General features: G+C 38.1%; 3 protein-coding genes across 3 annotated transcripts; all 3 read left to right on the top strand.

Annotated features, from left to right (window-relative positions):
• Positions 1–7,854: 7,854 nt before the first annotated feature.
• Positions 7,855–30,320, top strand: LOC145777498 (zinc transporter ZIP10-like). Its single transcript, XM_082588880.1, has 17 exons — positions 7,855–7,888; positions 8,469–8,541; positions 9,322–9,383; positions 10,805–10,983; positions 14,933–15,187; positions 20,361–20,520; positions 20,872–20,931; positions 21,121–21,293; positions 22,463–22,621; positions 23,644–23,743; positions 24,304–24,398; positions 24,860–24,929; positions 25,098–25,178; positions 25,373–25,492; positions 25,756–25,935; positions 26,536–26,627; positions 27,285–30,320. The coding sequence occupies exons 1-17, from the start codon at positions 7,885–7,887 to the stop codon at positions 27,438–27,440; spliced, it is 2,019 nt and encodes a 672-aa protein (XP_082445006.1). The 5' UTR covers positions 7,855–7,884; the 3' UTR covers positions 27,441–30,320.
• Positions 30,321–40,402: 10,082 nt separating this feature from the next.
• LOC145776748 (protein O-mannosyl-transferase 1-like) lies at positions 40,403–50,034 on the top strand. The gene is made up of 3 exons (XM_082587974.1): positions 40,403–40,406; positions 43,244–43,301; positions 47,654–50,034. The coding sequence occupies exons 1-3, from the start codon at positions 40,403–40,405 to the stop codon at positions 49,626–49,628; spliced, it is 2,037 nt and encodes a 678-aa protein (XP_082444100.1). The 3' UTR covers positions 49,629–50,034.
• A 4-nt stretch (positions 50,035–50,038) lies between these two features.
• On the top strand, positions 50,039–66,845 carry LOC145776961 (electrogenic aspartate/glutamate antiporter SLC25A12, mitochondrial-like). Its single transcript, XM_082588213.1, has 16 exons — positions 50,039–50,165; positions 50,652–50,794; positions 51,298–51,413; positions 51,505–51,644; positions 51,831–51,977; positions 52,215–52,353; positions 52,808–52,983; positions 53,412–53,490; positions 53,708–53,829; positions 53,921–54,010; positions 54,147–54,224; positions 59,110–59,250; positions 59,902–60,040; positions 61,692–61,804; positions 63,552–63,699; positions 65,494–66,845. Exons 1-16 carry the CDS (start codon positions 50,118–50,120, stop codon positions 65,664–65,666), a joined length of 1,992 nt encoding a protein of 663 aa, XP_082444339.1. The 5' UTR covers positions 50,039–50,117; the 3' UTR covers positions 65,667–66,845.
• The last annotated feature ends 5,244 nt before the right edge of the window (positions 66,846–72,089 follow it).

The following is a 72,089-nucleotide window of genomic DNA, read 5'->3' as shown; positions in this document are numbered from 1 at the left end:
ACTTTTATTGTCAGTCATCTTTTGCTCATATTTTCTTTTTCCTCTACACAGCTTCACTTGATTCATGGGTGCCAATATTTGGAGCTATTTTATTTTAAAGTCATTGATTTTCTGTCCAGCATCAGTGTCTGTCCCTACTAATAGTTGCAAAAAAATGATTGAGAAACAAATTTGTGTAAGACGACGTGTTACTTTCGTGCGAAATTTACTCATCAAGACTATTTCGGCTAATCGTGTGAGACTGTCATGGCACCGGAAAAACATGCTGAGTTATGAATTCTGTCATTGAGTCTTACTCAGGTTAGGTTAACACATCTGCAAATATAGCGTAAGGTAAGGTTAGGCCTTAATTACAAGAGCACACAGGTTTCAAAGTGTTCACTAATTTCGTAAAAAATGTGCCGTGACGTCACAAATTGCACTTGAAACTGCTTTTGTACAAAACGGTAAAACAAGTCGTTTATACAAGCCATTAAAACAAAGTTTTACTGAAAAGTGACACTGAAAGAAACGAAACCATAGTCAAGTTTATTTTTTTTTTTAAGAATAATGTTTGGTAACTTAGCTATGTCGCGGTAACAAATTCAATGCATTGCTTAGTTTTATAGGCGTAATGTCATCAAGACAAAGCTGTTGTGCTTTGATGCAGGATGGTCTTAGATTTATTTTAGTTTTCGAAGAAACAAGAAATCTTAGACGCACGCAAAAAATTAGGATGTTATTGTTTCTGGATCATAATATATTGACGATGATTTATCTAAAATGAAAGAGGATATTACGATTTGGTTACCAGTAGGTCATCCTCCTTTTTGCATTCTTAGCAAAAACGACAACCAATGTAAAATTAGGTTGAGATCATTTACCGATCACCACTCTAGGCGAGTATGGTGAAGGTAGTCCTACACTTGACTCCAAGTGTTGAAGATGAGAAAATAATGTTCTCATTATAATAAGCCTTCGGCACTAACAAGAGTAGGGTGGCCAGTTCCCTTCTCTCACCATTTTTTCCTTCAGTTACTGCGCCCCCATTTATTACTACTGCTACTGGGTAGAGGTGAGCAGTGTTTTTTATAACAAGTCCAGTAGCTTAAGCCAGGTGTCGAACATGGATTGCATGATTGGAAAGCGAGCAGCTTAAAATAGTCTCGCATTGACCACAAAGAATGTATAATTGCAAGTAACTGCAAACAGATGGCAGTTTTCAGAACTGATACAAGTTAAAGAATTTACACTGGATTTACGTTTTTTAGCTTGTCAAAATGCTCATTTCTTGTTCTCAGACAATCATTCTTCGTTGCTGGTGCAAACATGCGGTTAATGAAAGTAGTAGCTTAAATGCGAGTGTGTCACCTAATCTACCAACTGCTAAATTTTTTAGTATTTTGTAGGTGATAAGTTAAGCAGTCTACCACTCATGTGATAAAAGTTGACATTTTCTAATGCTGCAATTTCACCTCTTTGTTTCAGGTTTTAGTAATTCCTCAGCTAGAAAAATCAGTTCTTTTTGAAGTGATTCAACGTCAAAAGACTTTAAATCGATGTAAAAATGTTGGATTTTGTTAACTGGGTTCTTTTCATGTTGAAAGCAAAGGTAATGGCTGATGATCTCATGCGTTGAAGCTGCAAGGGATAGCCTAAGGATGTTGAAGTGCTTTGCTGAGAAAACGTTCAACAGTCGGAAACTCATGTTTAGGAAACAGTGCAGCAGTAATAAGAATATCGAAACTTTTCGTTGACGCTATTGTACAACCAGTTGGTGTAAAATCAATTAGTAAGATTTAAGGTTTGTCGAAATATAAATTCTTTCTCTCTGCAGTAAGGTCAAAGACATAGTCAACACGAAACTTACTGTCTGTTTGTGGGGTAGTAGCCTACGTTTTTTAATTACCAGCTGGCTCAAGGTGAAGAATGCAAATAGTCTAGTTTTGACAAAGAGCAAGATATTTGAGCAGCTTACTCAGGGTGAAGAGTGTAAATGATTATCACAATGAGCGCGATGCTTGGGCAGATTCAACTCATAAGTTAGTCTAACAAAGGATGCAAGCTTCTTTTAATTGTACTAACTTACAGTTATTATAAATCTTACTTTTTTGTAATGAAAAACCAGGATAGGGTACATATTGCAAAATGTAAAAAAAGGATGTGGCCTAAGCCATGCAGCCTAGAAGCAGTTTACTTGATTTAGGCTATGACAGTGACACTAGTGCAGATTATACATGGTTTGATTGATTGAGCCTTTATCAATAATAGAAGGTCTAGTTATTTACGCAGTAAATGATTTAGTAAATCTACAGTAATGTAGCTACAGCTCGCGGTCAATTTCAATAAACTACGCCCTACGGTATGCCGAAAGCATAAGAAAAATACAGATAGGCTAGCCTAATTAGCCTAACCTTTTTCGTCAGTGTAATGAACTTAAATTTCTTGAAAGTTCACCAATATTCGCACCTTAAATCTCTTGAACTCAAGTATATAAAAATGAAAACAATTGATCTGACGGTCAGGCTGTTGTACGATGCAGATTCTACACCAAGCAAGTAGCAACACCAGGGGTAAATAGCTTATAAAGTCTACGATAGAAGTCACTTTAGAAAAGGAAATGGGATTTTTTTATAACTTTTTCCCATCTATAAACCAAGCGCAATCTTTGAAAAATGTTTATAGGTCCTAGGCCCAGGGGCGCCAGAACGATTTTTAACTGGGGGGCAGGATTATGAAAAAAGGGTAGCCTACTTTTGTTGCTGAAAGGCCAACTTTTTTAAAGTTTTAAGATAAGATAAAGCAATAATGCTGGGCAGTTTGTTTATCGTTGTCCCTGTATTAGCTATATAAATTGAAATGTGAGACAGATGAAGATAAATGAATGAAATATATTGAATAGCTTGAACAAGAAGAAACGAAAGACAAATTTCACGTTCATAGCGTCTCAATCTTCTGCAAAGTATAACATGTGTCGACGGGATAATTTGTATAGTGTATAATATTATACAGTAAACAAAATATCAAACCAATTCGAAGTACGTTTTACGAGAGTCGGTTGTTCGAATGAACTCGTTTACAACAGCTTCTAAGTCAATGGTGTCCACTGTCCATCACCTGCTCGTTAATAGTCGCGAACATTCGGTGGTTTAAACTGTTGTCTGTCATTGTGGTAGCCTACGAAGCCACGTTTTACTCGCCTCATGGCGCTAAAACTGCGTTCAGCATTCACCTTTCCTGATTTGACAAAGGCTTACTTACACTTTGCTATGCTAAGAGTCTAAGACGTTTATAGGTTATCATTCCTTAACTTTCCTACAATTCTGTATCACTCAGATCTTTTTTCTAACACCAACACCACGAGGAACAATACGATTAAACTACTCATGCTGATTATGTTGCAAAAACGTCCCAATACGTAATTGCAATTTGTAACAACGTATAAAAATGACATTAGATTTCCTCAAACAAGTAATTCGATCACAAACATGTTTTGTATAAAATACGTAATAAATTTAGCAGAGATGTGTTCAAGACCAGATCCAGCTTCACTGTCCAAAAGTTGTATGGCATTGTATGGCATACAAGATGTACAAGTTGTACAAGATGTACAAGTTGTATGGCATTGTATGGCATACAAGATGTATGGCATTCCATCCTATCTCTCTGCCTAAACTGCCATAAAATCTGGATTGCTACCATGCATTATATTATTTAAATTTGAGTTAAAAAAAGTTTCTTTTTATGTATACACTAGTTTCTCGAAAAGAAAATGGGATTAGCCGATCTATCAACGTTAAATAATAAAACACAGTTTTGTTCATAACAACAGTTTTCTGTCATCTTTTGCGAACTCGTGTAAGAACTCGTGTAAGAACTCGAACTTATTTTACGTTAGTAAAATGGAAATTTACAAGTTAAAGTAGGCTATAGCATAAAAAAGAAATTTGGATGCAAACATAAAAAAATAAATTGGAATTTTAGGGAGTGCCGCGGCGCCATAGGTAAATCCGCCCCTGGTGGTAACATCAAACGTAGTTGTGACAAAACCGTCTTTGAAGAAGCATAGGAATGATAGAATTTCAATAAGTTATGTTAGTGACCTACACAATAGCTCATTATCGAGTAATGATACAAGAACTAGGCTGCATATCGGTATATAAAGAACAATGGCACGGAAGGGCATCACGCTATGTTATAATGATGTATCATGTAACCTACTGTGATACAGAACCGTGTGAAGAGCCTATTATTCTGAGGCAATTCAATTCAATTTATTTTTCTTTGTCGGAAAACAATAGCAATGATAAAGTTGCCAATAGTTTACATTTACGGGAACAAAACCAACAAAAGGAAACGGCGCAATAACCAAAGAAGTTTAAAACGTGCATGCGATGTAAATTTAAAGGATTCGTCGATGAAAGTAAATTTTAAGCACGGCCACCGAACCTAACAGTTGAAAATAGATGAATTAGTTGAAAGAATCAGTTGACTCCACATAATTAAAGCAACTGGAGGTGTGACAGTTGATGAAGCCATGCGGGGACGACTGAACCTTACAACTAATGCAAAAAAAGAAAAATCAAAACACGAGCATTTAAGAATAAACTTACGGTGAGCTTATACAAAAAACTATGTAGGCTACAAAGTTTCGTTTTTAAATAAAATGAAGTGAAGTGTTTGCAGCAACGACAGTGGTGTAGTTTTAAAATAGGAATCGATAACTGATGGGTTCAGGAATATACATTAAATATTAATTAAACATTATATTAAAGTGATGATCATGAATGATGAAAAATGTAGTGAAGAAGATATGGAAATGGGCTTGATGACATGCGGGTGACTTTGGTATCGGAGAGGGATGGAGTTTCTTGGCGTTTTTTAAACGAATTTTCAACCAAACTGCTGGAGAGTGATGTAGCTAATTCATTGTTGAAGTACCGTGCTCTTGACAAGCAAATCTACACAACAAAGTAACAGAAAGTCGAAAGGTTCTTTTAACAAGTACAATATACGACATACGTAGTTCGGCTAATTAAAGGCGTATTGCGTTGGTAACATATTAATTAGCATTAGCATCTAATAGCAGCTTATTGAAATCGAATAATTTTAGGTGGTGGTGGCAGACGCACGACAGTGACTGCTGTAATAAGCTAAGCAGATACTTGGTGTCAAACAGTAGCAGCCTACTTGAAAGATTAAATATACAAAAGTTGACGCATATTAATCAGCTTGAATTTCAGTTCAAGCTGATTATTAGGCTAAAAGCAAATAGCAGAATTTGTTATATTGCAAAATGTGCAGTAGCTTACATGACCTTAAAAAAGCACCATTACCCCCCATGCTCCTCCATCCAGAGAAAATGTAAGGGGGAGTATTTCTCCCCTGCCCTCCCCCTGCTTCCGGCGCCCCTACCTAGGCCTACGCGAACTTTTCTTTTCTTGTGTCACACAAACGTAATAGCTTACAGAGCATCGCGCAAATATTTGTTCTATCGTTGAACTCGGTCAAGTCTTGCTCAAAGCATTTTGCTTTCATGCCAAACCATTCGAGCAGATGCTGCACTCTTTGCTGCTGTCCGCAGCCGCAACTAGTGTTTTTAAAGGATATCCCCAATGCTGCATCAATGTTTTACATCCACCAATTTAGATATCTAAAATGGATGAGGCATTGTCAGTATTTCCATGGCTCATCTTTACCAGGAAAAATGTTTGTTTTTTGCCGGAGAAAGCTCTATGTTAGCTGGTGTGGTTTCGGTTGCCAGCTTTGGCTGTTACAGCTGGTGGCTGCATTCACATAGGCTATTCAGTATGCAGGGCGATCTCCTTTTGACCTATAGGCTAGTGGATTAACTGTGGTAAGGCAATTTTTGTTTTCAATTGCTTACGTGCTGGAGCTTGGCCATGTAGTGGATATCTCAAATTTATGTCCTGGCAAACTCTTTCCTTTTGCTGATCGCACTCTTTCTGCTGTTGCGGAAAGAGCAATTCCAAACAGAATATGCAGCAAAGTGATGTTGGTTGGTTTGAGAAATCATGTAGGCCTACGCCTAAGCAAACAAATGTTTTGATTTAGCATGGTGTCGATTTTCTTGGCATGTGCCTAGCATTCGAATAGTGGGAAGGCATATTCTTCCAGCAAATAGCATAGAGATAAAGCAGTCGATTACGTTTTAGCAGTAAGAACAGCAATCAATCCAAGGTCCCACAAGATATTCGGGTAATCACTTTAGTTTAAGTTATATTTTGTCGACATGGTAGCAATTGGGCTATAGCTTACCGTAGCCTATCAGAGTTTTTAAAATATCGCAGCTTATCCAAAAATTAGAACTAAAACTGAGTTTGAACTAAAGACTTTCCCTACCTAAAGGTGTTGGGCTATATGACATTGAGATTTAAACGACTCTTTAGCTAATGCTTGAGTGAACTGTTATAAAATATAAAATAGCCTAGCTGTAAATTAAGACTCTCTGAGTAAAACAAACCACATCCATACGTTGGTTTCTTCAAGTTCCCAGACCCTTGAAAAGGTTAACTCATGGGCTCTGGCTAGTCTACATCACTTGTCTTCAAGTGTTGTCGCTGCCATCTTTAGGCCTTTGCTATGTTATGACAATTTTCACTTTGATATTCAGAAACAAAACTAAATTAACTGAACAGTTCAGTTTGTTTTGTTTGTTTTTATTTCAAACCATCACAACGCAAAAACAATAGGCCTATGACAAATATAGCAGAGGTCTAGAAAAAGGTAGAAGCGACAAAACGCGGACGTTATAAAGTGCATGATACCAAAGCAGGACAATCAGTTTAAAATATAGCACGGTCGCAACACCTCAATAATTTTTTTATAAATTTAAAAAAAAGAGAGAAAAAAAACATACGGTAGGTTAGCGAATTTTTTTTTAACAATTTATAAGTTATGAGTAAAAAAATAAAAAAAACAAAAACAGAAAGACAGTTGCTATGTTGATCGACCTTGGTGGGTTATCAAAAGTGTTGATGATCTTGAAGGGAACAGTCTTGGAGCATTAGCTCATCACGTAAAGCAAGGTAGCCTACGGTAGGCAAAAAAAAACCCTGAAAGAAATCCTGCCACGGGCAAAGCCACTTCAGAACGCAACGCACCAGGTCTTGCAAGACTAACAAAAACGATACAGTAGATATTATTAAATCAGCATAGAAATATAAACAATTTGTTGAAGACTTTTTTCTTTTTGAGCCACATTCATTCATAGCTTGTCACGCCAGTGTCAGAGCCAGGTAAGAGCATTGTTTGTGATGTTTTTAAGGTCGTTGTCATCACATGAAGGGCTAAGGGGGCAGTTGGTGAGGATGTGCTTCATCGTCTGATTGTCTAGGCCGCAATCACACCGTCACACGTAGGATCAGGAGTCATTTCCATCGGAAAAGGTTGCTTTTATTTCTCCCGACTCCGCAGCGGGCTCTATTTAGGCAGCACCACTCTCTTCTCTCAAGGGTGGGAGTTTGTCGAAGACTTTCGGAAGGACTTGGGATGGCAGGATGCTGTGTCCTATCGGGCTCAGAGGTCCACATTTCTAATCGTGCAAGCCACATGATAATACTGGTAGTCAGTTAATTGCGTCCCGATTAGTCGTAATCGTAGACGAGTAAAATAGTGAAATTATAAAAATGAACCTAGTAAAATTAGAAAAAAAAAAAATTATATAGTCCATTTTTAATTTGTAATTTAAAACAAGACATTTTGTCTTTCCATTATTTTTTTTTAATTCCACCTTTTTTTCAGGATTACCTTTTTTTAAAAAACGTGTCAAAGCTTCCGCTAGGAGTCATATAAAAAGCTCCTTTCGTTTCGAAAACTTCTTTTGCACACGACACTAAGCGGATTTCTGAATGATACAAGAATTTGGAGCGTATCGGGTGTAAAATGGGTGAGTGTGTTGCTGTTATTTCGTGCTCGATGTTATGGTAATGCAGGCGTGTAGTAATGTGGTTTGTAAGTTTAGTTTAAACTGTAGCAAAGATTGTTAAAATTTTCTTGCATTCGGTTATGGTCGTAATTAAGCTTAGTTACTAGCACGAGGTAATCATAATTTAGTTATCCGCATTGATCCAGGCAGCCGCTCAGATTTCATCATGTGTGTTGCTGGCTACAGATGTTTTAAATGCTGCACAATCGTGTAATTATTGTAGTATTATTTCACTAGTTCTAGCAAAATGTAGGACCACATTTTTGAAGCTATCAAAAGCAGAACAATTTAAGTGTTTTGTGCACCAAAAAGAAACTTTCCCACTTGGTGTAGAATAGATGTTAAATGGATTGGTAATGATATCAGCTAGTTTTTATTATTTTTTAAATGGCCTATGTTAGTAAATGTGGTCAGCAACGTCGGGGTATTTAGAAAGTAGTGTATAGTTTTTAACAACTGTGCTAAAGACCTCTCTCTGAAGCAAGTTAATTATGTTTGTAGTTTTTCGTATTAATCAATTCCTAAATTCTGTATCTCCTAGTTTCACGAATTCAACTTTATAATCCTGAATGCTTGTTGGCAGCAAATTATTCACCAAGATGGAAAATAATGAGGTGTGTGTTATGATTTTTTAGTACAGTATTTCTTAATATAAATGCAAAGTTTCACCTAATTTATTTTTGTTTGTGTCGCTTTTTATGAGCCATATCTTTCCAATTTTTTGTGTGATTGTATAAATCATTTAACTTAATTTTTATAATTTGATGACGTGCACAAATCTAAGCTACCGTATTAAATTAAGTTTGCGGTGCTGTATAATGGGTGCAACCTAATTCGTACCCTGAAAAGATAGAGAGAAAAGATCAAAAAAAAGCTGAAGTCGCTGATCAGAGTTTCTGCAAACAAACAAACTGAAAAGATCGAGAGAAAAAAATAGAACAAAACCGAAGTCACTGATTGCAGTTTCCGTTTTTCCGCAGTTTCCGCAAACATTTTAAAATTTCCGGTAATGATCCTAAGAGTTTGCCGAAGTTGCTAATTGCAGTTTCACAAACATTTTAAAAGGGTTGGGGTTAGGGTTGATCGGAGTTTCTGCAAACATTTTAAAATTTCCAGTAATGATCCTAAGAGTTTTTGTTTGTTTGCGGAAATTCCGATCAGCAACTTCGGCTTTTTTTAATCTTTTCTCTCGATCTTTTCAGGGTACGAATTTGAGTGCATCCCTGTATAATGATCTTACAAGACAGTTTATCTGTAAAAGCTTATAAACTGTTATTTTTAAATTAGGTACGATATTAAATTTATGTACTTTGTTGTACCACTTATTTTTGTTGTGATGGTCAGAAATAAAAACAAACTGAACTGAACGTCGTTAAACCTATTTTTTTTCACAGATGTCCATCAATTTCTCTAATTCTTTTGTTGATTGTGACTTTTTCTTCAGGCACAACACTAGGTAATGTGAAGATTACACTAGTTGGAGTTTTGTTTCATTTATTTGTAAACATAAGCATGTTTATATACCTTTGAAATGAGAGATGGACTGATAGTGGTGATTTTATAGAAAGAACATTTGTTCTTTTATGACATCACATTTAATTTTTTGAAATGTCTTTAAAAATTTGCAAAGTGAAAAGTTCAGGAAACTTGTCACTTTTTGAATTTCTTTTGTGTGTAGTAAATTTTGAATCGCCCTTGTAATACTTGCAAGTCATCATCATCATCATAATCCATCGTCGGTTTGTTCCCCACTAGTGGGGGTGGCCGATTGTTTCCGCGCAGCAATTGTTTTTATCCCTTTTCTCCATTTCACCCTGTCCCTTGCATCTTCCTCCTTCAGTCCGATTTTTTAAAATTCATCATTCACTTGTTGTTTCCACGTTCTTCTTGGACGACCGCGTTTCCTCTTCCCATGTTAATTGTATTAATTGTATTAAGTGTTAATTGTATTATATATATACAATTGTAGGCTTGTTTTTACAAAAATTATTTTGTTATTTCTTTTCTAGGTTTGGTGGCTGTGCAAATTAAATACATATAATGATTTTCAAGCGCTGTTTTATGCATATTTTAAACCTTTTGGTTTTGCCATCTTTTCCTTTTGTTGGTGCCAAATTCATGTGATTACTTTGAAGTTTTCTACACGTTTGCGCCAGCAAAGAAAAAATGAATTAAATTGATAATCTAAGTTTATTTAGACTTATTCTTGATAGATTACTGTGCGTTTGGTGGCATGTGGCTAAAGTGTTTCTTTGCCATTTTCATTGTGTCTATGAGAATTTCTGTATGTAGGGTTGTAGCTGCATATGTTTGTTCAGTTTTTCAACAAATGGACTGGGTATGAGAAGTGTTTAACTGCCGACATATCGTACCATGCTGGTCAATGTATTTATTTAACAGTTTGAAGTTTCCAGTTTAATTAACTGTTAGTGACTTTTTTGATTACCTTGCTTGAACCAGGCATCAGAGGCCTCAAATGAATAATTAGACCAAGTATTCTTATTGTACTGTAGTATGTTGTATGAATAATGGTGTCTGCCTTGTTAACTTGTTTCAGATAAGTTTGTCTTTGTTTGCCAAGTGCCTGCTTTCGAAAAAATGTTCTGATTGAAACGATATATTCCAGTTTTTGCTTATTACACGGCCAAGAAATTTATATTCTTCGCCAAATAATTTATATTGACTAGGAACTGCTAAATCGAGGATCATGTCTTTGATGCTTGCTGCTAAACTGCACTGGCTAATTTCAAACTACTCTTAATTGATAATGATTGAACCTACTCACTATTCAGGTGGACAATTGAGAGAATACATTTATTAGTTTTTCTACTTTTACACCCATACTACTGTAAATTTATGTCTTGCAATGCTTTTTAGGTTTAAATTCAAGCCAAGGTTCTGTTGTGAACAACACAACGGATGATATCAACTCCACTACAGCAATCATCTATACATCTACAACACCTGTTCAAAATGAAGTTGTTGCATCCACTAAAAGTTGGAAAGTGTCCTGTCAAAATCGATCTTGTACTGTTCACTATAGTTCATCGGCTACTGTAAGATTTCTATGAGCTTGTGATATTGAAAGTTACACTGTCATTATTGTATTTTGTGATTTATAGTGTTAAAACAATTTGCAACTTCTTTTGTCAAGGTTTTACACATGCATGTATAGAAATGGAATAGTTCAGGGTTGATCTCTAAGTGGTCAAAACTGGGTTTTGACCACTAAGCAGTTTAAACCTGGTTTTAACCGGTCAAAACTAGGTTTAAACCGGTCAAAACCCTGACCTGACTGGTCAAAACCCTGTAATGAGTTGCTTGATCGTGTTCGCCAGAAAATCACTGAAAATGTGAGGGAGATGGTAGAAGGTGAGGGAGGAGGGAGAAGGTGAGGGAGAACGAAAAGATGAAATTGACTGATGAATGAAGCATTTGAATATACTGGAGAGACTTGTTAATTCCAATTGTTCAATTGAGGTGTTCTACATAAAGTAGATAGGCATAAGGCATCACAACTTGTTCCTTTTCCGATAATCCTTTCTTGGCTTGACGTGTACTTTGCTTCAAAGAACGAATCATAAACTATCCTGTCTTTAATTTTTAAAGCATCTTAGAATATGCATTCGCATTGTTTTATTTGAACTGGATAAAATTTGATGGCAAATGTTTTTCATAAAAAAAAAGTTGTTGGAATAAATTCTTGTACTTCAGTTGGCTGTGCAAATTGTTCATCGTTCTACCAAGCATTTTTTGGTTCATCAGAAACTTATTTTTAGAATTTGAATTTTCTCAGTAATTAAAATAACCAACTGATTGAAATATCAAAAACAAATAATAATAATAATATTTATATAGCGCCACATCCACAGTCAAACTATGCTCCTGGGCGCTGTACATGACAATGGTGAATGGTGATAATTAATATGGTATATTCAGTAGGGTGGCTCTTATTTGGCAAAAAATGAAAAAAAATTGAATTTTGTGTGGGACACCCTTTTAAAAGGTGAGGTTGTAAGAAAAAATAACACCTGTAAAAAAATTTTGAATTTCAAATTGATTTAGAGGTGGCCCTCCCCCCCTAAAGTTTTGCGCCCTCCTCCAAAATACAAAACCTGCATATCTCAAAAACTGCTTGAGCTAGAGATACGGTTTTTGTGTCAAAAGATGCAGAAAGCATGATTTCCTATCTGCTTTCTGAACAGTGATTGCGTCTATCTTGAGTAGAAAAGCAGTTATTTAGAAAAAACCTGTTTTCGGTATTCTAGCACAAAACAGTGCTAAACAAGTATTGTGGCCCAACCTATTCAATTAACAAAGTTCATAAACTAACCTGTAAAACTGGTAAAGCAATAAACGAAATAAGTATTCTTTAACTTTTATGCATTCATGCATAGCTAAAATAACCGTTTTTTATCATATTCCTTGGAGAAACTCCTGAGCGTGGAATCCGCTTTCCAGCTTCAGGTGCTATGCATCGCACTTGTTGGATGGCGAAGGCGATTTATGCAAAAAGCTTGATTTGCATTCATGGTATCTGTCCGAAGAAATGGTTGGACTAGCCTTGTTTGACTCTTGATTGTCTGTGGAAAGTAAAAAGCTAATGGTGGCAACCATGTTAGATGAAACAGGAGAACGTCCACCAAGGAGACCAAGCATCAAAGTAGATGCGTTTCTTAGCAATAAGGGTCTAGAACAGTATTACACCTCTAATTCAAAATGGCTTCTTCAGCTGTTGGGTGAAGATGAAGCAATAATTATACTTTCAAAGGATCTTGCTCATTGGACTGAAGATGGTGCATTTATTCAAGCTTTACACATGGCGAAGGGACGTTCAGTAGTGAATGACAGAGCAGAGAGAGGAGTTGCTCTAAGTCTAATCCAGGATTTTAACAAAATCTTAACTGAAGATGAGCCACAACTTCAGTTTCTTTTGCAAGTTGTTACTGAACACAGGAAACTGTTTCCAAATTCCAACAAGAACAATATTGTCGATTCTTCTTCGTTTAAACCTTCTTTGTTACTCCAGGGGTCAAGGGCTCTGTCTTTTACCACTCTTGGGCAGTGGCGATGCGGTTTAGATGCTTGAGCAAGTGTCGAGCAGCAATCCTTTGATTCGTCCATTTATCCATTGATTCGTCATCCAGTTCAAGCAGACCACGCACCCCATTTGGCGCAGTTACAGATGGTGTGGTCTGTGGTTTGTTCCTCTTTGCCACACTCACAGATTGCGGATGGAGCCATCCCCCATTTGTGCATGTTGGAGCGGAATAGTCTGACTCCTGTAGGCTAGCCCAGTACGCAGGCGGTTGAGCCGCACCCAGGCCTTCCTTGGCAAATTATGCATTCCGGTTGGATGGGGGCTGGTGTCGGAGATACAACTTTAGAGTCTTGAGGAGTTCTTCTTCCACTCTGAGCTCCATTTGTTGTCCTCCCAGGTAGTCGCGCTGATGGATTGGTCTTCAGCGGTTTTCATCAGGAGTTGTGCGTCACATACAAATGGTTGTCTCGATTTCAGTTGCCGAGGATGCTCGATTGCTCGCTCATAGACTCATAGAGACTTGAGTGGAGCAAGTGGTTGGGGTTCGTAGTGCGGCGAGAAAGAGACAGGATGGCTTCTTCGCGACGAAACTCAGTTGGTTGGTTGCCTGCAAGGACAGGAAAATTGTCCGATGGTGTAGGTCGCAGACATCCTGTCACGATACGCAAGGCAATATGTAAAATATTGTCGATAATATCGCTTCTTCCAGTACTGACCAGAATTACATTTTGAAATGAATATCGTTACCAGTGTTCCCTCTAAGGTGCAAAAATTAAGACAAAAAAACGAAATTTTGTAGACGGTTTTGTGGTCACAAAAAAGGTTGTAAAATCAAGATTTGGTCAAATGCGTTTTTTCTAAATAACTGCTTTTCTACTCAAGGTAGATGCATTCAATGTTCAGAAAGCAGATAGAAAACCATGTTTTCTGCATCTTTTAACACAAAAACTGTATCTCTAGCTGAAGTGGTTTTCGAGATATGCAGATTTGGTATTTTGAGGGAGGGCACAGAACTTTAGGGGGGGAGGGCCACCTCTAAATCAACTTCAAATTTAAAAAAAATTTGCAAGAGTTATTTTTTCTGACAACCTCACCACTTGAAAGGGTGTCCCAAGCAAAATTCAAAAACTCAATTTTAAGAGCCACCCTAATATTCAGTCATAATGTTCATTGAAATAGAACGTTTTCAAGCGAGCTTTGAATTCATTTAAAACAGATAAATTGAATATTTTTTGTTCCAAATCCAGCATTTAGGTTATTGTTGATCAAAACAAAATACAGTTGAACATCATTACTAATAACATGGAGGGTAATACTTTTAATTCAATTGAAAAGCAACTTGATTCATACACTAAAGGGGTTTTGACCAGTTTTGACCAGCAATAGGTGGTCAAAACTGTCCGGTTTAAACCAGGTTTTAACCGGTTTTTACCGGGCGGTTTAAACCGCCCCGGTTTAAACCGATCAACCCTGGAATAGTTGCTTTTAGTCTGGTTTGTTGATAAACAAAGTTCTTCTGATTACTTCTGTAGTTATGACATTGATGAATTGAAGACTATTCCTCTCCAGTTGAACTAATACGCGCAGTCCTAATGAAGGGCTAATGTAATTGAGTAGGGTTGGGCTGTATCTTTAATGCAGTGCAGATTTTCAAAAATTGCTTAGCATTATGCTGTCACTGATTTGTTTGAAGTTGTATGTAAAATTCCTTTAGTGGAAATATATATTATATTCCAGTGATAATATGCAGTAGTTGCACCAATGAAGTGCTTAATGCAGCAAGAGCCAAAACATTTCCAGTAAAACTGAAAGTAGGCTAGATAACAATCATCAGGCACAAAACTGAAAGAAAATAAACAAGAAAAAGTAAAATAGCCACCAACCATAATAATGCATTATGCATATTTAATTGAAATTTCTTTAAAAGTGATTTTCATGCATTTTATAAACACATGTTTTTACAGAACGTTCACTCTGGATTAGATTGGATGGAATTAATTTTCATGGAATACAGGACTCACGACAATGACTACTTGACAGTGGATAATCTAGAAGCATTTATGAAAAGTATTGGCAGCTTTAAGTTGGTACCAACTGATGAAAGCGAACATGATACTCATGAAGGCCACCATCATGATGAAGATCACAATGATCATGAGCCTTATGAAGAAGATTATAATGCTAGTGCAGATTATGCTTACTATGACTTGGATAGTCTGGTAAGTGCATGTTGTATTTATACTTCTCTCGGAATTACAATACTCTTGCACAACTTCACCTTGATACAAAATGTTTATTGTATGTCAGGTTTTTCTAATGGCAGATGAAGCAATGAACTGTGCTAGTATTTGTACTTAGTAAGCAGTAAACAGATGATATATGTTTTTAGTAAAAAAGACATAATTTTACTTGCAGGTATTAGTTTAAATTATGTGTATGCTTGTAGAAAAATGTGGTGAGCTGACTGCTATGAATATAGTGGTCAACAAAAGTAAACCGAACTGGCGTATTTCTTTGGGATATCAAACTATTTTGACATACTTGATTCTACATAAACAAAACAGCAGAAATCTTGAATCAGAAGTTGAGTTGTGGCACGTTTCAAACAATGTGTGGGCTATTATCATCATAATCCATCGTCGGTTTGTTCCCCACTAGTGGGGGTGGCCGATTGTTTCCGCGCAGCAATTGTTTTTATCCCTCTTCTCCATTTCACCCTGTCCCTTGCATCTTCCTCCTTCAGTCCGACTTTTTTAAATTCATCCTTCACTTGTTGTTTCCACGTTCTTCTTGGACGACCGCGTTTCCTCTTCCCATCCACCTTTAGATCTAGTGCCTTTCTAAGAAAACTTCCTTCCTCCCTCCTTATCACATGTCCATACCATCTTACTCCATTTGCCCTTGCCATTTGGTCTATGGTCTCTCTCATCTCTAGCATATCCAACAATTCTTCAGTCCTTTTTTCCCTTCTCGTTTTCACCCCACACATTGCTCTCACCATTGACCTTTCCGTTCTTCTCAGGATTGCCAGTTCACTCTCTCTCAATACCCATGTCTCGCTACCATATAGCATTGCAGGCCGCACACAACTCCGATATACTTTTCCTTTTATCCTTAGTGAAAATTTTCTGCCATACAACATTTCCCCACATTCCCTGAACTTTGCCCAGCCCAATCTTGCCCTTGTTGTCACCGCTGCTTCACATCCACCACTTCCATCTATCCGATCACCCAGATAACAGAAGTCTGTCACTGTTTCGATGCCATGGCAGAACTCATCATCATGGCCTTCCACTTCATTCCTTCCTTTACTGCATTTCCCACACACAAAACACTTCGCCAATCTTGTTGCGGCTCTCTTGACATTAGCACATCTTGCATGTACCCACTTTCCACATTCCTTGCATTGCATTGAATTTCTCATCACTCTCTTGCCACATATTCCACAGGGATCTACTTTGCTCTCAACAACTGTTCCTTCTGCTCCACTCACCATCACTTTTGTTTTTTCAAGATTCACCTTCATACCCTTGGTTTCAAATGCTTCTTTCCATTTCTCAAACTTTCTCTCCAGTCCCTCCATACCATTACTTGTCAAGACCAGGTCGTCTGCATACAAAATTTCACTCAATAAGCCCTCCCTCACTCCTTCAGTTACAACGTCAACCACAATAGCAAATATCAGAGGTGACAAAACTGATCCTTGGTGTACACCAACCTTCACAAAAAACTCGTTTGAATAATTTGATCCAACTCTCACTTTTGTTCTTGCATCCTCATACATAGACATCACAGCTCTCACTAATACCTCTGGTATACCTCTTTTCCTCATTGCCCACTCCATCACTTTCCTTGGTACTCTGTCAAATGCCTTTTCTAAGTCGACGAAACACATATATAGTTTTCTCTGCTTCTCTCGGTATTCCTCCTGCATTCTTCTCAATATAAACAGAGCATCCACTGTACCTTTTCCTGGCATAAATCTAAACTGCATATCATTTAATTATGACGCACCTATTATGATGCCCCAATTACACTTGAGGTGTTGAAAACGAAATAGCCTAATTTGAGCCTTATAAATACACAGCATCTGAAGATTTTTTATATCATCTGACATTTTGAAGGAGAGTTGATGCTGTATCGGTCAAGCTTTTTAAGCCTTCTCAGACCACAAAGTGAGCCGTACTAGGTGGATTGAGTTGAGATCGTCTTGCTAAAACTTAAAAGGAACAATTTTAAACACAATTTGTAATCAAATATCAATTTTAAGACTACTGTACCAAATACCATGGCAGGAATTTTTGCGCACAAGACTTCACAAAATCTATGCATCAAAGAGCAAATAATTATACGCTAGTCGACAATTTTGGCAAGTTATATGATTTCGTTATTCCAGTCAATTTCGATCATTACAATAACTACATCTTAGAGCTAGGGTGGTTATTTTCGGAATGGCCCGTTTCGGTGATTCCGATTCGGTGAGTCCGATCCCTTAACGGGGGATTTTTTCAATTTTTTTTTTTAATTATCCGGTGCCGTTTTAGCCTAATTAAACTAATTATCTTTTAGCCTAATTATCATTGCCGTTTTAGGGTTAGAGGTTAGGAACTCACCGAATAGTAGCAGACCCGGTTATTTTACACCCATACTTACACTTAGGCTACAGCATACTCATATTTACACCTATCAACGATATCAGTTGGACACTCAGACAAAGATGGAATGCTTCATGAAATACGTCAGTGTTAAATTACACTGCATTTTAACAAAGATCATGGCCATCTGGAGATGCGGCCTGATTTGTCACATTTTGCGGATTTTGATTACAGCTACTGCTAGTACTTGACTGACATTTTTTGAGATGTTTTTACTTTTTGCGGTTTTCTAATGACATAAAACTTTTTTGTTGCCTTGTGGAAGCAATAGCAAATGAGAAAAAGTAAGTTGAAAAACGCAAAATCAGACTGTGATTGAAAAATTAACAGTCTGACTAAAATCTTCGAAATCAAATTTTCTTTGTTTTTCAACATGTGAAGGATGTTAAAACCTATTGTGTCATCTGGGAAAAACAGTGAAGAAAGCGTAAAAATATAATTTTTAGAAAAATTTATTTAAACGTTCGCCCAAAGTTAGAAAAACCGGGAAATTTCTGCAAAATGTGACAAATCAGGCCGTATCTTTAGGTGGCCATACAAAGATATAGCATTACATGGATGGTAATTTAAAATTCAAATATTTTGAGAACTTGATTGTAATGAGAAGACGTTTTCGGAATAATCAGTGCAATTTGGATGTTTGAAATAACATGTTTGATAACATCTTAAGGCGTATGTTAACTTCGCCTTGTGTTAGTCATCGTTATCAGTCATCAGTTGGTTTGAAAGGAGGGAGCACACGAAGTTAACATCTTGCTTCCCCACTAAAACATCAATCTTCAGTGTTCACGCGTAAGCAAAAATCATCAGTCTTCCACCTCAATCCAAAGTGCTAAGCTTCCAGCAAACATCCACATACCGTAAAATATGTAAAAGTGAAAACGTTTAAACACCCAGTAATCTAATCAAAATGTTACAATGTAAATATAAATTCATTTTCAGGAAGTTCCAAAAATTAAACTTGTAATCATCGTCAGTAAGTTTAGAAACAAACCCAGCCTACCTTTCCACTTCCACGGCGATTGCCTTCGTTTTGGAGAAGTAGTGACATTAGGTTACTACATAGTAGGTATGATTGAATTTTTTATCGGGATGTTGCACACCGATTAATAACACTAAAGTTTGGTACTATACACACACTACATATTTAGCTCTTTATTTTTTGATTGAAAACGTTCGGTTTGCATAAAACAAGAGTAATGCCGCTTGACCAGATTTCTCGATTAGCTTGGAATTTCATTAAGCTTTTTGTAAACATTGCGTAATTGCCGTTGGTGATTTTTGACGTAACACGTTCGCACCTACTTGCGTGGCACATTTTTATTAGCCATGCTATAAGGTGTAACACCACTTCCTCATTAATGTGCTACATATTAAAACGCGACTTCCTTCATAAAGAGAGGCCAGTTCATTTAGTTTGCTGTTTCGAGCAGTTTCTTTGAATATTGCACAACGCCTGTTGTAGTTGCTTTACTTCGTATTGTTTCAACCGATTCTTCGTTATCGCGGTGATTGTCCACAGAATCTGATGAAACTCTAGTACTATCAGTATCTTTGTGAATCACAGTCCAAATTTTTTTAATTTCGGTATTTCATGACAGTAGCGCATTTGCCTGCATTGGATCTACCGTTTGTATGCATATGATGGGTTGGCGAAACTGTCTGATAGAAGTTTCACAAGAGACCTTTTCAGCTAATGTTAATTTTGTTTTTATAAACTTCGTAAATTCTAGATCCATCGTTACTTATATATATGAAAGGTTACTTTTGAGCGTTTTTTTTTTTTTTGAAACACAATTGTTCCATGCGCCACCGACCGAAGCATTTTGAGTGGTTTGTCCGTGAAGATTGGATGTTGATCTTCAAGAATACAGCAAACCCGTCGTGTAGATTTAAGATCCTACAGCCAAAACAAAAGATTCTGTTCCAATCTTGGGTCGTACCTTGCTTTTAGCAATCCCTGGAGCTGGAGTTATTAGGGCTATTTTGACATTGATCAATCATTATAATCGATATCTGGCGGAAAAAAACGTATCGTTCTAGATTTGTTCATCGACACAGATCTGTTATGCGGTCATATTCGAAATATCTTTAGTTCATAGTGCAAACGCAGACTAGATTTACATTTTGTAAGGAATTGTCAAGAGAGGATGACTTCACTGTTTATGCTACCACGCTATAATTGATTATAACATTTGACGTAACATTTGACCAGTTTTTGCATGTATTGGTTTTTGTGGATATTTCCACTGACACGAGCTTCTAACTTTTTTCCCTGTTCCCTTTATGACATTAATGATTCATTTTTTGTGTGCAATACACTATGTCGTTTTTGTTGCTTTAATTCAGCATAAATATTTCAAATGTTGCTTCCTGTGGTGTTCCTTAGGGCGTAGGCTAGAACAATTCGTCATCATGTCATCAATATTGATGACGTTGCAACCCTCATCAAATGTCTTCATCCAAATATAATGATTGATATTGATTAGTTGATTTACTTTTTCGATCTACGGTTTGGCCCTCTCATTATGGTTTCGTGGTAATGTATCGTATTTACAATGATTCAACTTCCACAGATGTTAAATTGCTGTAAAAAGGACTAATTTTGCTAGTCGGGTTGCTCCCCCGCCAGCAAATCAGCCGTTTGATTTGCTGTTTTGCTCGTTTTCACAAGTTTTCGCATATTTTCAACCTGCCTGCAGCCAACCCCCTACTAAACATTTTTTTTTAATTCCAGTGCCTTAAAAGCGTAGATGATGTGCTGGATGAGTTTTATCCTGGAATCGCTCACCAGGAAGTGAAGATCACTTTATCGGACTTCAGCTTTATCCTTCCCAGATTATTTTACCACGTTTTCATTTCAGGATGTGTCCAAACTAGCCACACACCTAAGCAAGGTAAATTTTAGTTCTTGATGGCAGATTTAATTGCCAAAAACCGGATATGATGATTCACACAAGTAATATGTGAATCATCCAAATCTATAACATACCGTGTTTTTTTAACTTATTAACTTCCCATTTGCAGACCACACTGTCATTTATATTTTCGCTGTATTTTCTGACCTTATCGCAAAAGCTTAGCGAATGCCTGGTACTTGTACCTCGTGACACGAGCAACAACAGATATGAGATTGAACTTCAATCTTCACAGTGTGATTTACGTAAACGTCGTCGTTCAAATGTCAGCTAATGCTCATCTCATGTAATTTGCTGTTCAGCTTTGCAATTTTTTGTTTATTTTAATAGTTGAAGAAGATCATCATTCCCACGATGAAAATGAGGAGGTCAGCGATTCAAGTGCAAAAGGTAATTCGATTCTAAGTCTTGTTTAAATTATATACCGGTTTTCATTTTTTTTTTCTGAAAAAGGCGAACACAAAGCAATAGTCGTCTCCTTCGCCTTGTTCCATTAACATGTAGCCTACCACACTACCACAGTCGCATGATGACGAAATAGCCGGTTTTCAAATTGACCTAATACACCTTTTTCTTCAGTTTGGGGAATTGCATTGGTATCCGTTACCATCATCAGCTTGTTGAGCGTCATAGGCATCATGATCGTGCCATTGATGGGCCATTCCAGATACTTCCAGCGTCTCTTATCTTTCCTCGTTGCTCTGGCTGTCGGTACACTGGTCGGAGACGCTCTACTCCATCTGTTGCCCCACGTAAGCACCGTATTGTTTGAGTTTCATTCTCGATTTTTGTAAATATAAGCAGACGACACCCAGGGGCTAGTCAGGATGGCAAAGGGGGCAATTTCCCCCCTCCCCGTAATATTTTAAATACACATTTCAACCTGTGTTACGGTATCTTTTAACAGAGTTTTACGATTGCTTTGGGCTAAAACTGAAAGTATTTTCAGATTGCGCAATTGAGGGTTGTTTTTCAAAAATTTCTGAGGGAGGCCTCCAGGCCCTCCCTCCGGATGCTTTGCCTTCGCCAATTGATTGCCACGCTCACTGCTGTGCAATAATATTGATTTCCCCCCACCGAATTTTTTTGCTGGCTACGCTCTTGACGACACCTTAAATAACAAAATCCGTCATTTTTACATTGATTCAACGTCTGCAGACGTTGAATCAATGTAAAATGATGAATTTTGATGTGCTGGTCCCTGGTCGACATTTAACAGTTTATACCGAAATAAGCTTAAAGTTATAAACGTTTTCGGCTATAACAGCATGTATTCGCTCTTCAACAACGAGTAACTGACATACTAGACAAGAAACAAAATCAGATATGCACAAGAATGAAGTACACTTGACAAAGGAAATAAGGCATATCACGTGACGTTTTTGTCGTATTGAGGCTTAATGCCCGGCTGTTGAAGATTTGGATTAGGTGGACGGGAAGACAAGGAAGCTAATTTTGGTGTCTTTTCCAAATATTTTTTTTTGCAATTGTTTTTAAAGATTTATTAAAACGTGGAAACTAAAGACTTTACCTCGTTTTTTACAATGTTTTGTGTTTCTGATGTTTTTTTTTTTATTACGATTAATAGAAGCAGTGTTTTATGTACCGGTACGTTGTTAAGCTTCAATTTAATGTCAATTTTATTCAAGGCCAGTCGAATTCTTGACTAAACGGTTGTTGTGATAACGTTTTGCTCTTGCTTTGGGTTTGCTCTTTGAGTTTAAAGACGAAGATTAATTGTAAAACTCTCGAAAGCGTGTTTACGATATTCCAAGTGAAATGCCATTTGCTCTCCAATTTTCACAGCGGTTAACGGCGGAAGGATAACGATAGTCATAAACAATGTATGTCTGATCGCTTCACTAACCACGCATACTACATAATTGGAAATGTCACTCATACCTTAATGATTAATCCACAGGCACTGGGCGGTCATGGAGACGGGCACGCACACAGCGGGGAAGCCGGAGCAGAAGAAAAAGACAAAATCATCAAAAGTCTTGTTGCGGTTATGGGTATCTACATATTTTTCGTGTTCGAAAGCGGGATGGCGATAATAAGAAAGCGCAGGCGGAAAAGGGTAAGCCTTCTGAACATCACACAACTCAGTTAAACGAAAACAATGTAATCCGCCACATTCTGACAATCTAAAGAAGATAGCCTCTCGGGTCTAATACCTAGACAGCAAATCAACCGTTTTTTACATTGATTAAACGTCTGTAGATTTTGAATTGCTATATTTATCCTGTTTTTCATTACAACTCTGAAACCTGGAATATTTCAACAAAAATGGCTGAAAAAATTAATGCTTTTGAAATGTGGTGCTTCCGTAGAATGCAACGCATTTCATGTTGCCAACCTCCTCGTGGTGAGTCCTGGTAATTCATATTAATGAAGGGAATGGCAACAATCAGAGACCGCAACTCACATGGCACCTGGGGTGGTAAAAGGATAAACCCTCGGCCCCGGTGTCCAATGAGAGAAATTCATCCTGTCGGAGTCACAATCTTGCAGCTAAACGTTGAAGACCTTACCAAAGCCAAATGCGACATGTTGGAACGCATTTCATGGCTGGCAAACAAAACAAATAAAGAAATTTTGCACCAAGTGAACCAAACCACATCTCTGTTAAAGTATGAAAACCAGACAATATACATTTCTTGGCCATGTAATAAGAAAGCAAAAACTGGAGCATCTCTCTTTAACTGGTAAAATTTTTGGAAAGCGGGCATCTGGCAGACAAAGACAAACTCATCTGAAACAATTTAACGACAAGACAGAAACAATTATCCATGCAACATATATATAATAGGAATATTTGGTATAATTATTTATTTGAGGCTGTCGATGCCTGGTTCAGGCAAGGCAATTGAAGAAGAAGATTTTGAATTAATATAAAAAACGGTTGATTTACTGTCTGGGTATTGCTGCCAACTTGGTTAATTCTTTCGTTTGATGTTTACGAACTGAAGTATTTTCGTTTTGCTTTCATGGGTTTCCAATGAAAAGGTTTCGCTTTTGTCATTGTTGTTTTTGCTTGATATATTTCCCCGTTTTTTTAAACCTTTTCTTGCTACACTAAACACTTCTTGTTGCTTGCAGCTACACAGGGCGTCAATAGATTCCACGGCCGATCAAAAGACAACAGCTGTTTCAATTGCGAAAAGCGACGATTTGTTGATAATCAAGACTCCTCTTTCTAGTAAGGCAACTTTTATTTACTGGAAAGCGCCCGCAGTACAATCTACGTGTATAATCTCTAACTCGCGACCACTTTCCCAGCTTGTGAACTCGGTTATTTTCAAATGGATTCAACGTCTACAGACGTTGAGGCCATGTAGATTGTAGAAGATAGTCTTGCCAGTTGGGTTAGCAATTTCTATTTTGACATGAGCGAAAAAACTCCTCCGGGCGATATTCGAATGTACTTTTGTACTAATGTGACGTCATCCTGCGTTTAAAGTGAATTCCTGCAGTTTGACATAAGTCTCGTTCCGCCCGCGAATCTGTCCTTTGTTTTGCATTGTTTGAGCGTCAGCAGACGTAGGACTGATTTGCGTCATGGGCAGGATGTGTTTACTTGAAAAACCGGTCTTTTGAACCGCCAACATTTTTCAGGATCCTATTCACTTTTCGGTCCCAGCTGCTGCATGAACGTTTGTACGCTGTGGCTGTCTGCTCTCAGAAAGTGCGAAAGTTATACGCTAAGAGTAATTTTGATCTTAAACATTAAATTTCACACTTTTTATGTCTTTTTTTCAGCCGAACCTTTTCTCGACACTCCATACAGTATGTCGTCATTAAACCATAGCAATGACGCCATTGTGAAGTCATCGGACAGTGGAATATCGTCATCGGTTCGTATATGTGACGTTTTTAAGATTCAATTTTTTTCCAAAGTGACCTGAGTGTGAATTCTTTAACTTTGGAAACGCTTTCATCTAGCCCCCCTCTCCTACCTCTTCAGAGGGGACTTGTGAAAAGAGCTTGCACTTTTGAACATGCGTGGTTATTTGGCAATTAGCTTCTTTATGTAATCCTTTGTTTCTCGGCCTGACTGGCTTTGTACTTTGATTGTACTTACTAAAGTTGGCAGTAAAGTTATTCTCGTCCATCTGGGGATCAAGATTTCGTATCACGCAACTCACTTGTAACCTTATGTTGAGAGCAGCAATGTTTATGTCCAATTATCAAGCCTAAGCCATTGTGCAGTGATGTGTTGATTACTGGGCACCCAACACACCAATAAGCAAGAATTGATGTGTTTTCTCTTTGTAGTCTCTAAATCTCAATGAACTGGGACATTGTTTTCTATTAGAATGCTGAATTGAAGTTATCCTCTCGCTCGAGTTCCGGCTCGTTGAAGCCCTTGGAGAATGGCAACGGTGGTAAGTGCCTAAGCTTTTCAGTTGTAGGTCAATACACGTTTTATGGGAAATTTAACCTGGTGCTTCGTCTAGACTTCGATGTAAAATTGATTTGTATGTAAATCTGATGTTTTGGCTTGGAAGTCGATATGCTCGCATCAACTTGTTTTTGTTATCTCCGCCCACTAGAACAAATTCCTCTCAATTCGATGGAGCAAAACTTTAGCAGCGACGAAGCAGAATTACAGAGCACCAACACCGCGGCGAAAGGTGGGGAGTTGCTTAACTGGTTGAAATTTTTTTGTATTTTGTATTTCAAGAGCCGTCGAACTTGAAAAACTTCTGCCTGTCCAGCTTCTAGCTAGCGTGTTTCCAGCCAGAAAAACAGCATTTTTTCGTTATGAGTGAACTGCTAACGTCTACATACGTTGAATCAATGTTAAAAAGGTGATTTGCTCAAACAGAGTACGGGGCTCACCAGCATCACCATGGAGACATTGCCAATGCTCAAGGAATCAAAGATCTTGCCTGGATGATACTAGCCGGCGATGGATTGCACAATTTCAGCGATGGTCTGGCCATAGGTGAGTTATCTTTTATTTCGTAATTTCAGTCCACGTGCAATTGTGCATGCTCGTCTGACCTTGTTGGGAGATCTCTTCTCAGATAGCAAATCAATGTAAAAAACGACTGTTTTGATGTCTGCGTATTAGCACGGTGAAGAATGTCGGTTGCCTGTTAATTTCACGTTTCTTGTGGAAGTGGCGAATTAACGGAAGCGGGTAACAGTTTCAGGTGTGCCAAAGAAGATCGGTTTTAACTTTCAACATTTCTTACCTGTTCTCAGGCGCAGCATTCACTAGCAGCATATCCGCGGGGCTGAGCACTTCGCTGGCTATCTTCTGCCACGAGCTTCCACACGAGCTCGGTGACTTCGCCATTTTAATAGATGCCGGATTGTCGATCAAGCGAGCTTTGCTTTACAACGCACTTTGTGCTTGTCTTGCATTCATTGGTGCGGTTTTAGGTGAGGTTATGTTAATCGTATTCTGACGTGGATAATACCCGATCACTTTTTTAGCAACGTTGCTATTTTCTCATCGTTTCAACCTTACTTGCTCTTGCTTTTGACCAAATGTCTCATCAAAAACATTTTTTTTTATATATCCGGCTACGTTGAATCAACGTAAAATGGTCAACTCTTGTTAGCCGGCAAGTGTGACAGTGTTATCTTCGTTTTTGTGCGAACAATTCAAAAATGTGCGCTGCTGCAATAATGAATTATTTTAGATAGCAAAATTCCTTTTTGACATTGATTCATTGTTAAACGGCCTGGTTTTGCGAGCTTGTCTACAATAAGTTAACAAAATAGTCAAGTTCGGCAACTTGTATAATTTATTAATAAAGCTTTCGCCACCATTAAGGCGGCTTATTCAAATAGCCTACAAATGCTGCTCGTTTTTGGACGCATGGTGGTCTCGCTGGATGATCGATTGGCCCCATTGCACACAATTACGCATAACATAGAACATTCGCGTTTTAATGAGCTAAATTGAGCTCTTAATATGTGACAGTGAGGCACGGCGAGATCACAGATGATGAATATTCATCCGCTCTCTTTTAACAGGTCTATTGATTGGAGAATACACGACGTCGGTCAAGCTTTGGATACTGGCAATGACAGCTGGTGGTTTTCTCTACGTCGCTTTGGTCGACATGGTATGTTTACATGATTAGCGTGCTGTTATTTTTTGTTTTTCCGAAGTTGCCACTTCTCTACGAACTCCCAATCGTCTGCGGTTGGGTTGTATTGAATTGTGCTTAACAGGAAGTTTTTTTCATCACAGCAATGTTGCTGCAAGTGCCAGAAACATTCACATAACCGAGAATAACTTGAGAAATTATTTTAACTTCAATTTTTATTGACACGAGCGCTGCAGTAACGTGGGAACATGCATCTGGTGTGATAGCGACATCACCACATTGTTCTTCTGGCAAGTGTTAATTTCCACTGGGACTGAGGTAATGACGTATTTCTGTTTCACACATGCTCATAAACGACCAGAACTAATCAAAGTAGTCAACCATTTTAGACTTAAGGTCAATGAAAAAAAGGTGTTTTCAGCCGAAGAAACTTGACTACTGGACCTTTGTCATAGGTTTTATTTACCGGTACCGCGGAGCAATATGAATGTCGGTACGTTTGTGCCATTGAGGATAGTCCCGTTTGACAGGACACGTGATGGTGTCATGAACTGCGACACGGGATTCGCAGTGTGTTAATCTTTGGTCGGGGGGAGGGGGTTAATTTTGCTTATAAACCTTTTATCATAACAATGGATCTTAAATTTGTGCTTAAAGCTTTCTTGTTTTCAGCTCCCGCAGATGCTCAAGCATTGCGTTGAAAAGCACGGATTGTCTCGATTCCTCTACCAAAATCTTGGCTTTCTTCTGGGCGTGGTCATAATGCTGCTGATCGCTTGGTACGAGGAAGCTTTTCTGCTGGTATTCAATGTTCCACACGGCCACTGATGGAGCAAAACGTCCTTTCACTATACTGTTTTTTTTACACAAGATTTATTTTGATAAATGAATCACGTCATTATTACGTCACATCGACGTAATTTATAATCGTCATTTGTAAGCGATCAAGTCTTCAAGATATGGTTGCTTCCAGATTTCAACATCTCACTTTTTGCGTTCGATGGAGCACACATGTGTTGTGTGGGTAACCACTACGATGTTATCCAGATAGCAAATCAACCGTTTTTTTACATTAATTCCACGTCTGCAGACGTTGAATCAAATAAAAAAACTGTTGGTTTGCTGTCGAGGATAGCCCCACCTGGTCCTTGCAGTTGGCTTTTTTTACTATTTAAAGTAAACAGTTCAGTTCATTCGAAACGCACCTTTTTACATGAAAAATATTGTACATAACTACCGGTATTTTGGTGTTACTTAAATGTAGCAATCACTGTGCTTTTTTCAGCCAGGCTATCCTTGCACCGTTCCGCATCACTGCTAGCTCATGGCTTGCCGCCTGGCGGTACATTCTGCTGCTCTCCTGCAACGTCCTGTTTAAAGTCTGCTACTTTTCCCGTGATTTCTTGCAAATTTTTTTTATACAATAATAAGGAATCCCATCGTGGGTTAGATCCTAGTTCAAACAGCGGGAAAGTTCGTGATATCTTGGGTTATTAAACAATTCCTTCGTGTTTTTTTTTAGTATTTTTAACTGTTCGGTGGCAGTCTGAAGACAAAAGCCATTCCTTCAATACTTTACTTTTTCTTTGACTTTATCAAACTTGTTTGTTTCCACTTTAACTTCAACTTTTGAATAGCCCCACTATCTTTAATGCAGAGGTCGGGAACCTTTTTAGGTAAGCGAGCCATAAAAGTTAACATTTTTGGAAAAGTATTTCAATTAGAGCCATGTAATGCTTTAACACCTTTAATGCAATTAACATGCAATGGCAGCTGATGAGTTGTAAAAGTGGGTCTGCGTGTTCGCTGAAGACGAGAAAACAGCAAGGGGTCCGTTTGGCCTACCCCCCCCAAAAAAAAATCAGAAAATTTTCATTTAATTTGTTACATTCTGAGCGTATTTTCAGTTCTAAATGGCAATGAAAAGTTAAAATAAAACTATCTGCGACCAAGATGACATCATCAAAAAGCCATGTATGACTGGCGAGCCATGAGTTCCCGACCCCTGCTCTAATGTATTGTGCTTTTCTTCTAAATGATTTTAAGTTATATTACAGACAACGAGTCAAGCTTTTATCGTTTTCCTCCAGTTTTGAAATTTGTTTCATCTGAACATTGCGAGGGTACTCAATGCGTTAGATCCTAATCCGCTTCAATCTCATACTGGTTTTAACCGCTATTCCAAATGTTTGAAAGTTCCCGCTTAAATTTTACTTTTCATTTAAAATGTTGTCGTGCGTATCAATGTTTCGATATTGTCTGAAACAAACTGCTCCTCATTTCAACGGTATGTATTTGCGTAACTTTGTGTTGTAGTTTGCGTGTTGTGAAGTCCAAGTAGTGTTTGTAATGACTCTTAGATTACGCTTTAGACCAAACCCACTTTTTATATATTGGTATACTTTTTGAACAGGCCTGCTTACGCCGATTCCCTTTGCAGTCTTGGCCGTAGCGACGTGTATAAGCATTATGTATGCTGCTTTCACTTGTCAGGTTTTACTACATGGTTAAACTGACGCGGTTTTTATTATCTTTGTGTTTTGGATCGTTGTGTTTTTTTTTTGTGATGTAGTTTAATTTGTTTTGTGCTTTGCGTGAAGCGTAAGTTTTTTCTGGGCTAATCCGATGCAGAAGCCACCGATGATAAACCAGTTTCAGCGAGTTGTTTATATATTTTAAACAGCTGCCCCACATGGTACAGCTCACTAGCAGCACTTGGCCGAGAGTTGCCCAGAAAAAAATGTCAATTTCACTACAAAACGTGCCAAAATTTAATCGTGGGCCCACCCTTCAAAGACCCCCTCGAGCTAAAGCTTTCAAACCGTCAATTATCTTTCTATGCTTATTTGTATACTAAGCCATAGTGCGCAAAGATTTGTTAATTCCGCTTTTGGATAAACTTTAATATATACAAATGTCAAATTTAACCTCGAATTGAACTGTGTCAAATATTGCATTTTTTTGGTTACTCAAATCCATGACCGGGTTAGAGCATTGTAAATTGTGTCTAATATTTCTTGTTACCTATAAAAAAGTGTCTGCATATTAGAGACGTGTCCTATCCGAGTGACTTTCAACTGAAGCCACATGGAAATACTTGTGGAGTTCCGTATTTTTACTGCTGTTCTGTTTCTTGCATATCTGATTGCCAGCGCTTTCTCGCTTGCTCTTTCTAGTTTTATATTTTTCAATGTTTTGATAATGTAACGTTTAACTATATTCTTGGTATTGATTTGTCCTTGTCTGTGCAGTGAAACGAACAAAAATAACGGTCGTAAGAGACAGGTTTCCCAGCCTCTCAAAGCTGTATGCAACAAAAACTTTAGCTAACGTTATATCCCAACATGTTTCATCGAGAAACATCTTCCGATCACGGGCATTGCTTTTTGCGCCATTGGCACGAAGTTGCAAAAACGCATTGCACATGAAAGTTGTTCAAGAGACCGTGGACCATGTCTTGAAGTACGTTGGTGTGCTGTTTGCCACGTTTTGTGGTGGCAAAGGGCAGTTTAAAAAACGTTTTCACACGACTTGGTGGTGCGTACTGATCTGTTTTCAATTTGGGTAGTCTATGCAAAGAGCAGAAGTTGCTGCTCTTTTGCCACGTTTATATTCAATTAAAGTTATCGTACTGTCTTAGCGTCGTCGTATTGCGTGTAGATTGCTTGTACTGTTCTGCGCTATCGAAATACACCCTGTCTGTGCTGATTATGACTGCTGCAACAAAAGAGCTTGAGAGACAGAGTATTTTGAGAGTATCTAACAGTGTCTTTACATTGCGATACCTTAACATGCAAATACCCAAATCCAACCATTAACCAATCAGAAGCTACGCTGTTCATGACATCATCAAGGTTACGTTTAGGAATTTGATAATTATCTGTGTACCTGTTGTATATTCTTAGACCCAGTGGCGGCTCGTCATGCGGGACTGCAGCCCCCCCAACATTTTTGTGCATATGTGAATTATATTACATTATAGATAGTTTTGCCATGTTTTTTTAAATTTATTTCGCTTGAAAAATTAAAAAAACTTTTAATATTAATTTTTTTTGTAAAAAAAAAACATTTGTGTTACAAAAATTAATTGGCAACTCTGGGTCTGCAAATTCTGCAGGTCCGGTGTTGCTTGTTCTTTTTTTTATGACGTAGGTTTTTCAGAAAAAAGTTTTCTAGCGTCACTGAACAAGCGATGTAGGGACTGCAAATAGAACAGACCCTGGTCAGGGATTCCAACTTTGGTTCTCGTAAATTTTAGTGGAAGCTATCGGTGATTAGGTGAAGGGATTGTAGGTCACTTTACTTGATCTGTGTTTTGAGAAGTCACTGAGACAGACTAGTTTTGATGTGAAGTAAAGCCAATTTCCAATTTAGAATATTCCAATTAGCTTAAAACGAAAAATCATGGACACAGTAATATTGCCAACATTAACATACGGAGCAGAAACATGGTCACTCACAAAACAACAAACAAGAAAACTGGCAGCAGCACAAAGGAACATGGAAAGAATAATATTGAACATAAATAGAAAAGACAAGATCAGAAATGAAGTTATCAGAAACAAAACTTGTATCAAAGATGTCATAGAAACAGCAACAAACCTAAAGTGGCAATGGGCGGGACATGTAGCAAGAATGAAAGACAACAGATGGGCCAGGATAACCACAGAATGGACACCAAGATATGCAAGAAGAACTAGAGGGAGACCAAAAAGAAGATGGCGAGATGACATAGAAGAAAAGATTGGCATCACCTGGATGAGAACAGCAAAAGACAGAATGGTGTGGAAACATATGTGGAGGCCATCTGCCAGCAGTGGCATGACCGGCTGATGATGATGAAAGCCAATTACTGTCATTATTGGTGCTCTTTCACAATTCGTCTTTTTGGGATGATGACGTCTTAATACGTCACACAGGTTGGAATGGACTATTATAAAGGAGGAAGTACGGGGTGGAAATACACTAAAAAACACCTGAAGGAAATTGTCTCCCATTTATTCATTTGTTGTTCAATTTCAACAAATTTGCTATCGTTGGAAAGCACAAGCATAGATCTAACCAACTAAGTTAATACCAAGTCCCAAAATAGTACTAGCTCCATCTGGTGACCACCTAAACTTGACCAAATTCAAGCCATTATCAAAAGTTTACTTTAAATGATAAAAACATTAAACGACAGCCAATTAAAAGAACATGTTACTGTGTTACTAACCCTAACTCAGTGCATTTATAACTCAGTCCGGTACAGGTTTATATTTATTTATATTAGATTAGCCTACTGATTGATGCAGCCCCCCCATGTTTTGAGACCACGAGCCGCCACTGCTTAGACCTGTCGAAGGCATTTGACACTGTTAATCATGAAATCCTGATTTGGAAACCAGAACCATTCGGGGAACTCTTTTGAACTTATTACGTGATTACGTTTTCAATATATTCAAATACATAATCAAATTCAAAACTGCAAAAAATTACTTGTGTCCTTCCACAAGGTTCGTCTTCAGGCCCACTTCTTTTTTTGATTTATCTCATGACTTTACAAGCAAATTCATCGAAATTTGCCGTCTCTCTTTTTGTCGATGATAGCCTACTTACCCTATGTATTTGGCAATAAATGAAAAAGATTTAGTTTTGCTAAATAAAGAAACAAATTCCGAACTTGACAAAATTGATAAGTGGATAGGCTACGACAGAATAAGCTCTCAAACTATCTACATAGTAGCAGGGGCGGATCCAGGTATTAACGTTAGGGGGGGCGATGCCATTGGCATTCAGGAAAGTGGTCAGCCCGGCACAAACAATGACGGGGGTCTGCCCTAGAAAATTTAGATCGAATTTGGTGCGTTCTGAGAGCATTTCGAACACAAATTATGAGAAATTCTATAACTTAAAAAACCCTCAACAATACTGTTGTTGGCAAAGGGAGGGATGAAGAGCTGATGTGCCTATGCCATCACCAGACAAAGAAAGAAACTAACAATACCAGAAACAACTATTTTTGTGGACTTAACAAATAAAACGTAAATAAAAAAGCTACTTTGCCGGAACGTGTGTCGTACCTTTGACTACAACACAAAGTCAAGTTTGCGATTTCTACTGTTGGCAAATCGATTTATCACGGAGTCTGTGTCAATTAAAATGTCCCGATGCTGGTATAGTAAGGCCAATCCATTCAGTCTTTCCTCGCCAATGTTGTTCCTCAGCCAGGTTTTTAACGACCGAAGAGATGAAAAGCTTCTTTCGGCTGATGCTACGCTGACTGGCAAGATTAATAGTAGTTTTAGAAGAGAGTGTACGATTATTTACACATCTTCATCACACTGTTGTAAAGCTTCTTCCGTAGTCATCGGTAAGACTGCAGCAGTCGCCGGAAAAGTTATATTTGCCCACTTCTCCTTCCATAGTTGGATCTCTGAACATAGAGCAAATTCCACACTATATATATGACATAACAAGCCATTGTATGCATTGCAAATGACTTTTGTCAATGCTATCGGGTCGATACTTGAGCAATTTCGTGGTAGCAATGATGTTAGGTGACAAGATGCTAAAGTCTCATTGATAAACATTGAACTTTGCTGTTTATGTGTGCAATTTCAAGGTAGAATTCCAATGGTTTTAGTTCCACGTCTGACCGCCAAAGTTGCCAATAACCCGCTTTGTCAACCAGCTTATCTAAGCTAAGGGATTTATCGCTATGCTCTACAGTGCCGGCAAAAAGTTTAGAAACTTTTTAAATTTTAGTAATTTCGCTGGGTATAGACTCTGTGACGAAATAATAGCCTTATACTATGTTATTATTATAGCCTACCCTAATCTTTGAACATGGCGAAAGACTTATTCAGCATTGCTTTCGATATGTTTCTTTCAACTAATTCATCTATTTTAAACTGTTTGGTTTGGTGGCCGTGCTTAACTTTACTTTCATGGACGTATGCTTTAAATTTACATCGCATGCACGTTTTAAACTTTTGTGGTTTTGCCGCCGTTTTCTTTTGTTGGTTTGTTCCCGTAAACTATTAGTAACTTTTTTATTGATAAAGTGAATGTCTTCTGAGACACCGAGACCTAACCCTGGCACGCCGTCAGCAAGAAGCGGTTGACTTGATCACATCGAAAATTTTGTTTGAGAATTATTAAAATAAAGTTCAACCAGCCTCATGTTTAAAAAGAATATATATTTCGCTACATATTGAGCATCTTCAGTTCTGCAAACAAACAAACAAATTACTGCAATGACTGCTGCATAAAGGGAAAACTATGCTTATGCAGCAGTCATTGCAGTAATTTGTTTGTTTGTTTGCAGAACTGAAGATGCTCATTATGTAGCGAAATATATATTCTTTTTAAACATGAGGCTGGTTGAACTTTATTTTAATAATTCTCAAACAAAAATAACTTTTTTATTGCTGTTTTTTTCCGACAAAGAAAAATAAATTGAAAGAATGTTGTTTTCCAAATCGTACACATATAAATGAAGAATAAAGCTACTTTCTTAGGTTTTAGGGGGGGCGATCGCCCCAATCGCCCCCCTCTGGATCCGCCCCTGCATAGTAGGCTAATAATTGTAATAAATAAACTTCGTAATCGCACAGTGGAAACAAAATTTAATTTAGTGATAAACCAAACTCCTCTGATAGGATCTAAACGGGGCGGATCTAAAGTAAGTTAGTTAAATACCTAGGAGTACTCGACAACCAGCTGGCCTGGTCGGATAACATAAAACATGTATCGTTACAAATATTCCAGAATTTTATATCATTTATGTGACTTTGTATCGCGTAATACACTATGTAGCCTATGCTTATTACAGTTTAGTGTACAGTCGTATACAATATGGAATCATTAGCTGGGGAACAGACACTAAAACTTTTCTTAATGAGGTTGACGTTGGACTTAAGAATTTTGTTTGTACGATAGGCTAACAAGAAATTATAAATTTTGCAGTCTCAGTAACAGTGACGTTCGGTGGCTTAAACCGTTGGGAAAGCAACTTGGAAATATGCTGCAGCAAGGTAGTAGGCACGAAGGGCGTAACCGTCGGGTGAAGCCCGAAGGCGTGTTGCCGAAGGCAACACTTCTAGCGGGGGGTCTGGGGGGCCTCCCCCAGAAATTTTTGAAAAACACTTCCAATTTGGTGCGCTCTGAGAGCATTTCCAAAACAAATCAAAAATAAAAATCTGTCAAATTGTGCTTCGCCTATGTCGTGATCATACATCCATTTAATGTTTAGAAGTCATGAACAATCTTAATTTTAACGTTGCAGGACCAAAATCCTGTGTTAGACATGGAATAATAGTTGTCTAAATGTTTAATTCGTCATGAATGTTCATTCTCAGATATTCAGTTAAGCCTACACTACAAAAACTAACACTTAGGCCTAAACATTACAACCGCAAGCAATTTGTACAAAAAGCTGGATAAGTTTGCCTCCTGCGTATAGAAGCTTAACAAACTAAATATTGCATCCACACCTGAACGTTCATTGGCGAAGTAACGTTATATCAACGCTGTAAAAAGGGCAAAGGCATGACTATGAAAGCTAGTACAGTAGGCTAAAGTACATGGCGAGGAGACATCAAAAAACAGCAACAAGCTTTTTGGCATTATGATGCTGTGCGTGTACCGTGACTAGAGACCATTCTGACGAGTTAGTCTAGTCGCTCTAGCGAATGTACGCATTGACGTCACTGGGAAAGCACAACTAACCTACCATAACCATAACACATCTGATTGGCTAAGCAGCTGGTGACGTTTTGCAAAACGAGTGATGATTGGATAAAACGAAGGCGTTTTTTGACATTTTTGAATCTGGGAAAGCAAGTTTGATAGTTGCTTACCTGGAGCCTCAGTGATTGTTTCTGACAGAAGCGTTTGCGTCAATTGGCATTTATAGGCAAGACATGCGGTTTGGTGAGGACTTAGACTACTCACAAGCGTTACGAGTAATTCTAGTCACGAATACAGTAATTTTCAAGTTAAAATAGACGTGATAAAAATAATAAGAAGTTAAACCTAGAATTCAGTCATTATATTTTGCATAGTTTTTGCTAAGGTAAGCACTGCTTTCCTTGCTTTCCCTCACCGATCGTCACTGCTCAGTAATCTATACAAGTCTTTACAATTGTCTTAAAACGGGAAGATAGGCCCTACAAACTGGAACTTGCCAAATTCATGCGTCAACTCACCTACAACAATCTTGGTGTCTTTTTGAGGGATCATAATTTGGACTGAAATTAACCAAACAATGAAGAACTTGCATATGAACTCTTTTAAACAACACTACAAAAACTTTTTATTTGACTCTTATGAATAGCCCTCTCGTCTTCAAACAGAAGAAAATGTGTGTAGGCCTATAACATTTGTTTTATGTGTAACACACTTGTTTTGCCTTTACATCCCCAAAAGAAGTAGGCTGTGTGGATTGTATAGCTATAACAATGCAATATGCTGTTTACTCTAAATCCCACAATGTATAGCTCACTCTTAAATTTCCTAAGATTAAAGTTGAATTTTCTAAAATTGAAGTAACTTCAGATCAAAGTTTCCGTATTAATTACTGACGTAATTACTCAATTGTACTTTAGCCGTGGCCGAGTGGTTAGCGCGTTGGGCTCGCAGTCGAGAGCCTGCATGTTCGACTCCAGCCACCCGCACTTGCTGTTGTTTCTCTGGGCAAGAAACTTTACGATAATTGCCTCTACCTAGTGATCGATTTCGAGTAATGGGTAGTACCAAATTTAAGTCATAAGTAGAGTAGACAACCGGAAACAGACATTGCCGTCGACTGCAGCGTGGGTCAGGTGTACGTCGGAAGGCGTACACCGATGCATAGCGCTCAAGTCCGCTTTCCCGCAATGCAGGATAAAGATAAACAAACAAACAAACAAACAAAACAATACGGTAACAGTCATCTGCTATTGGATGACAGGCAGCATATAGACTATAGAAAACCGCAAGGTAGGCTAATTCGTGCTGTTAGTCCTTTGTGCATTGTAGGCTATTTTTGTGTAATTATGCAATTTTTTTCCTGCTGGAAAGACAAATAAAAAACATCGCTCTCTCGTTTGACATTCTCGCGTAGTTTACAAACAGGGTCGTTTCCAAAAAGTATAGCCTTGAGGGGATGATTTCACCGAAACAGATGGTCTGTAGGCCTACGTCCACATTAATCCCACCTTGCAAATATACCGTGAATAAAGTTACTCTTCTGTGTTTTAAGGGGACATATGCTCTCCTCACTGGGTCCGCCACTGTCTGCAAACACTCGCTCTGACGAAGCGTCCAACTTTATTGTTCGCTTTTGCACTGAAAGATCTGTTTAGGTTTGCTTTTGAAGGGAGGAGGCAGGGAGTGTAGTAGCCTAATGCGCTTTATCATAAACACGGTATCTTTCTGTATGGAAAAAAATTAAAAGTTCCTCAAGCAATGTTGTTTTTATTTAAAACAGGCTTGTCGCTTTTGCCCTCTGTGACAACCCATGTTATAGCTAGGCTATCACAATCAATAGGCCTATATGTAGCTATTAAGCTACGTAGTCCCGCGGCAGGCTACATTCATGTTCTAAAATAGGTAAACTATTTTATTGTGTAATTTTGTTGTGGTGTTTCGACGATTAGGCCTACCGACCGATAGTAACCTTTAGTTACGCAATCGTTTATTATGATATCCGATTCTAGAAAATTTGTGTAGCCTACATGTTATCTTGAAGACCTTTGACTTGTTGACCAAAAGAATAAGTTTTTGTGATGTAATATTACCCCATAGTCTCTGGAAGCTTCTGGTTCAAGCTAAACTGTTAAGCTGCTATAAATAGCCGCATGATTTGATTACAGTTTTTATTAGAGTTGTGTATTATGGGGATTAAAAGTTGTAATGAAAAGTGTATTGAAGATGATAGTCTCTGGAAGCTTCTGGTTCAAGCTAAACTGTTAAGCTGCTATAAATAGCCGCATGATTTGATTACAGTTTTTATTAGAGTTGTGTATTATGGGGATTAAAAGTTGTAATGAAAAGTGTATTGAAGATGATTGCAGAGGAGGTCTAGCCAATGTTGAATAAGCTAGATTGTAAAAGTGGAAGTTATTGCAAACAGTAAAGTAGCTGTTGCATGCAAGTAGTAGGCTAGTAGTGTATTTTGTATAGGCTACTTATTTTGAAAGCAACCAAGACGCATGCTATTTAGATTAGAAGTTGATTTGTTTATGTGCTGGAAGTGGTAAACCATTCGTCAGTTCAAGAATTTTCATCTAACTTATCCTCTCACAAGTAGAACTATTCTACCATTTAATTAACTAAGTTATTTAACGTTTGATATCCCAGTAAACTACGTCCTCAACCTTTTAATCATCAAAGCCTTAGGCCTACATGTGAGAGCTCCCGATGTTGGGTTGCTCGACTAAGGTAAGTTGACCCTGGGTTGTGGTAGCTTACTGAAGTAGGGTAGCTGCTTCGTGCCACATAACACTCCACAGTGTCAGATGGGGGCTGGATTTGCCTGAGACACGCAAAGGTACAAAGAGCCCTGCGTCTGGCAAGAGGAGTACGGAGTACGGTAACGTAAAGTTTAAATAGTAACGAACCGGTAACATTTAAATTTTAAAGTCTTTTAAATGAATGATTTTTAAAGAGATTTTTGTATATAGCTAAGCAATCTTTCTTTCCTTTTGACGTCAAACACAGCGCTTCGCACAAAATAACGTAAATTCTATGCAAAATGTTTTCTTAATTCGATTATCAACAAAAAACCTGCTCTCTTCAAAGTTTGCCTCTTCGAATAAACAAATGAACGAAGACACGTGAATGGACTGCGATAAAATGTCAGTTTCAACTTTTTATGTTCAAATATAGCTTATCCTATTATGTGTTGAAACCATTAGCCTACTCTTTGGTGGGGGCAAGATTGAATTTTGGAGGGTACTTTTGGACTCGTGATGATTTTAAGGGACCGAGAAATTGAAAAAAAATGCCGGGCATTCTTTGGATATAGTGCATTTTCTTAGAAGTGTCTTAATTTGGGGCCCGAGAATCTCATTGGTACTGGGACCAAATTATTCTCTCAACGGCCCTGAGTGTTTGCATTCCCCAGAAACCCGTGGCTACGCACATGTTATCGCAGGTGCAAATCATCATACAATAGCTAGAAGGAAAATTTTAACTTTGTCTGAACCAACACACGAGCCACGCAGGTATCAGGCGTAAATTTCACGTGTATCCAGTGTTATCCAATCATCTTCAAGCAAACGCGTGATCAGTGTTTATAATTTGCCTGAACGCCCGAGAGAAACGATGTCACGTGATCGAGGTGACGTTCAAAGTTGCCAGATTGACAATTTTTATATTGTCTTCTCAACGGGCTACTCAAAGAAAAAGAAAGATCTTTTCAAAACATGGATTTGGGACACCCACTAAATACATAAACTTCAGCACGCAGGTAATTAAGTCCAAGTTACAAATTGTCCAAGAGTCCAAATTGAATAGAATTGTTATCTCACTCGGCCAGGACAAGGACACCGCCAATATGCGAATCCAACAATGGTAGGAAAAGAGCTCTGCCTCTGTCTCTCCCATTGAAAACTTTTTTCGCGGCAACCATGAGCCATGGAAGTATTGGCGATGCTTCAACCAGTGACGTGGCTAAAAAGAAAATGTTAAGGGGGCACAACAATTGTCGGAGGGAGGCAAATACTTTTATGTTTGAAGCAAAGAATTTATTTAAAAATATAGCTACAAAATGCAGCCAAACGTTTATGAAACGTAAATGAAACGTTATTCAACATGTAATGCAAATGTTATTAAAAGGTTGCAATAGTTTATTTGGGGAAATTGCTCCCCCAAGCCTCTTTGTAGCTACACCATTGGTACCGGTATCAACTGTATAAGAACTGGCTTTGGCAGATCTAAAACAATGATGCAACACTGAAGGTAGCCTTCTCTGCTTTGGACGATAGGTTGCAAAAGCGAACATGAGCAAAGGATAGGCCTACAACATCCCCGATTGCCACGACCAAAAAGCAAAATGCCTTGCACAAGCTTTGGCAGAGTTCAACGATAGAGCAAGAGCTTACATGATGCTCTTCAGCTCTGCGCTACGGTTGTGTGACACCAACTATGGTGACACACGAAGAAGCAAAGTCAATTGAATTTGACAATCAACTTAGACATTTTGATGTTTCAGTTAGGCCTAGGCTATATCATCTAAACAAACATTAATATGAACATTTTTTACGTTTTTCATGTTGCAAAAGTGATTCAAAATGAAATGACAAAACGAACATTTTCTTTTAAGCTGGCAAAAACACCCGTTTAAATTTATGAAACATTTTGCAAAGTTTTGAAATAAAAAAATTAAACTTAAACCAGAACAATATAGCATGGTCTTGCCTGATGTAAAACGACATTGGAGAGGTTGGCAATTTTGTGGAGTCCAAACCAATGTAATCACATGGGAAATAGTGTTCCCCAAGCCCCAAAAACCTTGAAAATCGGGAAAATTTTCACATCTTTTGGGACAAGAAATTGCAATTGAAGAAATTTGAAGTCTTGGAAAAAAGTCAGAAAATAAATTTTTCTCAAAAAAACATTGTACCGGTATTCTAAATAAAAATGCCTTTTTGGAGGCGCACGGCGATGACAAACACAGTAGCTGCAAAATACAAGTAACATCGAGAAATTTTGAAACATTGGACAAATTCCTTTTGGCAACACTGGTTTTATTTTGGAAAATTGAACAGGCTCTTCGTTTGTTCCACACTTCCACAATTTGACATGACACTACTTTTAGAAACATGGGTAATTGGGTATGACACTGGATTTCGGTGCTGGTTAAAGATCGGCCGCCTTGGTCAGTGACGTCACGAAAATATGTGACGTCATGCAAAAAAACGCAACTACTTTTAAGAAGGGTGCAAAAACGCGGAATAGAAGTAAAAGCGGAATGCGTGGTGATTTTTAACTTAAACTGTACTATTTTGTACCAATTCTCAGCAATTCATACCAAACCAACACAAATTAAAAGAGTATGTCTACTTTCACGTTTATATGTTATCTACAAAACGAGAAATCGTTGTTCAAACGTAACCGCTCGACGAAGCTTTTTTTCCAATGCATTTTTCAAGGCGATTCGATCGTGGTTCAGTATCAGCCGCTCACAGTTTGCTGTGATCGATGAATACTGCCTCCACCAAATATGCTGTAGCTTTCTCATTTCTGCTCGGATTCTAACAATTTTACTATCGTTGGATGGCATTATGCTTCATCTACTCGAATGGATTAATTGCCAATCTAAAGTAGGCATTATATTTATGTAGCGCTAACTTAAACTTTACTATTTTGTACCAATTCTCAGCAATTCAATTTTTACAATAAAAATACCAAACCAACACAAATTAAAAGAGTATGTCTTGCTTTATTAACCTAACAACTTTCACGTTTATATGTTATCTACAAAACGAGAAATCGTTGTTCAAACGTAACCGCTCGACGAAGCTTTTTTTCCAATGCATTTTTCAAGGCGATTCGATCGTGGTTCAGTATCAGCCGCCCACAGTTTGCTGTGATCGATGAATACTGCCTCCACCAAATATGCTGTAGCTTTCTCATTTCTGCTCGGATTCTAACAATTTTACTATCGTTGGATGGCATTATGCTTCATCTACTCGAATGGATTAATTGCCAATCTAAAGTAGGCATTATATTTATGTAGCGCTAACTTAAACTTTACTATTTTGTACCAATTCTCAGCAATTCAATTTTTACAATAAAAATACCAAACCAACACAAATTAAAAGAGTATGTCTTGCTTTATTAACCTAACAACTTTCACGTTTATATGTTATCTACAAAACGAGATATCGTTGTTCAAACGTAACCGCTCGACGAAGCTTCTTTTTCAATGCATTTTTCAAGGCGATTCGATCGTGGTTCAGTATCAGCCGCCCACAGTTTGCTGTGATCGATGAATACTGCCTCCACCAAATATGCTGTAGCTTTCTCATTTCTGCTCGGATTCTAACAATTTTACTATCGTTGGATGGCATTATGCTTCATCTACTCGAATGGATTAAGCTACAGCATATTTGGTGGAGGCAGTATTCATCGATCACAGCAAACTGTGGGCGGCTGATACTGAACCACGATCGAATCGCCTTGAAAAATGCATTGGAAAAGAAGCTTCGTCGAGCGGTTACGTTTGAACAACGATTTCTCGTTTTGTAGATAACATATAAACGTGAAAGTTGTTAGGTTAATAAAGCAAGACATACTCTTTTAATTTGTGTTGGTTTGGTATTTTTATTGTAAAAATTGAATTGCTGAGAATTGGTACAAAATAGTAAAGTTTAAGTTAGCGCTACATAAATATAATGCCTACTTTAGATTGGCAATTAATCCATTCGAGTAGATGAAGCATAATGCCATCCAACGATAGTAAAATTGTTAGAATCCGAGCAGAAATGAGAAAGCTACAGCATATTTGGTGGAGGCAGTATTCATCGATCACAGCAAACTGTGAGCGGCTGATACTGAACCACGATCGAATCGCCTTGAAAAATGCATTGGAAAAAAAGCTTCGTCGAGCGGTTACGTTTGAACAACGATTTCTTGTTTTGTAGATAACATATAAACGTGAAAGTTGTTAGGTTAATAAAGCAAGACATACTCTTTTAATTTGTGTTGGTTTGGTATTTTTATTGTAAAAATTGAATTGCTGAGAATTGGTACAAAATAGTAAAGTTTAAGTTAGCGCTACATAAATATAATGCCTACTTTAGATTGGCAATTAATCCATTCGAGTAGATGAAGCATAATGCCATCCAACGATAGTAAAATTGTTAGAATCCGAGCAGAAATGAGAAAGCTACAGCATATTTGGTGGAGGCAGTATTCATCGATCACAGCAAACTGTGGGCGGCTGATACTGAACCACGATCGAATCGCCTTGAAAAATGCATTGGAAAAAAAGCTTCGTCGAGCGGTTACGTTTGAACAACGATTTCTCGTTTTGTAGATAACATATAAACGTGAAAGTAGACATACTCTCTGAGAATTGGTACAAAATAGTACAGTTTAAGTTAAAAATCACCACGCATTCCGCTTTTACTTCTATTCCGCGTTTTTGCACCCTTCTTAAAAGTAGTTGCGTTTTTTTGCATGACGTCACATATTTTCGTGACGTCACTGACCAAGGCGGCCGATCTTTAACCAGCACCTGGATTTCATACTAGTGTTCAACTCGCTCTCTTTTCAAAAAGCTACAGTCTAAATATTAACCCGCGCACGAATGCCACCCATGAAGCGAAACAAAACATGACGTTAGATGTTGGTAGCGGTACCGCACATACTCAGGTGGTGATTTTTGTGTGGCAGTTATGCATAGTGCTGTAGCAGCTTACTGCATTAGGCTATACTACTACATTTGATGAACTGTTTATCCAAGGTCACATTGCTACGCGAGAGCTGCAAGAGTAATTTCATGTGCTGATTCATTGTGTTTTAAGTCTAGATCAGTGGGCTGAGTGGTAAGAACATTTTTGCAATGCTTGAAAGGGTGCTGTTTAGTTGTGTATCGGCAGCTTGCATGTAGAGATCATCATTCATTTTTTATTGTTTGGGAAAATAGTAAAGGTTAGCCCTTCCTATCTCACCCGAAAAATTCCTGTATATCATGATTGAGTCTGGACTCTGGGTGTTAAGTTAGAACCTTAAATCTATGGTTGAATCAACTTGGCCTACATGATGAAGAATGCCCCACCATGGTGGAACTCCAGAAAAACTCTTGAAAGTTGCTTTCACCAGTTCGAGAGTCCAGTTGGCATGTTTCTGAGCAATTGCAAGATTTTTTTTCATTTTTTTAGTTGTGTAAAGGTTTCTTGGCAGCTTTGCGACAAGGCAAATCGAAGTTATTTTTGAGGTATCGTAGTAGTGTAGTGTTGGACTCAAATCATAACATTTTCATAACTGTTCAAATCATACATGCAGCACTGGATGCAGATTTTTCGAACCCCATTAATTGAGGATTTTTCTGCAATTTTCTTTTTATGATGATATTTGTAACATAGCTGATGTCTTCTTTCACCATTTAACTTACGGTATGCTTACCAACTGCATTGTTAGGCAACTCTTCGGGTGAAGCAAAGAGCTTCATAATGGCGAATTTTTTCCTTTTGCTGTGTTCACTTATGAATTTTATCAGAATGTAAAATATGATGCAAGCCTTGAAGGCTATATTAGTTTTTACTCTGAACTTCACCAAGATTGGCTTAGATTGTCATATTAAGATGCCTCAAGTCTCAGAATAATTGTGAAGTAAATACCTCACTACTGGTGTATTATGTTGCCTATTTATTTATTGTGAATAACAATCAATTAAGTAAAATAATTTAGTTGATAGGGTATGATGCTCAACACACCTCAAAACATCTAAATTTTGTGTAATAACACAAGCCAACACACTTTTTGTGTCAGCATAGTAAATGCCATTCTAGGGTATTATATATTTTGGGTGCTGAATTCAAAAATCACATCTAATTTTTTGTATCACATCAGGATTTTATGATATCTGAATGATGTTTTGGTAAAAATTGGTAAAATCGACTCCTGATCTGTATTGGTAAACTATGGCGTTTCATGGAATTTAAACCCTTTTTTGTCAACAAGGTCTGCGATAAAGTCTAAATGCATCACGATAAACTCTAAAGTCTACACAAGAGATACAAACATAATATTAATGAAAACATTGAGGTATTTCAAGACCTGTTTATTTTTTTAAATTTTATAGAAGTCTGGTAACTTAAACCCAATTCTTCAAAGTTTATCTGCTAACGCTAAACGTTCAACGTCCTTTTTTTACAAGAGTAGGCTATACATTGTTATTTTTTTTCGTGTTAAGAAGTAGGTTTGGTGGCTGTGTAAATCCCCAATGCATATTTTAAACCTTTTAGTTTTGCCAACTTTTCCTTTTGTTGGTGCTACAGTTGTGTGTTTGTAATGTCATTTGCTATATGTTTGAGCCAGCAAAGAAAAAGAAAATTGAAGAAATTGAATAGAATATACACTTAAAAATAGGTTTAATTCTACAGAAAAAAGGAAATTCACATGCATATTGCATATATATTTGGGAAACGTTACTCTGGGACAAACTTTCGCTTGCATGATTTTCGTGAATGTTGTGGCTGGATTTAGGATTTCCATTGATCTATCGTCTTAGGTTTTCCACACAAGCTTTACATGCAGTTTATGGAGCCCATGATTTTTCCTGATCACCCAGACGAATTTTAAAGTATGCAAGATATGCTTGTTTCACAAAACTTGTGGTTTGCCTTTGGTTAGAAACAATGATGATGATGATGATGGCGTATGAGCGATCTTTCCAGGCTAGATTGGAGGGCAGGAAATCTTCAGCCACTCAGCAGTCTCGTCGTCCAGGACCCTCAGACCATGCGCACCGTGTGGAGGCCGGTGGGTTAGGCAGTGGTGGATGACATGGTCTGCGGTCTGTTCAGTGGCACCACACTCGCATTCTGATGAAGGAGCCAGGCCCCACTTGTGCATGTCCGAACGAAAGCGGCCGACGCCAGTTCGCAGGCGGTTAAGCCTGACCCATGCAAGCCTTGCGAGGGACATCCCTGGTGGACAGGGAGCGGCGTCGGGTATGAAGTCACGGAGCGTGGAGGTGTGATTTTGCCACTCCGTGTTCCACATATGGTTCGTCCAGTGTGCCGCACTTAAACCAAGTTCTTCTCCGTTCTTCAGGAGTTGTTGTGCGGCAGGCACAAAGGGGCGTCTTGATTTCAGCTGCTGCTTTATAGCTGGTGGTCTCTTGAATGTTGCATGGAGGATATGGTCGGGGTCCAAAGCGCGGCGAGCGAGAGAAATTGTGGCTCCTTTACGGCGTAGCTCAGCGGGTTGGATGCCTGCTAGGATGGGTAGGCAGTCCGTTGGAGTGGGACGCAGGCATCCAGTCACAGTACGCAGTGTGTTGTTGATGGCGGTATCAATCTGGTGGGTGTGAGAACTATGACACCAGACCGGCGCGCAGTACTCAGCGGTGGAATGAACAAGGGCTAGGGTAGCTGTACGAAGAGTTTTAGCACCAGCTCCCCAGCCGGAACTCGCCACTCGCCTCAAAAGTGCGACGCGTGTAGATAGTTTTTTGCGCAGTGACTTCAAGTGCCGGTGGTACATAAGTGACCTGTCCAGGGTTATGCCGAGGTATGTAGGTTCAGCACAGTAGGGCAGGCGTTCCCCATTAATGTTGATGTTTATCTCACGCTGTGCCTCTCGATTGTTAAGGTGGAAGGCTGCCGACACTGTCTTTGACTTGCTGAGCTGTAGCTTCCATTTCTGGAGGTATGCTGATAGTGTTTGCATGTCTTGGCTGAGGTTCCTCTCCACTGACTGACAGTTTCCTGCTGAGTGCAGGAGTGCCAGGTCGTCTGCGTAAGCATATTTCCTGGAGATGGTGGGGGGCAAGTCGTAGGTGTATATGTTAAACAGGAGAGGAGCCAAGACTGAGCCCTGTGGGACGCCGTTTTTAAGTCGGCGTAGTCTGCTTTGACGACCGCTACTGGTTGTGAGGTTAGAAACAGTATAACTGCCACATAGGCCTATGTAACAAAAAACATCAGGGTCATTTTCACACTTTCTCCTTGAAGATACCATCCTGCTACTTATTCACACCACAAACAGAATTAACACCTTGCTAACATGAAAAAATCTGAATACATGAAAATTCAAATAAGAATGAGTTATAGACAAGTTTCACATTTAAATCTCCACGTTCAGCAAAAAAGATAAAACCGATGTTATATATCAAAAAGTGGAGTGGTAGGCTACTAAACATTCAGGTAAAAGTGAATGTAACCCTGTCTGTAAGGGGTGGTTTATGGACAGTTCTCAGAAGGTACATGTTGGATGGTCTACCATAGACAGATAGTCCACTAGCCAAATGGCCTAGGTGACTTTTTTGACCAGTGGACCATCTAGCTAGAGGGCCTTCTGACTAGTGTACCTTCTGAAGATAGGTCGGCCACTCCAATGGTCATGGTGTCATCATACATCTCCAAATGTTACATATATACAAAATAAAATCATTTCTATGATTATGACAAATTTTCAAACACTATTGGCTCATAAGGTCTTTATTAAACAGTAACAGTAAGAAAAAATTCGGCCAAAAAGCCAATATTATGAAAAAAAATATCATGCAAAAATCTCAAAAACCTGATGTGATGGGTAAAATCTGATGTGATTTTTGAAATCAGCAGTCTCCATATACCCCGAATCACATCTTATATTGCAGACACAAATTTTTTTATCCTTTTTGTTGGCCTGTGTAATAGGTTCTACCTGTAGATCAATTCGCAGTAGCTGTAGTGTACTTTCATCCAAAATACAAAAAAGGTTATCAATGAGTGAGATTTACTACTCCATCATGCCAATATAACAGAAGGCAATGTCTTTCAGCTAATGCAAGCAAGAACTTGAGAAATCTTGCAGCTATCACATATTGTTTGACGCAATATGTTAATTGATATATACTACAGCTTATATAATTTTTTTATTCTTCTTCTTCTTCTTGCTTATGAGGCAGCAATTCAGGTAACATCTCCCAATTGTTGCAACCAGAGCAGTGTCTTCATATCAGGGTCTATGAGATTCACATGTTCTCATAGACCCTGATATGAAGACACTGCTCTGGTTGCAACAATTGGGAGATGTTACCTGAATTGCTGCCTCATAAGCAAGAAGAAGAATAAAAAAAAAAAAAAATTATATAAGCTGGCGTATTGAGTGGCGTAGCGGTCAGTGGAGTGGTGCCTCACTCTACCGGCCCGCGTTCAATACTCGGTGCGTCACGGGAAGCCTCACTTAACTCTTAAAACTATTTTTTTTTATTTTTTTATTAAAAACTTGTTACAGGTGGTAAAATAGCATTGTAGTACAGTTATGATTGTAGCTGTATCACAAACTTGTTTTTCCAAAATTAAATGCAATGCTTCAGTATTGATAGGAATGTTAATTTGTTGTGAAATATACAGTCGCTTCAAAAATTTGTCACATCCATCATCTGTTGTATTCGATGAAGTTCACAGTGGGTCAATATGTAGCTTGTATTTTAAACAGCGTTTCCATTATGATAAGCAGCCACCACTTTTCAGAATGTTTATGTGTTCCTTGATTTCAAAGGAATTAAAGCAAGCAGAAACATGGACACATATTGGACAGGAAATTACTTCAACACGTAACTTAGCGTTTTTACGATTTTTTCCTATTACTTTTGGTGTGCTTTTGATACCTCTAGTGTTTAGCATTGTGTTGGCTATGAAATTTTCTTATTTTGCAGCTTCACTTGCATCATTTTTTGTTGCATTTGACAATGGTTTCATTGTGCAGAGTAAAATGGTTGTTTCAGACTCATTTCAGCATTTATTAATTGCACTGTCATTGCGTGCTGTTTTGTATGACTCTGGTATTATGTATGTAACATCACACATATTTTTTGGACTGGCAATTTCAGTTAATTCATCATGTGTTTCTTTGTCATATGTGTTTATTGGTTTAGCAATGCTTAAGTCATGGCAATATTTTACAAACATAACTTTTTCATTGTATTCTTCTTTGTTGCGAGGTGTTTTTATTTTTTCAAGTGTCTTCTTTATTCCTACTCTTGTATATTTTTTAATAATCATGTTACATATTTTTCTGACACCTTACAGTGGACCGCACGATACTCTGATGTCTTCAGCCTTTCAGGCTTCATTAGTATCAGGCTTAAAAACTGGAGACGTGATTGTAAAATACGGTTCAAATGTTCGACTACGAGCAGAAGGTAACCTTCCCCCATATGGCATGTGTTACTTGACGTCCCAATCGCAAATCTACCCTTTGCAATATGATAGTGGCCGTGGAAGTTCGGCGCAACAAGTTGTATCATGCTGTCATCTCCCGACTACATCATCTGTGTGGAAAATAGTTCATCCAATAGACGCGTTAGAAAATCATGTGTCTGTAAAGCATGGTGATATTGTTTCTTTGGTTCACCTTGCGGATTATAAACCACTTAACACTCATGATGTAGCTGCACCAATGTCTAAATACAGACAAGAAGTTTCATGCTTTATAGATTACAATGCATCTTTTCCAACAAACTTTGAATGGAAAGTGAGTATATTGAATAGAAAAAGTAATTCTAATGAATGGCAAAATTTGCATTCCAAAGTAATGCTGCATCATGTCAGCACTGATGCATATTTAAGCAGCAGTGGCATTTCTCTCCCCCAATGGGGATCCGGTTGTTTAGAAGTAGTTGCGGATCGGCGTGACAATTTAGAAATTCCTCTGACACCATGGAATGCTGAAATATTACCTGATAAAAAGTCAATTCAAAGGTTATTTATTTCTAATCCTTTGAATTATGTGGAAATGACCGTAGAATATATAAAAAGATCAATGTATTTGGGAAGAGAAAGTCGAGGAGATCATCGTTTTGCATCACGCTGGTATCAATGGCCGCTTGCACGTTCAAATATTGCTTATTGGTTTAATGAAACAGGCAACTTAGCTGAATTGCGTTTTACTGCAAACGTGATGAGCTGGGTCGGAGGTTTACTTATGTGCATGTCATTTCTTTTATTTTTTCTATTTCTAACAATTTCTAAACAAATTAATGTCTTCTACAAACCACATGACATGTATTGTCAATTTCGATTTTGCGTATTACTATTTTCTGGTTTGTGGCTTTCTAATATGTCTTATTTTGTTCTTTCTGATGAAGAACCACTTTTTATTTACCAGTACTTACCTTGTGCTATTTTTCTTCACATAATGCAATCATGTGCACTCTCTGTTTTTTGTGACGTCAGTGGAATACTTGGATATGCCATCACTTTACTATATTGTGTTGCTGTTCTTATTTTTTATTTTATTTTGAAACCTTTCACTTACGGTTTTACAGACTCATCAATACCAGGCATAGAAAATCTTAAAACTTGGCTTTTATGGGAAGCTCTTTGACCTTTGCTTAATCATCTTAATCATTAAGAATGTTGTTGTGTATGTTTAATATTTTGCTAACAGGAATGGACCAGGTGTATTTTTAGTGATTGTAGAAAAATTACATTACTGAAAAAATCTAGCAACCCTCGAGTCAAAAGCAAAAGTTATTGGTGGACCGTCAAAAAATTCAAGAAGTTGGAGTTGCCTATATATTTGTTGTTTGAATTCATAGCCCTGACTTTAGCACTATAACTTGTAATAGTAATACTAGTACCTTCACAGTTACTGCTTTTTTAAATTGTAGTTTTCACTTTTCCAAATATATTACTGCCAGTATGTGTTTGTTTACTAGAGAAGGGAAAAACCCTGGTTGGTGGTCATATATACACCAACAATTGACGTCAACATTTATTTTTGATTTCAGGTACATGATATATAGTTGTTTTTTTATTGTGAGTCCTTGTGTAATTTATTTTTCTGTGCCTTCTGAGGTTTTTATTTATAAAGATGGAAAAGAACCTTGATTCTCAGCAACTAAAGGCAGTTTTTCTAAAGGTACTGGTACAGTATGGTTATTGGTTATCTATAACATGAAGGAATCATTATGATTGGTGATGACTGATGACTTATTGATGAGATTTGCTAAAAATATTACTCAATCCCTTTTAGCACCCAGTATAGAAGAAATTAAAGTTTGGTAGGCCTATGTTTGTTCCCACACTTTAGTTGCAATCTACCAGTATATTTGAATGTATATATAATTGTTTAAATGCCTTGTTTCAATGTTTTTTCTCATCTATTCTTTGTCCGCAAGGATCGAATGTTTATTGTTTAAGCATTTTTCCTGAGATCACACTCTTTATTTCCAACTTTCTGATAAAATATGTTGACCAACTGATCAACATCACTGCCAGATTTGTAATGTGAAACAAAGCATACTATGTTTTGAAACTGAAGCCCTGCCTTATACTGAGCACTTTTTTTACTTAAAGATTAATTATGTAGTGCATGAAAATTGCTGCACAGACTTACTTTTTTCAGTATGCAACTCGCGAGAAAATGAACGAACGGTTCATGACAACGTCCGATTTCATTCGCTCTTTTCTGATGATGTTTCCGCAAGAAAATTACAACCGTTCTTCTGTGGATTTACTTGCTTCAGTAGCTGATTCTACAAAAGATGGGTATGAAGTTTTGATTTTGTAAATGTAGTCCTTCTGACTAGAATCAGTATTACTTTATTGCCTTACTGGAGTTATTTGTTTCACAAACTCGGATGATTAGATCTACTCCCATCAAGGAACTAGTTTCAGAGACCAGTTAATTGTTGCACAGTCCTACTGGTTCTGGTTAGACCTTCTCGTGTTCAGGCTGGTAAATGACTAGCCCCAGTTTCACTACAGAGCAATGTAGACCTTCATACAAAGAATAAAATATAACATAAATATCTTGTACCGACGTCACTATGAAATCATACAACTGACATCAGTGAGTACTGACTACTGAGCACGGTGGTCACTTGATGGCATTTTTTTTGCAAGACTGACTAATGCAATTAATCATAAAGATTGTAGATTAGATTAAGCAAACTTGGATGATGAAATGTCACAACAAGTTAAGTTTTTCATTTTTACAGTTGTTGGTTAATTTAGGCTTCGAATGAAATTGTCCACCTTCACGATTTTAGGTTAATCTCATGGCCAGAGTTTCAAGCTTTTGAAGCAGTTTTAAACTTACCAGACTCTCTATTCCACGTTGCCTTCCAACTTTTCGACATGAATTGCAATGGAAAGATTACATTCGGTAAGTGGAATGATAACTCAAAGTAACATATTTGTCTCTTTGCACACTTATTGAAAGGAATTACTACTGTATGTGTGATTTTGCTTTTCAGAGGAAGTCAAGGACATATTCAGCAAGACAGTCTGTCATCAGCAAATTCCATTCAACTGGGATTGCGACTTTATTGGGCTTCATTTTGGAACAAACCTACAAAAAACATTAAATTATTTTGAATTCACTCAGTTTCTTCAGGTACGTCGAAATATAAGTTTGATGAGTTGAGGCTAATTCTTAACCTTTTCGTAAGCTTAAAAAAATCTAACTATCGAAATTGGTCAGTTCAAACCTTTTAGTTATTCTTGATAAAATGTTCTTTTCTGGCGATAATGAATATGATGCAAGGATACTTTTAAATTAGTGGCTAACATTTTTCTTCAGGACCTTCAATTAGAACATGCAATCCAAGCGTTTGAAAGATTCGATGTACAGAAGCAGGGTCAAATACCAGTGCTTGCCTTTAAAGAGATCATGGAAACGATACGACCCCATTTGCTGACAGATATTGTTAAAGAGAAGCTCGTTGCGGTAAGAGAAGTTGATAAAAACATTCATCATTTAGCACCTTTGCAGGTTTATCTTGTTTAAAGAATTTAGCTAGCAGCCTTCCAGTGTAGTCCGGAAACATCGTGAATCAGGGGTGGTAAAAGGGTAGACCCTCGGCCCCAGGGGCTCACGACGACGACGAGCTTACTTTTTACAAATTTGCAACATTCGCCCTTTAAATATCTTTCGTTTGCATGTCAATTCCTGTCCTTTATTTAGGTTATGGTCAAGTCCGGACAGCAGTCAGTTAGTTTCACCTATTTCCAAGCTTTCCAGTCTTTGTTGAAGAATATGGAGCTTGTAAGGAAGGTCTACGAAAGCATTGTCGGGAAGAAAGACTTGCATGCTGTAACCAAAGGTAACGTTTTGTTGACGTTCCGGAGCTGCAATACCACCTCTGCCTGTCATTGGATGTGACGCACTCCTAGCTAACGAAATTCGGTCTTTTATATGTTGATTTAAAGTCCACAGACGTTGAACCGATGTGAACTGATCTGCTTTTTCCTAGCTTGTTTATTAAAGCTTGCGGGTTTTTGTACCCTCCATTTATAATCACGAAAACAGAACAATTTTGATCGAACGAATCTAGTAGTAGACCGACATAAACGTTCATGCTGATTGATTACACGTCCAGCTATTAGATGTTAATTAATCTTTTGCATGAACTCTTGTTTGGCTTTAAAACTGTATTTGTACGTACTGATATGGAAAGAACAAAAAGACGTTCACCTCATTCCTGCACAACTGCGCCCTGTGATGGCATCAAATTCTTGAATTGATCGTTTGACGCAAGGATTACTTCTTCTTTGCAGAAGAGTTTCTCCTCGGAGCTCAGAGAATATCTCGGATGACTCCGTTGGAAGTTGATCTTCTCTTTGAGCTGAGCGGATTGTGCGGCGAGAAAGGTCGACTTTCAATGAAATCCATCGACGCCATAGCTCCTTTGGAAGAAGGCTCCATGCCATACAGCATTGCAACGCAACAAGAGGTGAACAGCACTTAACTTGCTAAACAGCACGCGTTTCTTAATCAGTCTTGGTGTCTTGTTCACATCTTCATTTAGTTGTTGTTGTACGAGGACTGTTCTGACTTCCTTCATCATGTGGTCTTTTGTCGCCTTTCTACCACCAGCACTATATAAGGCATAATACCACCAACTGTGTTATATAAACTTATTTAATGTGATCTACTCACAATCAGCAAATCGCAAGGTGCTCGACATGTCTATACTGTTTAACTTCAACCAAATGAACTCATAAAATCTGCATTTTTTACGCCCGTCCGAAAACGTTGAATCAATAAGAAAGGTCGGGTTTTGCTAGTAAGGTACAAGTTTTTGCTTTGTCTTTGATAAGTATTTTTGTTGATAACTTTTTGATACATTCATTTACATTTATTGTCCTATTTTGATCGAAGGAAATCAAGCAATCCCGTTCAATATTACTCGCTGTCGTTGAAAACGCTTACCGTTTCTCCCTGGGAGTTGTAGCTGGAGGTAGGTGCATCCATCTGATACCTTGTATCTTAAAATTGTGTTTTCGGCCGCTTAAAAATAAAATGTGAAACATTGGTCGGCATGCCATTACCCAGACGGCAAATCAACCGTTTTTTTACATTGATTCAACGTCTGCAGACGTTGAATCAATGTAAAAAACGGTTGATTTGCTTTCTGGGTATGTAACGACTCGAATCACAGTGACATGCGATCACAGGTGTTGGAGCCACCGCTGTCTACCCTATCGACCTCGTCAAAACTCGGTTACAGAATCAAAGATCAACCGGCTCCTATGTGGGGGAATTAATGTATCGGAATAGTTTCGACTGTTTTTTTAAGGTCAGTTTTTTGAATGTTTGTGCCGGTAAACAGTGCACAATGGAGCTTTATTTGCAAATTGACTTTAACCCATTCTCACCACCTGTTTCAGGTTCTTCGGCATGAAGGTTTTTTTGGGTTGTATCGGGGGCTAATCCCCCAACTTGTTGGAGTGGGACCGGAAAAGGCCATCAAGCTCACGGTGAGGATAGTTACAAGAAAGCGTCGCTCAGTAAAATGCGATGTTTTGTCAAATTGGTTCGTTTTATTTTACAATAAATAACTCCTCTGCATCACACGTGTCTGTGACGTAACTTCCGTTGATGTTTGTGTCACAGATGAACGATTTCGTGCGCGATCAAGTGCGACGAGATGGCAAGGTCCCATTGTGGGGGGAGATGTTCGCTGGTGGATGTGTAAGTGACAACTCAATGGATACAATGATTTGGTTTCTTTCTTTATTAAATCATCTTTAATGTAACAACCGAATTTTGCAGGGTCGTTAGCAGACCCTGCATCCAACAGCTGTGCTTTATTTTGCACGACAAGAACGGCTACCAGGTTAGGCCTCAATTCATCACATTACTGACTCAAGCTGACTAATGTTTATTCAAGTACACAAAAACACTTACTTGTAATCCACGCACACAAGTCAACCATCATCAGAAAGAATTATTGAAAAATATGACTGTCCACCGCTCTAGTCGAAACGCAAAATGAACGCTTTTCGATAAATGAAACACAAAGATTCAAAGTCATGCGGCTGGAGGCCACTGAAGCGTGAACGCAAATCAAGAACATTAAAAATAAGAAAGGGATCGCATAAATCGTTCCTACATTTAATGCTTGTGTTACTATGTGCACTCGATCGCGCCTCTATACAGCTACATTGACAGTTGTAGTGTAGTCATATTAGAGTTTGACCCGGAAAAAATTCGTAACTTAACAAATTTGGTATCAAAAGAAGCGAAATTTTATGTAGATCATCATATCCAAAATCCTCTTCAATCGGTTTTGAGCAAATGGAATGGGGGGCATTTGAAATTTGCGTCTAGCGCCCACTTACGGAAATGAACTATAATCATCTTTTCTAATACTTCCATACTGATTTCTGATTTGTTTTTTCAAATATCGCAATCTGTAGCTTTGTGAGAACATTTTGGTAAAAAATTCTGGATGTGACGTCATGATGACGTCACAAGAATAATTGGAATATCGTAATTACTCTTCAATACTGGGGATGAATGGAATGCAAGAATACTCCCAGTAAAGCCACTTTTTCTTTTCGTTTTTTACTTTGTTGAATACAATAAGTTTAATGGGGAGTGATGGGCTACTTAAAACACATGTTGCGCCATCTAGTGCAGAAAATGTAAATGTTGACAATCGAGAATTTCCAGTGAATGCAATCGTTGGTTTGTGCAATGTGCATATTGTTTTGTGTTCACTTACTTGAGTAAACCTTTCAGAGCATTTAGAAAATCAATAAAAAATTTTAATACTTGCAGTAGCAATGGCGTCACAATGCACTGGTTAAAAGGAATGTTTTATGGACGATCACGAATATCACTATTATAGGGTAAATAGTAAAATTCAATATCAATCTTTACAAATACTTATGAACAATAATCTACATGTCAAACCAAACATATCATATCAGTTGAAGGGGTTTGAAATTAAGTAAAATTGTTTCAAAAGTTTTGTTTTCATGATTTTTTTTCCTGACTTGTAAATCGCTTTTTTTTTGCAACCAACACTTCAAAAAAGCTCGATTTTGAATAATTTTGACCAAATTTGAATCTGATATTTATTTTTCAAAATCAAATATGTTTCTATCCGCTTCCTCGTCACTTCCAACGCTGTCTTCGTCTGATGAAACTTCGTCTTTGTCATAATTTTCACAATCCACTCCATTGCAATTACTACACGCAGAAACACATGGTAGCCCGTGCCGCCTGCAGCTGCAAACGTTGGTACTGCAAGGACTTTTCTTAGCGATGTTGCAGTTAATTACATCGTACAAAGCGAAGAATGTTATCAGGAGCCGCACTCAAATCTGTCAGAATAGGATCGTAACTCCCATTGGATAATTTCCAGCCCCCATCGAGCGGATTTAGTTCAACGCTCATCAGTGTTTTCCATTCAATCACCTGCAGATGGATTCGAAGAAAATGATACTTTGCAGCATTTTTGGTTGGAGCGAGAGACTGTGGCTTGATTGTCGTTTTAGATGTTGCTGCTGCCTTCATAAACTGATGGTAGCGCCATGGTAGCGCAAATCTTCCATCGCCCAGTTTTCTTTCCCACCATAGCTAAAAAGATAAAAAATTTATATTAAAACTGAACACACTTCTTAAACTTTTATTGATGATTTGGTGGTAGGAACTTGACATTATCGTTATAATACTAATGTAACTTTTTAAGTTACCGTACCTAAACATTAACAATTTAAATTCTTTTTGTTCTACTTCCTCTGCAGTGGCTGTTTCGTCTTCGAATACTTTAGCAGTTTCTTGGAACACCTCCCTTGTCCCAAACTTCTTCAGGGTACTAGTTTTTCCTGACATAAAAGATTATAGATATAAGTAGCCTGTGCATAGCTTAACCGAAAAATAAGTAAAGAACGAAGGCAATTCCGAATAAGTTCATCGTGTACAATTATATTAAAAAGAATACGATAAGGCTTATCTAAATACAATATTTCGTAAAGTAACATTTACATCATTCAAGCAAGTAAAACCAAGTTTATCATGAAAGTTCCTAGTTGCCAAAAACAAATTGTAGGTTACCTTGTCCAAACAATGCACACGTAGTATCGCAACCCGACCAAGCATGGATGAACAAAATATGACTTGTAATGACATCTCCAGTTGATTTGACCAAATCTTCAATTTTCCAGATTTCTTTGTCACCTTTGTTGCTAGCATCAGAAAGCATGTAGAGATGCATACCATTTTTCTAGCGAAACATCAACAACGCTAGAATACCAGTGTCAGCCGCTACTACAACCACATCTTTGTTGTTATCTTCTGCATACTCTAATGCTGCTGAAACGATTTGAGTGTCCGCATCTCCCAAACTGTTTCGAATATCATGACCTTCTCTTCGCAGCTCGTCTGATAGGAAAGATATGAACTGTGATTTATTCAGCTCGTTCTTCAAAAATACTTCTTGGTTGAATGTTGGGATCATTTCTAAGTTATCCAAACTTACAAAGGCACTCATTTTCCCTGTTCTTCGTTTGTGTTCATAATCTTTTACGTAGGGACCATGGAAAAAACTAGTAAAAACAGGAAAAACTAGTACCCTGAAGAAGTTTGGGACAAGGGAGGTGTTCCAAGAAACTGCTAAAGTATTCGAAGACGAAACAGCCACTGCAGAGGAAGTAGAACAAAAAGAACTTAAATTGTTAATGTTCAGGTAACTTAAAAAGTTACATTAGTATTATAACGATAATGTCAAGTTCCTACCACCAAATCATCAATAAAAGTTTAAGAAGTGTGTTCAGTTTTAATATACATTTTGTATCTTTTTAGCTATGGTGGGAAAGAAAACTGGGCGATGGAAGATTTGCGCTACCATCAGTTTATGAAGGCAGCAGCAACATCTAAAACGACAATCAAGCCACAGTCTCTCGCTCCAACCAAAAATGCTGCAAAGTATCATTTTCTTCGAATCCATCTGCAGGTGATTGAATGGAAAATACTGATGAGCGTTGAACTAAATCCGCTCGATGGGGGCTGGAAATTATCCAATGGGAGTTACGATCCTATTCTGACAGATTTGAGTGCGGCTCCTGATAACATTCTTCGCTTTGTACGATGTAACTGTAACGTCACCAAGAAAAGTCCTTGCAGTACCAACGTTTGCAGCTGCAGGCGGCACGGGCTACCATGTGTTTCTGCGTGTGGTAATTGCAATGGAGTGGATTGTGAAAATTATGACAAAGGCGAAGTTTCATCAGACGAAGACAGCGTTGGAAGTGACGAGGAAGCGGATAGAAACATATTTGATTTTGAAAAATAAATATCAGATTCAAATTTGGTCAAAATTATTCAAAATCTAGCTTTTTTGAAGTGTTGGTTGCAAAAAAAAAAAAGCGATTTACAAGTCAGGAAAAAAAATCATGAAAACAAAACTTTTGAAACAATTTTAATTAATTTCAATCTCCTTCTACTGATATGATATGTTTGGTTTGACATGTAGATTATCGTTCATAAGTATTTGCAAAGATTGATATTGAATTTTACTATTCACCCTATAATAGTGATATTCGTGATCGTCCAGAAAACATTCCTTTTAACCAGTGCATTATGACGCCATTGTTACTGCGAGTATTAAATTTTTTTATTGATTTTCTAAATGCTCTGAAAGGTTTACTCAAGTAAGTGAACACAAAACAATATGCACATTGCACAAACCAACGATTGCATTCACTGGAAATTCTCGATTGTCAACATTTACATTTTCTGCACTAGATGGCGCAACATGTGTTTTAAGTAGCCCATCACTCCCCATTAAACTTATTGTATTCAACAAAGTAAAAAACGAAAAGAAAAAGTGGTTTTACTGGGAGTATTCTTGCATTCCATTCATCCCCTAGTATTGAAGAGTAATTACGATATTCCAATTATTTTTGTGACGTCATCATGACGTCACATCCAGAAGTTTTTATCAAAATGTTCTCACAAAGCTACAGATTGCGATATTTGAAAAAACAAACCAGAAATCAGTATGGAAGTATTAGAAAAGATGATTATAGTTCATTTCCGTTAGGGGGCGCTAGACGCAAATTTCAAATGCCCCCCATTCCATTTGCTCAAAACCGATTGAAGAGGATTTTGGATATGATGATCTACATAAAATTTCGCTTCTTTTGATACCAAATCTGTTAAGTTACGAATTTTTTCCGGGTTGGCCCTTTTTTTGAGCTTAGATGACCACACTATTGACACTGTCGGCTCTGTCAAGCGTTGAGGAGCAATCTGCGATAGATACAGCGCTATATAACAATCCGCATTATCATTAATAGTAATTTGTATTAATGGTTTTGGCTGTTTGTTTTGCTTGAGCACCCACTTAAAAGTGATCGTTTTTTCCCTGGTCAATCTTTTTAACCTTTTGATGCAAAGTTTGTTTTTTGGTCAAATGTTGTGTTCAAAGTTTGTATCTTTGCCAAAACAAAACCGCACTTGTAATTTGTGTAATGGAGGTCTTCTACTGAAGCATCTCTAAAAACCCTTTTTTATTGTTTGCACCGAATTTGCTTAAAAGTAAACCGGTTTATTTTTGCAAATCCAGGCTGGAGGCTCCCAGGTGCTTTTCACAAATCCTCTTGAAATTGTCAAAATTCGTCTCCAAGTGTCTGGTGAAATAGCTGGTGGCCCTAAAGTATCTGCCATCAACGTCATAAAGGAATTGGGACTTCCTGGCCTATACAAGGTTCGTTCTTGATAGCACGGCGTTCAAGTCTACCCTGCGACAGGTGTCACTGCTAGTAAAAATAGCTTTTACTTCACGTTTTGCAGACGTTGAATCAATGTAAAAGACACAAATTTTGTTAGCCGAGATTGAACGACACAAGTCATTGATGATTGTCAGGTAGAAAAAAATTTAGATTTCTAACTTCAAACTATATAGAATTGTATTGTGAAGATTGTGTTGCATTAACGATACGCTTTAGCCAGAGACTGACTTCTATTTTTTGTTTTTACAACGCATGTTTCTGTCGGAGAAAGTGAAGTTTCTTGTAAAGGTGTGCTTCAGAGTCAGCTACTGTAGTTCTTTATTGAATCGAAACGCACAGCTTTCAGTCCTGAGTGAGTTGCTCGTTTTCACAACATCCTTCAGTCACTACGTTCTAATTAGTTTTGTTGTGATGAGCAATGAGCATCGTGCCAATACGCATTCCTAGTCCTTTTTATTCGCTTTAATTGAACGTCGCTACACGTTATTCTCACGCAAAGTCGTTCAACCTCTCCAGTTCGTAAAATTTGCATTTTTATATCGTTTCAACGTCGCCAGACGTTGTAAACGACGTAAAAAGGTGACTTTTGTGTGCCAGGTTGTTAAATTATCTTTAAATATCCCCAGGGGGCAAGAGCATGCCTGCTACGAGACATCCCCTTTTCAGCCATCTACTTTCCGTCGTACTCGAATATAAAACAAGCACTCGCCAGCGAAGATGGTCATGTCTCTGCAGGGAAAGTTCTGCTCGCTGGAACGTTAGCAGGTACTGTCTATCATACCCAGTATGGACTGCAGACAACAAAATCCGCCATTTTTGCATTAATTCAACGTCTGCAGACGTTGAATCAATGTAAAAACGACGGATTTTGCTGTCCGGCAGTCTAGGTGCTTCATCTTTTTGCCGAGATGTTATGTCAGCTGTTTTCCACAGCAAAGCCATTTTTATACAACGTCTGCAAACAATAAATCAATGCAAAAAATGGAATTGCTTACCATGTAGTAATTGATGATGATGGCGTATGAGCGATCTTTCCAGGCTAGATTGGAGGGCAGGAAATCTTCAGCCACTCAACAGTCTCGTCGTCCAGGACCCTCAGACCATGCGCACCGTGTGGAGGCCGGTGGGTTAGGCACTGGTGGATGACATGGTCTGCGGTCTGTTCAGTGGCACCACACTCGCATTCTGATGAAGGAGCCAGGCCCCACTTGTGCATGTGTAATTGATAACGTAAACATCTCAACTGGAGAGTGTAACAAATGACGCATTTGGCACACCCAACGCATACGTCATCACGTAATCCCACGCACGGATTGTTGCTTGCAAAAGCGACTACGGCTTCTGCGTGTCGACGAATGACTCGTTTGTCAGCTGTGCACGTATTGTATAGCAAGCGTGCCAAACGGCATAAGGTTTCACAAAGAACATTCAAAGTAGGGTAACAAGAATATCCCAATTTTTTCGTAATTAATATTAAATGAAAGTATGAAGACATTTTTTGTTTGTTTGTTTGTTTATCTTTATCCTGCATTGCGGGAAAGCGGACTTGAGCGCTATGCATCGGTGTACGCCTTCCGACGTACACCTGACCCACGCTGCAGCCGACGGCAATGTCTATTTCCGGTTGTCTACTCTATTTATGACTTAAATTTGGTACTACCCATTACTCGAAATCGATCACTGGGTAGAGGCAATTATCGTAAAGTTTCTTGCCCAGAGAAACAACAGCAATTGCGGGTGACTGGAGTCGAACATGCAGGCTCTCGACTGCGAGCCCAACGCGCTAACCACTTGGCCACTGCTGCCGACATATTGACAGTAATAGTTTTACTTTTTATAGCCCTTACCCACATATTCATCGTGGTGCCAGTCGGCATGGCTCTTAAATGATTTTGGCTGACCGGTCGTATTGTGATTGTACCACATTGTTCATATCGGTTTGCCATTTAAATTAATATCAACCCAGCGTCAGTTATAAGTCAGCCACGAAAATTTATTCGCTCGTTGTATTTTAGAAACCCTGTCAAAGGTGGTATTAATAAAACCAGCCTCGCATTGCAGACATACGCATGCAATTAGCGAATGATCATCTTGACCATTGTAACAATGTTTATAGATGCTTGCTACGTCAGTAGTATGATTGACGTCGAAAAGCAAACGAAGCATTGTTCAATATGCAAATTTATGCCGTCTCGTTGCGTCTGGATTCAATTTGTGTAATTTAGCGTTTGTTCAACGTCAGACTCAACATTCCGCCATCCCGACTATCATAAGTTGTCTTTTTTAGCGCGTTGACGCTATGTCAAAACGGCAACTACTGCTTGCTGCGACCGTGCTTACTCTAAATTACTCGGGTGTTTAACCTCATCACTAAAAACGTCTATTTCATGGGAGTGATCAATTGTTACCTTTTCAGGTGCTCCGGCCGCCTCTCTCACCACCCCTGCGGACGTGGTGAAGACGAGACTGCAGGTCAAGCAACGTGGAGCATCAACATCTTACAACGGTGTGATAGACTGCTTTAGAAAGGTCAGTGATAAGCTACCAATTGCTATCCAGTATTCCAGACGACAAAATCCTTCATATTTACATTGATTCAACGTCTCTCGACGTTGAGTCGATGTAAAAGTGATGGATTTCGCTCTCTGGACAGTTGAGTTATTCTTAATTTCTGACCAAAACTTTCACGAACTTTTCTTGGAACCAAGCTTTCCACTAACACAGTGGTTCCCAACCTTTTAGACCTTGCGGCACCCTATCAAAGAGATAAATAGCTTGCGGCACCCTGGCAAAACAGGATCAGTTTTATGAGGTTTCTGTCTTTCAAATAACTGTATGAAGTAACACAGAATGAGTTGTATAGTAGGCCTATAGCGCGCGTAAATAAATGTTGTTATTCAAAAGTCAGTGTGAAATTTGGGCTTGACTTCTTGCACAAAGTTCCTTAATATGTGGGGGCACACTCGATAAAGCCACTCGCATTTCTTCCTCGACTATAAGCAGTCGTTCTCGTTTTTTAGTTCGTTACGGAAAATCCACCTCGACTATAAGCAGTCGTTCTCGTTTTTTAGTTCGTTACGGAAAATCCACTCTCACATAGGTAGGCTATGACGTGGAAAACTGCAGCAAAACCACAATAGCTTTCTTTCCAACGCAAGGATATTCATTTTGAATTTTTATCCAGAAGTCGTGGAGAGGCATCTGCTTGTGCATAAGCTTAAAGTTTCCATCGTTACGAATGTCAATTAATTCTTCTTTAAGATTCAAAACAATATGAGAGTCCAGTAAAACTGGATTTCTCGAATTCTTCGCAAAATAAAATCATGAAACCTGGCAATAATGATGCGTTTCAAACTTTTTTATGGAAAGAACAGCAACGAGTCAAAATCTCTTTCACGCTGTTTTTCCTGGGCGAGAAAACAAAGGCTTACCGCGGATTATCTACTTACCGTCAGCGACTTCCCCACTAAGCGACCCTCCAGAAAGGAGCTGGGAATAACTACGAGACGCGCAACTTAATACGCACTGAAACTCAGTTAGAAATAAATAAATTCCGCACTTAACGGGTTAAAGTTAAAATAAAGAATGGGCCGCAGTATTGTAATATCTCGCGGCGCCCTTGAGCATTGCAATTGGCACCCCAGGGTGCCGCGGCACCCCGGTTGGGAACCACTGCACTAACAGAAGACAGTGTGCACTGTGCAGTTGACAAAGCCAAGTCGGGGGATTTGTTGAGCCAGAAGACAATTTGCTTCCTGGAAGCTAAGCAGGTTTTCAGACTGGTCGTTCTCAATGCAATTTGCGTTTATGTTCTTTTGTGAATTTTAAACAATTTCCTTAAAGTCATTCATTTTCTTGAAAGTGTTTTCTCTTACGTTTGTAAGGAGTATCAGTTTCTTACAAACGTTCGGTACTTTTCGAAGATTTTTTATTTCATTGATTCGATTCGAGTAAGCTTTCATAGTAAACATTAACACATTGAAAAATGCGCAGTTGTTCACGTGGCTTCAGCACTGCCAATGGAAAAGGGTCAAAACCGAAGTAATTTGAGAGATGCACTAAAATGCTTAACAGAATGCATTGTTTAGATTCCGTAACGACTAACTGAATGTTGAACACCCCCAGACAGCTAAATTCGTCATTTCTAGCATTGATTTAATGTTTTCAGGCGTTAGATCAATGTTAAAAGGACTGATTTCCAGGCCTGGTCTGGATTACATCGTAGAAAAACCGCGTTATTTTCAAATCATCTTACCTCGCCTGTTGCTCAACTTAGGTGTACAAGGAAGAAGGTTTCACGGCATTCTGGAAGGGCGCCCCCGCACGTGTGTTCCGTTCATCGCCCCAGTTCGGGGTCACTTTGCTCACCTACGAATTGCTTCAACGATTCTTCGACAAGGATTTTGGAGGAAGCAAACCTATTGGTGAGCTTGCGCATCTATCGACGCGGTGTATTTTGCATCCTCATCCACTTCCTTGCAGACACATTTGATAAGTTCATTTTACTTGTGTTTCAAATCGCTTCTCTTGCATATCACGTCAGTTGCCGCGTCAATTAGTGCTGATAGGTGGGTACCTAGACAGCAAATCAGTCGTTGCAGACGTTGAATCAATGTAAAGAAAGGCTGATTTGCTGTCTGGCCACTTGTACTAAGATGGCCATTCGACTGAGCCAAGATTCATTCTGTGGTTAAGAAAGTATTCTTAGAAACTTAGATGTGCGTTTAGCTCCCTCTTGCGGAGGCTAATTTTTCCATGGTGGCCACTGAGTTAAAGTTTTTCTTGAACTAAAAGACGCATTATTCTGACTAACGAAAGTCTTAAGTGCTTTCTTAAACGCATGCTTTATTCTCTCGATCTTTTTGTTATTTAATTGCATGGAAACGTTAATATCTGACGTCGCTTGCGTGGCATTCCATTATAATTCAACAAATTTTAGAAAGAAATGTAACCACTAGGTTTCAAAAGGTGTTGGTTTTGATATATTTTGTTGTTTTAAAAATTTGAACTTGGGCAAAAAAAAAATTTTAAAAATCGGACAAGCGGTTTTTGAGATATTGCGTTTTGAAATTTTGTTGTTGTCACTAGGTGGCGCTGTTGATGTGCCCAATGTTTTTTGATTTTAGGGTTATATTTGGGGTAGAAAGTTGGTTGAAGTGTCTTTTCCACCATTTTTTATGATGCAGATTTCAAAAATGGTCTCAATTTTAGTCTAAAAGCATTAGCTAAGGAGTTATGGGGCATTTAAAAAAAATTGGGGGACCAAATTCCAACCCCCAAATTGTCATGTGGGCAACGAGATATCCCCAAAAAAATTTCTGTTCTTCAAAGTTTCTTGCATATACTTCATGATAGTATAATATTTTTTTATGAGACTTTTGTCCTTTTTGCACAATGCAACCTTATATCAAAGATCTGTTAATGCAATATTTGAATGATGCTTGCTTATGATGTCACAATAACAAATTACAGATTTCCCCAAAAAACTTTTTTTCATTGTGAAAATTGCCCGGGAGAACAAAATTTGACTGCAATTTTGAAACAAGGGCTGGTTTTCCCGGGCAATTTTCACAACAAAAAAAGTTTTTTGGGGAAATCTGTAATTTGTTATTGTGACATCATAAGCACGCATCATTCAAATATTGCATTAATAGATCATATAACTTCTCATGCAAGTCTTTAATAAAAGGTTGCATTGTGAAAAAAAGACAAAAGTCTCATAAATAAACAGTATATTATCATAAAGTATACGCAAGAAACTTTAAAGAACAAAAATTTTTTTTGGGATATCTTGTTGCCCACATGGAAATTTGGGGGTAGGCATTTGGTCCCCCATTTTTTTTTAAATGCCACACAACTCCTTAGCTAATTCTTGTAGACTAAAATTGACATCATTTTTGAATTCTGCATCATAAAAAATGGTGAAATAGACACTTCAACCGACTTTCTACCTCAAATATAACCCTAAAATCAAAAAACATTGGGAACATCAACAGCGCCACCTAGTGACAGCCAAAAAACTTCAGAACGCGATATCTCGAAAACCGCCTGTCCAATTTTCAAATTTTTTTTTTGCTGAGATGCATTTTTCACATACTGTAACATATGCTTTCGTCAACAAAATTGAAGACTTAGTGGTTATTTGGATTTGTTGAATTATGATGGAATGCCTCTTGCACGGAGTTTCTATTTAGTATAGTATATGTTTCTTTTTGCAGGTTCCACTCATAAGCCCAAGTTTGTTCATGTGTCCGACCTCCCACCTATCACGCCTGACCACGTGGGTGGTTTCAGGTTGGCTGCCGCTACGTTTGCTGGAATAGAAAGCAAATTTGGACTTGCCTTGCCGAGATTCGAACCCGCGCCGGTTGAGGCGGCGAATGCTTCCTGAATCACGTTGCTTGTTATGAAATCGTGTTACGTTTCACCAATAATTCTTTCTCAATATTGTTTTGTTTTAGAAAATAGAGTGTTTTCTTATTGAAATCAAATTACTTTGCCAATATTTTGTCGTTGGACGTCTAACCAAGCGACACGCCCAGACAGCAAAATCCGTCATTTTTACATTGATTCAACATCTGCAGTCAGCAGACGTTGAATCAATGTAAAATTGACGAATTTTCTGTCAGGGCTGCTTAATACAAGTGTAAGTGAAAAGATAATTATTAATTTTCAAATCCTCAATGAATGTTTTTTAATTTATATGCTCGCAGCATAATTAATTATGCAGCTCCAAATAATTTCTTGCATAGCTGTAAGATGAAATTTCTTCTACCTGTCATTTCTAAGGACTTTCATGTTGTGTAGTACGTAAGCCAAAGAAATACAGCTGGCTTTGTTTTTAAATTCAAACTGCATGACAAAACGCTATACACAATATTCACTTTCAAGCTCTCTTTGCGAATCATTATAGTAATATCAGCATTTTTTGTAAAGCGAAATTGAAAACAAAAACACTACCTTCACATGCAATATATACTTTGAGAAGGTGTTAGGTTAACGCACTAAATATTTACTGAAGTGTACGTATCGTGCGGTAAGTTTTATAGAAATGTAATGGAAATAGACGCCCTGTGTCTCAATTAGCATTGCTTCAAAATGAACTCCGTTGCACAACCCAAACCTCTTTGCAAAGATTGCAAGCGTTTATCAAAAGCGAATGTTCATTCTAAACGTTATATCAACGTATGCTTTTGATGTGATCACTTGAAAGTAGTCGCCATGTTCCTGTGCAGGTGTTGGATAATTTTCCTTTCGATCATTTATAGGCCGAGTGGGTCTTTGTTATTCCGTCCATAACATCTTTTGGTTTTATGTGAGTCCTGATAATTTTTTTGAAATTGGCGAATTGGAAGACACTGCATATTTTTTGTCACGTAGTTAATTATTATTACTGTTCCTGTGTTTTATTCTATGTCAACCTGCATGGAATGAAATTGTTCTGGATGCTTTACGTTGGCTAAATTCAAAATACTATAGGTTACCTTTACCAAGATTATTGCTTCAATACCGATGTGTGGTACATTACTGCCCTGTTGGACCTGACCTTTTAAATGAATAAACTTCTAGAAGTTTTTTTAGCGTGTGATAAAAGTTTGTTGACAGCCGGTATGTAAACCTCACACTGCTGTATTTGAAATGTGGCATCCGTCCACAGTCTCCAATTGAAATGAAGAGCAACTTTTTTTAAAGTTTGAAAAGGCGAGGCCAAGACGACAGTTGTATGCCGACTGCACATCACATGATGAGAGTTTATCATGACATGCTGCTTGGAGTAGGCTAAGTTCTTTAGCAAAGTCCCGAGTTTATAAGCCAGCTGAGATAAAAGTAAGTTTTGCACTGCCATTAAATCTTGAAAGGTGTCGCATATGTGACATATGATATCATATGTATAATATGTTATCACATGATACATGATATCACATGATACTAAAACTGTCATTCGGTCTAAACGGGCCTTGCTGGGTACGGTAGTAAAATGTTGGGTATAAGGATAGCCTAGCCTACTAGGCCTATAGAAAAAATTTCCAGGAACTTTGACTTGACTTAGGTAATATAGATATATTTCTTATGAAGACAATGGCCTCCCAGTTTAAGTTGTGAATAGAATACTCTCTAAAGCGATTATATTACTTGATTACCAAAGCTATGTTGCAACTTGTGTGTGCAAAATAGAGTCATACAGAAAATATTCGACTAGACGATTTTTGAGACCAGAGTATCTTCCTTCACACCGGAGACCTTAGCTTTTAAAGATATCATCAATCAATATCGTCGTCAATATATCATCGTCGGCAGCAGTGGCCAAGTGGTTAGCGCGTTGGGCTCTCAGTCGAGAGCCTGCATGTTCGACTCCAGCCACCCGCACTTGCTGTTGTTTCTCTGGGCAAGAAACTTTACGATAATTGCCTCTACTTAGTGATTGATTTCGAGTGATGGGTAGTACCAAATTTAAGTCATAAGTAGACAACCGGAAACAGACATTGCCGTCGGCTGCAGCGTGGGTCAGGTGTACGTCGGAAGGCGTACACCGATGCATAGTACTCAAGTCCGCTTTCCCGCAATGCAGGATAAAGATATAACAAACAAACAACCCTTCATGCAAAAGTAGCCTACGCAAAACAGAGTTTTGTCATCGTGTTCCAAAAAGTCATGTAATGCAGTATTTCAACCAAGCTAAGTTGTTTTCATGCGACAAATGAGATTTTGAAACGTGAGGAAAGACATGTGCTCACAGGCTCGAAAACTTTCGAAAGTTCATCATTGCTCTTAGCGTCTGTGCATTTGCATGTGAAAAATGCGAGAGCTCTGGGAAAATCTGTTTAAAGAAAAGCTCTTGAGTATTTATGACTATATCCCCGATTTATGATAAGCGTTGGCTGTTCCTTTGAATCACAGTAAAGTAGCAAGACCAGTCCAGTCGCCAAATGTTCATTTTGAAATAAGCACTAAACCATCGTCGAAGGAACGCTTAGAATGATAAAAAGTTTCTACACAGCTTAGGCAGCTTCTTATGAGCCAGTATCAGTAGCCCAGTTCATGGGACGCCGGAATGATTAATAAGCTACATGGCCTAGGTCTTATTTCTTTTCACCAGTGTTGCTGTAGAGTAGCCTAGGCTATATTGCAAAAACCCACTGTCAGATACAGGTGGCTGTAAAAATATTTGTAAAGACAATGTAATTACATGTCGATAAGAAGTGTAAGAACGTCTCTAGTGGCGTTAGTAAGGGGTGGTCTACCTTTGGACCCGGAGTGATGTTAGAGGCCCGTAACCTTTCTTAAGGGCCTGGAAACTTAAAGTAACCACAGACGATAGTTGTTCAGCGAAGAGCAGAAAGTCAACAAACGGCACAAGAATGATAAGAAGCTCACAACTCGTTGAGGACTCGGTCATATGAGATGTATTTTACAGAACGTTTCCGATCATGTCAGTTCAGTTTGTTTTTATTTCTGACCATCACAACGAAAACCAGTTTAGCCTTTGCCAATATAGCGGAGGTCTAGACAAAGGTAGAAACGACAAAAATTAATGCTATTATTATGACGTGCTCAACACCGAAGCAGGATAATTAGTTTAAAATGTGGCACGGTAGCAACACCGTGACATCAAGGGCCAGTGCCATCAAATTCAACCAACATCTCTAACCAGTGAGCCTACAATCTAAGGTTTTGCATTTGCCACCATGCGATACCTTTTCTTCTTGGTATAGCCTATCTTTATGTCCAGAAGATGTTTTAACGTTAGCGTTTGGTCGCGTTTATCATTTTGAAGACCAGGCCTGCACATATCAAAGTAGTAGGCTACAAGGTCCATAATAACTAAAACTATATTTCGTGGGCGGCATACACACGTTGTTGTAACGTTTCTATTAAGTAGCTATCGGATAACAGACATTATTCAACAAGAAAAAACATGATATCAACCGTCCTAAACGTAACCGCTGAAAGAGCGTAGGCTATACCACGCTATTCCATTGTTGTAGCCTATTGTACTTGAAAACGAGAGTCTGTACTTGATAAAAATTCGCTAATGAAGCCAAAAATTGTTCTTACAAAATGTAATTGTAAAGTATATTTGAATCATCCAGCTGCTTCATGAAAAGATTTTTACAGGCCGCATGTGACCCGCGGGCCGTATGTTGCATGTAGGCCTGTTCTAGAATCTTGCTTTGGTGTTGTAAGTTAAAAATAAACTGAACTGAAGTGCAATGTTAATTGCTGCAGCTGCAAAATAAAAACTTGGAGCCATACATGCTTGGAAGTAGAAAATGTTCATCCGAGACAACGACCAATCAATCAGATATTGGCACAACAATTGGCACCGCATATCTTTAACATGTCAACCAGACTATTTATGAACGTACACTGCTTCATGCGCCACCTTGGTGGTTTTCTAGAAAAAAATACACAAGTCACAGAAGCAGTCTACATGTTATTCTGTTATGAAAAGACAAAGACTTTTGGCACAAGATTTTTCTACGAAGCTTATGCTGATGACAGAAAGCATAATATTTCCATATACAGTATGGCTTGAGGAAACAGACGTCTGAAAAGATTCTTTTCGTTGACTAACAACAAAAGATTGCGTTTTGTATTTCGCTGTATGCGTCGGAGACATGCGTTATTTTCCGCAATGGGCTGATATCGGTGATGAGTTAGTTGGTTTATGAAATTTGTTTCGTTTTTTTTTTTCGTTTTGTTTAATTTTCTAATACAGTTGGAAGTAGATTGATCATAAGAAAAAAATATCCCCTAGCCTCTGCTCCAATGTCGGATCGAAAGTCGCGTAGCAAAATAGCAATAAGACACCATGGCCTCCCTGTTTTTAAATCAGACTTCATTTTAAGTTTTTGAAAAACCATTCAAAAACCTTTGACCATAATATATTAAATATCAATTCTTCTTTGGACATGCTTTTTTTTTATGAAAGTTAAATCAAAACCTTATCATTATCTAACAACGCAAGATTTGATTTTACTATTTGCCATGGCGAACAGATACCGTAGCTTTTTACGAACATTTAGCCTACGAATGATTAAGTTTGTTTATCTGACCTTATGACAACACATATTATGACATTTGGAAAGGACTTTGCTTACAAAATCGTGCAGACAAATGTGTAGTAAACGTGTGATAGTGAAAGCTAAAAAAAGTAAACATTGAAAAGTTTCTCCTTGTGCAGATGTTTCATTATTAGTTTTGGTCAGTTGAGAAAATTGCAAGCTGAAAGAAACATTTGTTTTGAAAACGTCAAGAGATAATTGTTGTGTAGCCTAACAGCTGTTTGGATTTACACAGTTTATATTATTTTTATTTACCCGCTGTTTTAATTCAAAAAACAAAGATTTCGTTGTGCCTTTGATGGAAATTTTATTTATTACTTTGAATTAAACTTCTCTGTAGGCATTTTTTTCCAGTTAAAAACAAAACATAAAAACGTTTCAACTAACTTAATTATTACAGTTAATGCTGCCATAAAAACGCAATATTTTTACAATAGGCCGAAGTAGAAGTTGCTACAGTTGAGATGCTAATGATGTTTTCAACATTACATTGCAATTGCAGCAACCTATGAGCAGTATTTCTACAATTCTAGGGCTAAATTTCGAAACTGCCTTTGACACAGCTTTTTTAATCTTTTCAGACTTGCCTTGAAACCTGAAATAGTGCGCAGATAAATAAGCATCAAATACTGTGTTTGCAAAAATAAAAATCAAAGGCTCGTCAAATTGCAGCATGAAAACTATTCACTTCACAACGGCGGTTCTTACTTTTCTTGCCTCTTTGTTTACCACAATCACAGTTTCTACAAACCATTGGTTAGTCAATGACTCGGTGACAGTTGGACTTTTTAAAATTTGCCGGGGAGTAACTTGCAAAGACAACATTCAAAGTAAGTGATTACATAGCCTACCATACTGTGCATTTTAAAACAGAATTTTTTTACTGATTTTAAAAGTTTTTGGAAAATAAATGTGGACCTATTTCTTTTTTTCTATACAACTCGTCAAGGTATCGAACCGACATCATTTCGCCAAGAAAATACTTCTATCCATGTAAGGCAGTGAGCCACTATAAGTGATTAGTAGAGTGACAGGCTACAACCGCTACGAGGTGCTAATGGTAAACTAACTTACATTTTTTCTTCCATCTGGAATTGAAATAATCCAACTGCACGTGGTATACTGACACCGGTTATTATTCCTTTGGTATTTCAGCTTTCTCAATAGTAGTGGCAGTCATATTGATCGCCTGCATAGTGGAGATGCTGTTGGCCTCTGTTGTTCTTTTTATTGCGTGGAATAACGCCGGGAAAAGAGTTCTTCAGAAAATCGGGACAACTCTTGTTATTTTATCAAGTAAGTTTGTCATTTTTTCAACCAAATTTGATAAAACTTTGCAAGAAATTTATCCATACCCCACCACAGATCGATGATAGTCCTGCCTACGGGCCGTTTAATGTGTAGCATACCTGCAGCGTTTGTAAATTGATGTAGTATATCAAAGTGTGGGAGCAGTTTAAGTAATTTGCTCATGTATGCTTTTTAACAAAGCGATGATCTATAGTCTCATTTACCTAATACTTTATACTTTATAGTTTATACTTTATAGTACCGTTTGGTGGTGCCCGGTTTAGACTCATCAGTGTCAGTTAAGCAATGAACAAAAAGCGTAGGCCGGCAATTTTTAAACAAACCTATAAAGCTGCCTGCTTTTCGATTGCCGATTGAAGTATTATTAGAAGAGAACCACGCGCCAAAGTAAGATTCAAAATTGGCTGTAGAAAGTGATATCAGAGCCAATGCAGTAA

This window comes from Aplidium turbinatum, chromosome 9, assembly GCF_918807975.1.
Source record: "Aplidium turbinatum chromosome 9, kaAplTurb1.1, whole genome shotgun sequence".
NCBI lineage: Eukaryota > Metazoa > Chordata > Ascidiacea > Aplousobranchia > Polyclinidae > Aplidium > Aplidium turbinatum.
The sequence above is the reverse complement of the archived record's forward strand: the minus strand, read 5'-3'. Positions and strand labels throughout refer to the sequence as shown.

Bases quoted from the DNA above. Each gene is read 5' to 3' on its own strand.
- LOC145776748 (XM_082587974.1), top strand. The intron at 43,302-47,653 runs GTTAAGTTAGAA...TGAAATATACAG, and splicing joins ATTGAGTCTGGACTCTGGGT to TCGCTTCAAAAATTTGTCAC.
- LOC145777498 (XM_082588880.1), top strand. The intron at 20,521-20,871 runs GTAAATTTTAGT...TTATTTTAATAG, and splicing joins TAGCCACACACCTAAGCAAG to TTGAAGAAGATCATCATTCC. The intron at 25,179-25,372 runs GTGGGGAGTTGC...TTGCTCAAACAG, and splicing joins CACCAACACCGCGGCGAAAG to AGTACGGGGCTCACCAGCAT.
- LOC145776961 (XM_082588213.1), top strand. From the start codon at position 50,118: ATGGAAAAGAACCTTGATTCTCAGCAACTAAAGGCAGTTTTTCTAAAG. The intron at 52,354-52,807 runs GTAACGTTTTGT...TCTTCTTTGCAG, and splicing joins CTTGCATGCTGTAACCAAAG to AAGAGTTTCTCCTCGGAGCT. The intron at 54,225-59,109 runs GTAAGTGACAAC...TTGCAAATCCAG, and splicing joins AGATGTTCGCTGGTGGATGT to GCTGGAGGCTCCCAGGTGCT.